Consider the following 72,089-nt stretch of genomic DNA (forward strand, 5'->3'; position numbering starts at 1 on the left):
CTCAAAGTCATGCACTTTGAATTTAACTTGGATTTTTACGTTGGGCACCAAGGACAAATCAGCAACACTCTTCCCAAAAAGGTCCTTGCGCAGCTCAAGGAATTGATCTTTCATCTCATCCATTTTCTCATATACGTCAGGGCCCTCAAATGGCTCAGAATGATAAATGATGTCTTCCACACGAGGTAAGGTATGCACTACATGTGGCAGTACACACAAGACCGGGCTAGATGCCGGCATAGAAGCAAGAGTGGGAGTGAAAGTGGGCGGTGGCAGCAGGCACTGTTGAAGTAACCGCTTCAGAAATGACTGTCCTCGCGGGAGGAGTTGCAGGAGTTGGAGAAGATTGACTTTGCGCAGCAAGGACTAACTCCATCATGGCAGTCAGCCTGGCAATCTCTTCCTTCAGATCTCTGTTCTCTTGTTCGAGGTGTTCCATTATCTTCTGATGATTTGCTCGGGTGTTATACCGGTGCGTCAACTTGTCTTCAAAATAAATGAAGAGCAAAGAGTTAGACCATTGTATCAGAGCTCAGAACCAAAACCAACTTATGCATATGATGCATGCAATTCTTATGCACATGATTTGTTTTTTATCAGAGGAACCTTATAGAGATCTTTTTGCAAATGTTTGAAAATATTGAACTTTTTAAGACCCATATGGAATACTCATATAATATTTGGAAACTTTTTACACCAAAGAAGTAATACAGTTTCGGTAACCAAATACAATACAAGGGAAAAGGAGAATAAACATCCTATGGAGCCCTAGAAGTAATCGTCCAAAGTCTTCGAGATCGGAAGATACGTAGCGCGAAGTCTCTTCACCTCTCTCTCATAAGCTGCTTCCATGTCGGCTTTCTCATTGGCGAGCTGATCATACTTCCTCTTCCAAAACCTAGACGATTCAGGCAGGAGATAAGTAACCACATCATCGGGTTCATCAATGACCTGATGCTCTAGAAACTCAATCATTGCATCCTTATCCTTGAGTTGCTGAAGGAGCTCCTCACGCTCACGATCCCAAGCACGCGAACGGTCTTCGTCTCTCAACTCCTCCACTCCTTGATTAGGGAGGGTTGAAGGCCCATCCATAACCATAGGGGTAGGTCTTGGATACTCGTACGACATGCGATACTCAAGAGCTCTCTTCCTTACCCAAGAGGTGTAAGGTTCCAAAGCAACACAATTCCTTGGACCAAGCTCATTCCTCCCTTTCCTATGAACCTTGCGCCAGGCGGGGACCATCCTTCCCTTCAGGTTTTGGGGATCTTTACCCTCTTGAAAGAACAAGCCTTCCAACGAAATGTTGTTAGGTTTATCCTTTAAGGGGATCCCAAGCTGACGGCGAGCCAAAGCAGGGTTCTAGTTAATTCCACCACATGTACCAAGAAGAGGTACATTGGAGAACTCACCACAAGAGTCAATAATCTGAACGCCATCATAAACACGGTTAAACCAAAAGATATCATCATTGGTGAGAGACATAAGCCACGTGGACCACCGTAGACATCCCTTGTTCTCCTTGAAGGCAAACGTCTGGGGCAAGTGCGAAATAAACCACTTGTACAACAGTGGCAGACAACATACAATGGAACCACCACTCTTCGCATTCCTCATATGCAAAGAGAAATAAATGTCACCCAACAGAGTAGGAACGAGATTAAGAGAAGAGAAAATCCTAATAGCGTTCACGTCCACAAAGTTGTCGATGTTGGAAAATAACACTAGCCCATAAATGAGGAGTACAAATATGGCTTCAAAAGCTTCCTTACTCATGGCCTTCCCAAACAAAGTAGCTTTGGCAATCAGAAAAATCAGACGGGGGACCTTGAATTCCACCTTTGGTAGTCATATGGGCAACAATGTCAGATGCATCCATATGAAGCATGTCAGCAATCTCTTGAGAAGACGGAATCTTCTCCAAGCCACTGAATGACAACTGGTCCAGAATAGGTATACCCACATGATAAGCATACTCCTCTAACGTAGGCAAAAGCTGGAAATCCGGAAAAGTGAAGCACCGATACAGAGGATCGTAGAACTGCACAAACACACTCATCAGACCCTCATCCACCTTGGTAGAAAGAATAGACAAAAGCTTCCCATGGCGAGCATTGAACTCCAAAAGCTCTAATACATAAGATGCCAAACTCCTTAACTCTTTCAAGTCAGGTTGTCTGAAACTTTACTTCTTCGTATTCCTTCTTTGCTTATCCATGTCAGAAAATTTGCAAATAGACCTCTTAAGTTCCTTGAAAAATCTTTATTGTTGATGATATGAATGCGAATGAATGAATGAATGCATGGATGCAACAAACACACTCAAGGATCAAGCAAGTCACACCACACAAAGGTCATGGGATGGCTCAAGTCATCATCAATATCAATCATCCATTTTGGTGGATTATGGCTTACACCTTATCAACACCCAAGTTCCATTGATATTGAGGATATACGAGAATGGATCAACCGCGAATCAAGGGTTTGTTGAGAGCCACGAGCATGGAGTCTCGGTTAAGAACCACCCAACGGGAGTGTACTATGGTTAAACCTGACAATCATGTTCTAAAAAGGTTCCCATAGTCATCATCCCATCTTTCGGATATTATTGGATAAAACGACTACTCGTCCTCCAAAAATATTCTCAAGAGGGACTCTTATGAGTGTAGTATCGCGTAACAATCGTATCAAATCTTACACTTGAACGATCTTTGCACTACTTCCTAAAATAGGCCAAGATGGGTTAGGTATCTAAGGTCCTTGATTTCTAAGGATCCTATTGGAAAGATTAATGCCTAACCACTACTACTCGTGTGACATTGTTGATCCAAACAAGACCTCCACCAAACGAATGGACTTGCAAGTTAACTTGCTAAGGAATAACTCCACACATGTCATCAAGACTATGTCATTCTCCTATCATAAGTGCACTCGAGTTCGGGTATAGAACTCATCTCACAAGAAACCACCAAGCATAGAAGCAATTAATATATCAAGCAATTCATACATTACAAACAATACATTCATCCCAAATTTTCACAAAAAACATGCCACAAATAAATATAAACATACAACACATACAAGCAAAAAGTAGGCTAAACCCACTAGGAAGAATAAAGGACTCCTCAGCAGAGTCGCCACTTTACTGTAGTGGGGTTTTGGTTACCTTTAGGTTTATTGACTAAACCAAAAGGTCAGAGATCTGGGTAAGGGGGTTGGTTATGACATGAGAAGGTTTTACGCATCCAAGACATCCTTAGTACTCTAAGGGAACCCTTTTTGCAAATATGTGTTATAGGTTGGTATTTGTGAAAAGATTTGTGCAAAAAGATTAGAGGGATGAGAAAAGAATAAATTATATTTACAAATTTTGTTGTTTGAATGGATGAACCCATTGCCTACGTACCATCACAAAGGAGGATCAAAACCTCGTAGTTCGGGATAAAAATCTCAAAGATTGGTGAATTAATTTGATCAAAAGCCTTAAGGTCTTTTGTTATCAAAGGGAGAAAACTCAACCTAAACCAACAATCCACCATGTGAGGAAGGCTTCAACATTCTAGGGAGGGGTTAACCCTATAATAAGCATGGAAGACTTATAATCCAACCACTAAGGATGAGGTGAGATTGCTTCATGGGCAAGGCACAGTCAAAACACAGTGGAATTAGGGTTTCCTTGGGAAATAATCCTCAAGACCTTTGGGTTATCTTGATCAAATTGGCAAATTGAGATACTTGGGAGACATATATGATGATTAGGAACTTTGTGGACCATTGTCATGCTTTTTCTCATCTTCATCTAGCCATTTCATTGGGCTTAGGAGCCTCCTAGGAGCATTGGAGCACATGATCACTTGAGCTTCAAAACAAAAAGAGTTAGTGACATATTTTTGTGCTTTTGGTTGATAATCAAAATAAGAAAAGCAATAATATACAATACAAGCATGCTTGGTGATCTCAAAACACTCAAACAAGTCCGAACCCTAGGGTTAAGGAGCCAAACATGCTATGATCCTTGAGGCAATGCACTTGTGCAATAACAAGATGCCATGAGGGATCTTAGGGTCAAAATTAGGGTCTTACAGATTCATCTGACATAAGGTTATTAATGAATCAACTAGCATTTAGACATTAGAAATATCATTGGTCAATGATGGATTGGGGAAGAATAGGGATGAAGATGAAAAGGGAAGGGGAAATAGAAACCCAAATTGATCATAGGAGGAATTTCATTAGATCAATACTATCCATTCATTTTGGGAGATGAAATGTACATTTCATAAATCCCCTAAACCCAATAGTATTGGTCAAACAAAAGTCAAATCAACCATAACCAAGGCCAAACAGAAAGTCAAACATCACAAGACCAAATAAATGGCTCAACACAATTTTTAAACAGTTATTCAATTAAAAAATCAAATTAAAAATGAATTAAAATGCATTTTAAAATGGAAAAAACCGCAAATTCCTTTAAAACACCAACTATATGGCCAAAGGATTTATCCTAGGTCAAACAAGGTCAAAGGACCTTAGACAAAAAATTTCATAATTTTTGGAAAGTCAAAAGTATTTTAAAATATTTAAAAACAAGGTAAAAATCATGTAATTCAAGAAAAATATCAAACTTAATCCAAAAAATGATTTTAATTCAAAATATGGAAGAGGAAAATATTTAAAGATTTTTGGTGAAAGTCCATATTTTTTGGATTAAAAATGAAATTAATATGAATTAAACAAAATAAATGGATTAAATGAAAAGTCAGAAATTAAAAAGATAATAGAAAAAACAAGGGTCATCAGATCTTCCTCATTAATTGAGGTGACAGATTTGATGGCCAAGCGTGCACGTTCCACATTGGTCCTTAGTCAATGCGTCATAGGCTTGGCATTTAAAAGGAAAGGATAAGATTAAAACATTTCAAGAAGATTTGATGGCCAAAAAGCACGCCAACACATCACCGGAGCCCTAACTCCGGTCGTCTTCTCCGGTGGACCTCACCGGACTGGTCCACCACCAAAGTTTACCAAAATAAAAAGGGAGCATACCACTTTAAAAAGAAAAAGTTCAGGAGCTCGACTCTAGCCTCAACTTCTCTTACTTCCAAGTATATTTAAAGAGATAAGGAATTGAATTTTGAGGTACACGATCCGAGTTGCTTCGATTTGACCTCAAAATAACTCAATCTTGTTGCCTAAATTTGTAGTACTTCAGACAACCAATAAATAAGTAAAATTATAGAGAAATGAAGGAGAATCAAAGACTTGAAAATATGGAAAAAGCAGCTTCGGGTTATAGTGAGTCTGCTTGATCTCAATGTAAATCTACTTGGTATTTCCTCCTCTTGCTTGTAGAGTGATTGAGATGAAAAGGGCTATGAATTCTTGGAGTTCTTGTCCCCAAACAGAAGCGAAATCAAGAACTTGATTTTAATGAAATCCTTAATAAAGTATATGGAATGGGGTTCTAGAATTGCTTGACAAGGCTTGGGCAGAAGGTCCTCCTCAATTTGAAGCCAATGAGTTCATTATATAGGCCATGGAAAGTGATATTCAAACCATTTGAATTTTGAGCCAAAAATAGAAATCCAAGTGCATGGGAATGTGTTAGGCCCAAAATTATCATTGCAAACCATTCCAATTCATGCACAAATGCTACGGATGTTATAACATGGAGCCATGCAAAGTTAAATGGAGTTTGAGTTCAAATGTTGCCAAAATAAACCATGAGAAAAGTCCATGTGTAAGTCCTCAATTCTTATCCAAATGAAGTTATCATGGATGATTTGGAAAGGTGACATCAATGGGAACAACTTTAATATTGAACACCTTTCCATTTGGAGCTTGGATCATGATGGATATTGATGTATAAGTTGGAGAAATCAAACATGGTTGAAACTTTTCTAGGTACAAAGTCAAATGACCACTTCTTCCACCTTGAATAACTTTTTCTATGAGCTCCAAATGAAAATGGTTTCTTCACCAAAGTTGTAGATCTTTCATTCCTATTAAATTTGGTCACAAATTTGACATAATTTGGATTTTGCATGAGGGATTTATGGATTTTATACGTTGATGAAAATTGCTTGTTCAATGGTAATGGCCCAAAATGACCGATAGTGTTTCCTCTTGGCACATTCCCTTTCAAGTTGAATTTGACATTTCTCAAAGAATAAAAGTTGGATAATACATATTGAATATGATCATGGAACTTGTATGGCCTTCATATAATAAAAAAAGAGCAAGTTATTGTCCTTGGAAGTTGACCTTATAGTTAGGGCACATACAAAATGACCTATAATCTTTCACCATAAAAAAACGACTTTCAAAGAAAAACTAGCTCTTGATTCCAACATGAAAGTTGTTTGTAATTTCATAAAGAGTAAGTTTTATCTTGGAATCATTTTCATATGACAAACATTATAGGAGATAGGGTCTCGCCTAATTCATTGAAAGTACGAATGTTACCACTGTCCAGACCCATGTACCAATGAAGAGCGACACCGATCAAGCTATCCTGGAATTAATGAATGAGAAACTGGTCGTTTTCTTTTTGGGTTGACATCTTGTGGGCATGCATCACAAGATGGCCTATAGGGAAAGTGTTCCCCTTGTATTTCTCAAAGTCAGGGACCTTGAACTTGACAGGGATCTTCATATTAGGCACCAAGCAGAACTCAAAAGCGCTCTTCCCAAATAAATATTATCCCCTCAGGGTCTTCATTTCCCTATTCAGTTCATGAAACTGATCCTTGTTTCATGTGTCTTTTCATAAATATCCGGGCCTTCAGACGACTCAGAATGGTAGATAGTCTCTTCAACATAAGGCATGACATGCACAACAGGAGAAGGAATAGACATGACCGGGTGAGATGCCGACATAGGAGAAATGGTAAGAGCATAACCCCCAGGCACATAGTTTTGAGGCATTCCCCAAGGGAATCCGGTAGGCATAGAGTGTGCAGGATGGTTGACTGGAGCCACATACATGGGCGTTCAAGTAATCTCGGAGATAATTGTTTGTTGTTGAAAAGTTGCAGGAGCTTGAGCCGTCTGACTTTGAGCTGTGATGAGAGACTCCATAAGAGTAGTAAGTCTAGAAACCTCCTCTTTGAGTTCACGATTTTCTAGCTCCAATTGATCCATCTTGCGTTGATGATTAGCACAAGTGTTGTACTGATGCGTCAGCTTGAATGTGGGAAACCTACGACGCAAATGATGCATGAATGCAATGTTTTTGATTTTATTATTTTCAAGGAACATACAAAGTTTTATTTAAAAATATTTCAACACTAATAATCAATAATAAGAATTTGAATTGACCATAAAATCTCACTTTTATTCATAATATTTGGAAGGATTACACTAAGTACCATTTCAGAAACCAAAATACAAATACAAGTTAAAAGGAAAATAACATCATAAGGATCCCTAACACCTGCATCAGAAGAGGAACCAACAGTAGACTGTAACAGCCTTTCTAACTTTCCGATATTTTCTTCATACTCTTCCTTTTTCCCAACATCATGATGTCTACAACACTCTTCCAAACACCAGAGGTAGCAGGAACATTAGAATAATCAGCAGGTAGAATAGAGCTAGAGGAAAATAAATCCACTTGCTCCTTCCTCTTCTTGTTGGAAGAGTCTTCTTCATCCATTTGCTTTAGCAGCTTTTGAATCTCTAAATTCTCTAACTCAACGATCTAATACTTATTCTTCCAAGCATCTCTCTCTTGTTGCATATGGGTCAAAGCAATATGAAGTTTCTCAGCATCAGTCAAAAAAACAAGAGTAGGACACCTATCAGTCATAGGAAAAGGCTCTTGGTAAGGGTATGACATCTTAAGATCAAGAGCTCTAGCTTGGACCCATTGAGGATAGGGTTCTAAGGAGACACAATCTTTCCTTCGTAATTCTTCTCTTCCCTTCCTACAGATATTATACCAAGCACGGACAATCTTCTCCTTGAAATCTTTATTATTTTCATTTTCCTTGAGATAGAAACTACTCAACCAAATGTTGTTTGGTTTACCCCTCATAGCATACCCATACTGACAACGCGCCAAAATTAGGTTGTAGTTAATGCCTCCCTTTGTACCAAGAAGGGGTACATTGGGAAACTCACTACAACTATCAATAATCATCACCCCGTCATAAACACGACTATACCACACAATAACAGAGTGAGTAAGAGCCATGATTTTCTATGACCACCTTAATCTATTATCGAGATCCTAAAAGGAAGCAGATTCCGACAAGTGAGAAATAAACTACTTGTACAACAACTACGTGCAACAAACAATCATTCCCCCACTCTTAGAAGTCTTATGGTTAATAGAATAATAAGTGTCTCTAAGAAGGGTTGGAACTGGATTTCCAATCAAGAATATCTTTATGGCATTAATGTCAACGAAGTTATCAACTTTAGGAATAAAAACAATCCATAAACGAGCAGAGCGAAGATAGATTCAAATGCGCCTACACTCCTCATACCAACAAAATAGTTAGCTCTTCCTATCAATAACATGGCAGGAATCCCTTGAATACCACTCTTAGAAGTCATATGAGCTTCAATCTCGGATTTCTTCAAATGAATAACATTGGCAATATCAAAAGGCTTTGGATCTTCTTCTAAACCCGAAAATGGAGTCTGATTAGAAATAGACAAACCAACCAAATAAGAATACTCCTCCAAAGTGGGCATAAGCTGATAATCCGGGAAAATGAAGCAATGATGCATAGAATCATAAAACTGGACCAAAGTGTTGAGGATCCCGTCTTCCATCTTAGTACCCAGAATAGACAAAAGCTTTCCATATCGGTCTTGGAAGTTCTCAGTACTAGTAACTAAAGATGCTAACTTTCTCAAGTACTCTAACTTAGGAGTCCTGAAAGTGTACTTATGAGTGATTCTCCTTCCAAAATCCATGGTGTGGAAATATTTGCAAACACAACCTTAGTTCCTTGAAATTTATTTTTGTGATGGATGTTATGATGTGCATGTATGCATGGATGAAACAATCACACACAAGAGATCACACACAAGGCAAACACAAACAAAGGTCAAGGGATGGGTCAAATCATTGTCAAGATCAATCATCCATTTTGGTGGATTAGGGTTTTCACCCTATCAACACCCAAGGTCCATTGATATTGATGGTAACTGATCAGATCGACCAAGACTCAATGGATTTGTTGCGAGTCACGAACATGGAGTCAGGTTAAGAACCATCCCAAAGGAGTGTACTAAGGATAATACCTTGTAGAGCATGTTCTAAAAGGTTCCCAGAGTCAATAATCCATCTTTCGGATATTATTGGCCTTCCGACTTGCTCGAGGGCTAATAATATTCTCAAGAGAACCTCGTTTGAGTGTAGTATCATGTATCAACTAAACTAGGATGGCTCCAGGTTAGCCATTGCACTACATCCTAATAAGTCCAAGAGGGGTAAATGGGTTTCTAAAGGTCCTCAACTTCTTAGACTCACAGGTCGGAGAAAGTAGTGTCGACCCACGAGTTACTCGTGTGGCACTAGTAACTCCAAAGGGGTCTCCATTGAGTGGGGGATCTCAATTCAACTTTTTCAGGAATCACTCTATCAAATCCAACATGACTATACCCACCATCCTAATCATAAGTTCTCTCAAGTCCGGGTATATAACTTATCTCACCATAGAGAGATCACCAAGCATAATAGGTAGAAAATATCATACATACAATATATACAAACATACAAAGATCAATAATCAACAAAATAATACACACAAAAAGTAGGCTATACCCACTAGGGACGTCTCCCCAACTGAGTCGCCACATTTTTTTCTATAGCAGTAAATTCATGACCACTGAGATATTGGTTAACTCAACGTCAATAAAACCAGAGTCGCCACCACGATTTTATCATTTCCAAAGGAAAAGGGAGAAAGTATGAACAAAACCCAAATATAGGAAGTTTTCAAATTAAAACTAATAAAATGTTAAAGATTACAAGTAAGGGGGTTGGTTATACAAAGGGAAGGTATTAGCATCCAAAGTGTTTTAGGTACTCCTAGGGAGCCCTTTTTGTGTGTACTTGTTTTGGTTGAAAATATGTTTGTTCTAATAATAGAATTAGGGGATGATAAAAGAATTCATTATTTACATTTTATGTTTGATAAGACTTTTGTTCTTATGCCTACGTACCAACATAAATGAGGGATCAAAAACTCGTAGTTCATGGTAAAATTTCAAAGATGGGTGGATCAATTTTAACAAAAGCTCAAAGATATTTTGTTATCAATGGGAGAATACTCAACTAAACATCCACCGATAATGAGGGATTTACAACATTTAAGAGGGAGGGCTCCAACTCGGATTAAATCAACAAGTATGCCTTTAACCCCTAGTAAATAGAAAGTCTTACACTCAACATATCATGGAATGGGAGAATTACATCTCAACCAAGGATAACTCAAATCTAAATGCTTTCTTTTTGAAAAGTTTAAAAGGAAAAACGCACCAAGTGGCCAAAATGATTAGATGGGTTTATTAGTTATTTTTGGTCTTTTTGAAAATAAAATCAATATGGTTAAGTCTTCTTACAAGTTTGATTAAGAAAATAATTTGAAAATCAATGGCATAAGGCCAAGGTTTCTACTTATTAAAACATGTTTAAGTTGAAAAAAAATAAGCAAAGAAGTTTTGAAAATGATAAGGAGATTTTGAAATTAAAGAAGAAGGAGGTGGAGATGGAGAGGCTATCTTAGACAAGATTAAAATTTTTGTAGTTAAACATATCTAACCCATGGGAAGCATCCATAAAACAATAGTGTCAGATAGAAACCCATTTTCTTTGGATTGTCAAGCAAACAACAAATCCATAATCATCCAAGCAATTAATAAGAAGCCCAATGGTATCAAATAAAGATAACCAATCATCCAAGCTTTCACTCCTAAGCAAGCTATCTTCAATGTCTTTTATGTGTATCAAATGAAAAATCCCTTGAAACATACTGAAAGAGAAAACATCAAATAATAACAATAAGATCAAAGTAACAATTTAGACAAAGAGAAAGAGTGTATCAAATAAACCCAAGGGAGTCTCTCAAGATTGTGTCAGATGAATGGCATTGGCCGTGTTTTGGTCTCAAATTAATGGCATTGGCCAAGTTTTTCTTCCATAGCCCATGAATGTTGCGTACTCTAAGTCCATAGGTCCAAATCAAGTCACAGACAAAGATCCAACAGCCCACCAATGTGTGTTAGAGTGTTTTTGCTTTTATTAAGTGTTTTAAGGTCCTAAGACCACAAACAAAATATGATAACAAGCACAAAATAGAATTGCTCAAGTGAGCAAAAAACGAAAATAACTGTAGCATAAATATAGGCCCAAGTGGGCAAAAAGCAAATGACTGAAGCATAAACAATTTGCATGAATGTGAATGAGAAGGAATGATAAAATGCAAGAATTTAAATTGCATTAAAGTAAATTTCAAGGAGGATAGAAATCATAACTTGGCTCTGCACATATCGATGAATTGTAAGGAGGATTGATTTGTTGTCGTGCACATATCAAAATGAGTAATTAGAAAACTGTAGTTTAGCGAAAGCGACAACTCGAGTATCATATCGCAAGGATTCTTGTTTTATTGTAACCTAATGAAATCGATTAAGGGGGGTTTATGTTTTAGTGGTTGATTTAGAAAACAAAGCAAAAAAAGTGATTAAAATAAGCGATTATAAAATAGGCCAATCTACTGTTTTTGGTTTCCGGCTAATCACTGGTTTTTACCTACCAATTCCCTAAGCGGATTCGATCTCTATTCGATTCAATTTCGATTGAAAAATGCAATAGATATATGACAAACTTATATTCCTATATTCCAAATTAAGAAAAAGGATGAATACAATCGTGAATTAAGCAAACATGATTTATAAACACAATTTAACGATAAAGCGACGAAAATGGCGATTAACAGTTAGGAATGCAATCATATGAATTTAATAAAAACCATTCCATAAAATACAGATTAAGCAAATGAAATTTTAGAGATTATAATCGAAAGAGAACAAAATTAAATTGATAGAATAAAAACCTCAAAGCCTTGGAAATTCGGTTACAACAGATTGACTCTAGGAGATTAGTTCCTCTTCATGATCGCACAAAAACAAAAAGTTATCGTGAATAATGTGTCGAATGCTACAATGCAATGGCTGTTCCTTTTAAACTAAATAAGGGTTGCACTTATAATTCAAATTGGGTCAGGAAACCTAAATTCGGCCCAACAAATGGCCCAAAAGAAATTATTTCCTAAAGTACGAAACTTCAATGAATTATTTGAGACTTTTGCACTCCGAATCAGCTTTTGGCTTCAACATAAAAGTTATAGCTATTTCTCTCAGCTTTCCAACGCATGTCAGAATGCACAAAATGGCTTCCCGTAGCTCTAGTTATGATCCGAACAATGAACGAGTATCAAATAATCGCTAAAACTGAAAATAGCAAACGAAAATAGGTTAAAGACAATCATCAACTTAAATCTAAAAACATAATAAAATATTAAAATAAGCAAAATAAAGTATATAAATGTCTAAATACAATTATAGAAGACTGTGCATCAAAATGCACTGATTAAATTCCCCCATAGTTAAACTTTTGCACTCTGAGCAAAATTACAATTTCAAAACAAAAGGAAAGAAAAAAGAGCATGCACTTCCAAATGTTTTCAAGATTCAAGGTACAAGCAGAATTCTAAGTCTAAGCTTTTAGAATATGGTGTTAGTAAGCACTTTTTTTGACATTTAAAGCAGATAAGAAAACAGATTACGAAAGAGTACATCAACAGTAGTAAGATCCTCATAGGATATAATTCACTTAACTCTCAAGTGTTTAGATTAACTGTTTACACTTGAAGCACAACATGAAAGTTAGTACTACCATAAGCTTGAAAAGAATCTAACATCCACAATTGAAATATATGCGCACAAAGATCAAAAGGACTTTTATTTGGTTGTAACGTGGCCAAGGTAAGGGTGAGATAATTCCTAAGGGACTAGGCTAAAATTCAAAGAGATAAAAGAGACTTGAAAGAAACTTCGGGAGTTGAATTTACAAAATATTTCATTCACTTGAACAACTCTATAGAAATTGTTTTCTCTTTCTTCTTTCTCTTTTTATTATTTTTTTCAGAAGGGATATGTATTGACATGTATTGACATCCTTCTATTTTTTTCATTCATTTTTTTTTCTTTTCTATTTTCTTTTTCTATTTTTCTTTTCTTTTGCTTCCAACTTCTAAAATATTACAAACATAATTATTTAACCTCACACAACTTCAAACAAGACTCTTTCAACCCTTTAAATCGGGTGATAACATTGTTTTTCACTTATCGGCTTGTAATGAGATTTAAACAAAAAAATATATAATAGGCTTAAGGGGGTTTCAAACAAGGGATGAAATTATTTTAGGGTTGACTTTTTGGCTAACTGGGTAAAAAAGCAAAAAAAAATGCATTTATCATATCAGTGTGCACAAGTAAACAACAACATCAACAAGTGTCAATTCAAGTTCTAGAGACTAACAAACATGAGTGAATCACACAAGAAAGAAAGAGATGGATTTTTGCATGTTATCCATATAAGGCTCAAAATCTCACAAGGTTAATTGATCTACCACAAATGATGTACAATTTAGAGTTTAGTCATACCTATCATACTAAAAATGCATAGCAAATTTTTCACATCACACCACAAGAGTTTAGTCAAGAGAACTAAGAAAAATACTCATAATTGTAACTCAAAAACCAAATGAAAAAACATACAATTTTTTTAAAAAGCAAACCAAAACCAAAACAGAGAAAAACTGAAAACAAAATAAAGAAAACAAAGCAAATAAGTGGTTCCCTCCCCCACACTTAAAACATAGTCCTCAATGAAAGACCATAAATATAAAATAAGAGTGAGAGAAAGGAAAGAACACACCCGAGGATTCAAGGAGGATAAATGATTGCATAAGCAGCCTTTCCCAAAGAGAGCTCTTCTGCAGTCTCTTCTTCCAAAGTTGGGTTCTCATGGAGTAGCTTTGGGGAGTGTCTATTGACCTTGAAATTTTGATTAGTGCATTTTCTTTGTATTCCAAGAATCAAAGAAGAATCTTCGATAAGTAAAAGTGTTGAATGGGAACGTGAAAGTGATCTCCTTTTTCATAACATCAAGAATCAAAGGATTACGGGGCTTCCTCATTACTTTTATTTCATCTTTAAGTGAGATCCTATGCATACATATGGATGGGCTAATATCACGAGTGTCAGCCAAGGTCCATTCAATTCCCTTCTTATATTTCTGCTTAAGTTGAAGCTTTGATGAATAATATGAATCCTCAGGAAGTAGTTTAGACTCTACAGAATGTGGTTGTTTAATGGATGATATATTTGGGGCATCTCGGATGTCAAAAGCGTCACCCACATAAACAACTTCGTTTACACTATCACCCTGCAAGGCAACGTCAATCTCAGCACAAACAACACAAAGGTTAGTGTTAGTACAATCATCACATGAGTAAATATCATCTAAACTAGATAAAGTTGAAAAATCAGCTGAAAACAAATCAGAACAACCTTCATCAACAACTTCAGAAAGCAACTCTATTTGAAAAAACGTAATGATCTTCCTCGTCAATCTTCTTATTATTTAATACTCTGTTTGGGAAAGGGATTGGTGATACATGCTTTTTTTCAACCTCGACAACAATAGAAGGTTCAGGTTTATTTTCAGGTGTTACACTAACAATTTTTTATTTTTTTCTGGGGTTGGTTCTGTAAATTTTTCGGATCTCAAGGAATTTGCACTCACATTAGAGCCTTTTGGATTAACTACTGTTTAGATATGTAGTTGGTTTGATCCTTGAGCTTGTTGCATGACATTCATTGAAGTGGCAAGTTGTCCAACTTGTGTTTGTAAAGTCTGAATACTATAATCTGTTCGCTGCTTGAAATTGGAGACTATTTACAACCATTTGCTTGACAAGTTCCTCTAGTGAAGGTTCAGAAGATGAAGAGGCGGTTACTTGTGGAAGGTTATATGGTGGTGGTAGTGGAAGGGGTAACATCAATTGTTTAACTAAAGAGGTAAGTTCATCAATTCTAGTTTCTAGAGCCTTGTTGGAAGAAGAAACCTGAATCTCATTCATACATTTTGCTTGGATCATACAATTATCCATTGTTATGAACTGTTGGGAGTTAAGTGACATTTTCCCAATCAAGGATTTGGCAGCAACAGGATATTCAATACACAAAGCATTATAATCAACATCAGGGGCAAAAAGTTCTCTCAGAGTTCTTTGGTCATCCATGTTAAACTCAATGAAAAAGAAAAAGAAAATCAATAAACAATAAGAAAACACATAATTAATTCAGCAATGCAGCAACAAATAGGAAAATACCAACAATGTCCCTATTAAGTAAAAACAATTGTGATATGGAAATAGCGATTAAAATAAATAAATAAATAAATATATATATATATATATATATATATATATATATATATATATATATATAAATATATATATATATATATATATATATATATATATATATATATACAAAAACACAAAAATTAATATAATAAAGTCAATTAAGAATTTTGGGAATTGTTTCGGAATTTTCTGAAACTACTAAAATAGAAAACAAATCATAAAAAATAGAAAAATAAGGAATTTCGGGTTTTTAGGACAGATTCCACTATTTAGTTTCTAAATAGAGGTTTTTGATCCTTGATTTTTTCCTAGTTAATTGACAAAGAATCGGATTAATTTGAGACAACTTTCTTTAAAGAAAACAGATTTTTTTATCCTAAAACGCAAAAAGACCAAAATGTAAGAAAGTTAGGGCAAAAAAGAAATGCTAAAACACAATAGCTATGACTATAATAATGGTTAGACTATATTAATTGTTAAAATCTACAAGAGTCCCCAACAACGACGCCAATTTGATCTGGTGTCGCGCATGGGTGAAAACGAGTAATTAGAAAACTGTAGTTTAGCGAAAGCGATAACTCGAGTATCGTATCGCAAGGATTCTTGTTTTATTGTTAACCTAATGAAATATATTAAGGGGGTTTATGTTTTAGTGGTTAATTTATAAAATAAAGCAAAAAAAGTGATTAAAATAAGTGATTATAAAATAGGTCAATCTACTATTTTCAGTTTCCGGCTAATTACTGGTTTTTACCTACCAATTCCCTAAGCGGCTTCAATCTCTATTCGATTCAATTTCAATTGAAAAGCACAATAGATATATGACAGATTTATATTCCTATATTCCGAATTAAGCAAATGGATGAATACAATCGTGAATTAAGCAAACACGATTGACAAACGCAATTTAACGACAAAGCGACGAAAACGGCCATTAATAGTTCGAAATGCAATCATACGAATTTAATCAAAACAATTCCATAAAATACAGATTAAGCAAATGAAATTTCAGACAATAGAATTGAAAGAGAACGAAATAAATTGATAGAATAAAAACCTCAAAGCCTTGGAAATTCGATTACAGCATATTGACTCTAGGAGATTAGTTCCTCTTCATGATCGCACAAAAGCAAAAACTTATCATGAATAATGTGTCAAATGCTACAGTACAACGACTGCTCCTTTTAAACAAAATAAGGGTTACACTTATAATTCAAACTGGGCCGGGAAACCTAAATTCGGCCCAACAAATGGCTCAAAAGAAATTATTTCCTAAAGCATGAAAATTCAACGAATTATTTGAGACTTCTTCACTCCGAATCAGCTTTTGGCTTCAACATGAAAGTCATATCTATTTCTTTCAGCTTTCCAACACATGTCAGAACGCACAAAACAACATCCTGTAGGTCAAGTTATGATCCAAATAGTGAACGAGTATCAAATAACCGCTAAAACTGAAAATTGCAAACGAAAATAGATTAAAGGCAATCATGAACTTAAATCTAAGAACCTAATAAAATAGTAAAATAAAGTAGATAAATGTCTAAGTACAATTATAGAAGACTGTGCATGAAAATGCACTCTCAAATTTTTGGGTTGACACAAGTTCCTCAATGAACGTACTTCCGAAGTCAACTTTGTCGAGGTTGTCATACCAAGGACCTCCGATGAGATATAGTGGCGTGATCGTCAAAGCTTTTGATGGTTCTCGCAAAACGGTGATCGGTGAAGTGGACCTTCCTGTGAAGATAGGTCCGAGTGACTTCCAAATTACTTTTCAAGTAATGGATATCCACCCGGCCTAAAGTTGTTTGTTAGGAAGGCCATGGATTCATGAGGCAGGAGCCGTTACTTCAATATTGCATCAGAAGCTGAAATTTGTCAAGAACGGTAAGCTGGTTATTGTTGGTGGGGAGAAGGCTTTGTTGTTAAGCCACCTGTCATCTTTCTCTTATGTAGAAGATGAGGATGAGATTGGAACTCCGTTCCAAGCTCTATCTATTATTGAGGAAAAGAGAGTTGGGGCACCCATGTCCTCATATAAGGATGCGCAGAGAATTGTTGAAGATGGTCAGTCTGACCAATGGGGACGAATGGTAGAGGTCGCCGACAACAAGAGCAGACCCGATTTGGGATTCCAACAAAGTTCGTCCATGATTAGAGCCGAAGATGTGCAATCCAATTTCCGTAGAGGAGGGTTCATTCATGGTAATGAACAACACTTAACTGCAGTGATAGAGGGTGATGAAGATGAAAACGGAACCAATTCTTTGACGCATAAAAAAAATTGCGACAATTGGACTGCTGTTGATATTCCTGTTATTGTGCATCGATCAAAGTAATTTCTTTTATTTGTTTTTGAAAATCCTTCTCCTATGCCCAAGGGAGAAGTGAACATTGTTTTGCATTCTCAAATTTGATCATCAATAAAATATAATTCTATTCATCCACATCTATGATGTTTTATTTTTACTTTTTGCTTTATTCTGAAAATGGTAATCACAAAAAACATAAATAAATAAATATAATTGTCCATCTGCATAATATTTAGTCACCATTCACTTCTCTAAAATCAAAATATCAAATCATTATGCAGGTTGGTTTCTAAACCCATAGAATACAATGATCCCTATCCTTCTCCAAAGTTTGAATTCCTTGTGTTTGAGGCTAAGGAGGGAAGTGATGAAGAGGTATCTGGTGCATTGTCTCGTCTTCTTGAGCACGAGGAAAAAGCCATTCATCCATTCAAAGAGCAAATTGAGTTAGTCAACTTGGGTGTCGAGGATGATGTGAAGGAAGTCAAGATTGGGTCTCTACTGTGTCCTGATGTTAAGAAGAGGTTAGTTGATCTTCTCCGAGAGTATTCATATGTGTTTGCTTGGTCCTATCAAGACATGCCTGGTTTGGATTCTGAGATTGTGGAGCATAGATTGTCGTTGAAGCTAGAATGCCCCCCAGTCTAGAAGAAGTTGAGGAGAACTTATCTTGATATGGCAGTAAAGATCAAAGAAGAAGTGCAAAAGTAGATTGATGTTGGTTTCCTTGTTACTGCTGAATATCTGCAGTGGGTGGCCAATATTGTGCCTGTTCCGAAGAAGGATGGAAAAGTCCGCACGTATGTCGATTACAAAGATTTGAAAAAAGCTAGTCCGAAAGATGATTTCCCTCTGCCACACATTGATATGTTGGTAGACAATACATCTAAATTCAAAGTCTTTTCGTTTATGGACGGATTTTCCGGATATAATCAGATCAAGATGGCACCCGAAGATATGGAGAAGACCACATTCATTACACCCTGGGGAACATTCTATTATAGAGCGATGCCTTTTAGTTTAAAGAGTGTTGGTGTAACTTACCAAAGAGCAATGACTACTCTTTTTCATGATATGATGCATAAAGAGATTGAAGTCTATGTTGATGATATGATTGCTAAATCTATTGATGAAGAGGAACATGTTGAGCATTTGTTGAAGCTATTCCAACGTTTGAGGAAGTATAAAATCCGCTTGAATCCCAATAAGTGTACATTTGGTGTTCGTTTTTGTAAGTTGTTGGGCTTTATTGTCAGCGAGAAGGGTATTGAAGTTGATCCTGCCAAGGTCAAAGCAGTACAAGAGATGCTTCCGCCCAAAACTGAGAAGCAAGTCAGAGGTTTTCTCGACGCTTGAATTATATTTCAAGATTCATTTCACACATGACTGCCACATGTGCGCCTATATTCAAGTTCCTTCAGAAAGATCAGTCTTGTGATTGGACCGAGGATTGCCGAAAAGCTTTTGACAGTATCAAAGAATACTTGCTTGAACCTTCGATTATGTCTTCGCCTGTGGAAGGAAGACCGTTGATCATGTATTTGAATGTGCTTGATGAGAGTATGGGTTGTCTTCTATGTCAGCAAGATGAAATTGGAAAGAAAGAATATGCGATTTACTACCTCAGCAAGAAATTCACCGATTGTGAGACTCGGTATTCTATGATTGATAAGACCTATTGCGCATTAGCTTGGGCTGCTAAGCGTCTGCGTCGCTATATGTTGAATCATAACACTTGGTTGATATCCAAAATGGATCCAATCAAGTATATATTTGAGAAGCTTGCTTTAACTGGGAGGGTCGCCCGTTGACATATGTTGTTATCAGAGTATGATATTGAATACTGATCTCTGAAAGCGATCAAAGGTAGTGTCTTGGTTGACCATTTGGCTCACCAACCAACTGAAGATTATCAGTCAGTGCAATATGATTTCCCTGACGAAGAGATCTTGTACTTAAAGATGAAAGATTATGATGAACCATTGCTTGAAGAAGGGCCAGAACCTGGTTCCCGTTGGGACATGGTATTTGATGGAGTTGTTAATCAGTATGGTAATAACATTGGGGCAGTAATTACTACTCCTCAAGGCACACATTTTCCGTTTACAGCTAGATTGACTTTCAAGTGTAAAAACAATATGGCTAAGTATGAAGCTTGTATTATGGGGCTTGAAGAGGTCATTGATCTCAGACTCAAGTATTTGGACGTCTATGAAGATACAACTTTGGTTGTGAATCAGACCAAAGGTGAATGGGAGACGAATCAACCCGGTTTGATACCATATAAAGATTATGCGAGGAGGATTTCAACTTTCTTTACAAAGGTTGAATTTCATCATATCCCTCAATATGAAAACCGGATGGCAGATGCTCTTGGGACTTTAGCTTCGATGATCATAGTGAAATATTGGAATGAGGTTCCCAATTTGATAGTGATGCGTCTTGATAGGCCAACTCATGTGTTTTCTATTGAAGAGACCAAAGATGAAAAGCCGTGGTATTTTGATATCAAGTGTTTCCTCCAAAGTCAGATTTACCCTCCTGGGGCATCTTTGAAAGATAAGAAGACTTTTAGGAGATTGGTCGGCAATCTCTACCTGAATGATGATGTGCTTTATAAGATAAACTTTGATATGATTATGCTCAGATGCATGGATAGACACGAAGCAAACCGATTGATGGTTGAAGTCCATGAAGGTTCCTTTGGTACTCATTCCAATGGACATGCAATGGCAAAGAAAATGTTGTGAGCAAGTTACTATTGGTTGACAATGGAATCTGACTATTACAAGTTTGTGAAGAAATGCCACAAGTGTCAAATTTATGCAAATAAGATTCACGTTCCTCCGACACTGTTGAATGCCATTTCCTCTCCATGGCCCTTCTCCATGTGGGGAATCGATATGATTGGTATGATTGAGCCTAAAGCCTCGAACGAACATCGTTTCATTTTGATGGCTCTTGACTACTTCACAAAATGGGTTGAAGCGGCATCGTATGTAAATGTAACCAAACAAGTTGTTGTAAGGTTTATCAAGAATCAGATTATATGCCAATATGGTGTGCCAAGTAAGATCATTACTGATAATGGATCGAACTAGAATAATGATATGGTAGAAGCTCTTTGCAAAGACTTCAAGATTTCACATCATAATTCTTCTCTCTACAGACCCAAGATGAATGGGGATGTTGAAGCTGTGAATAAGAACATCAAGAAGATCATCCAGAAGATGGTTGTGACATACAAGGACTGGCATGAGATGCTCCCATTTGCTTTGCACGGGTATCGTACATCCATCCGCACTTCAACAATGGCAACCCCTTTTGCTCTTGTCTATGGCATGGAAGTTGTGCTCTCCGTGGAGGTTGGGATCCCATCACTACGTGTGTTGATGGAAGCCAAGTTGACTGAGGATGAATGGTGTCAAACCTTGTATGATTAGTTGAATTTCATTGAAGAGAAGAGGTTGACCGCCATGTGTCATGGTCAGTTATACCAGCAGAGAATAAAGAAAGCTTTTGACAAGAAGGTCAGACCTCATGTATTCAGATAAGGTGACCTTGTGCTCAAGAAGATTCTATCTTTCAAACCAGATGCTAGGGGCAAATGGACTCCTAATTATGAAGGTCCATATGTTGTCAAGAGATCCTTTTCAGGCGGCGCTTTGATTCTTACAACTATGGATGGGGAAGAGTTCACTCGTCCTGTGAACGCAGATGCAGTTAAGAAATACTTCGCCTAAAAAAGGAAAAGAAAAAGTTAGAGACTTAAAACAGAAAGAACTATCCTGATAAATTGAGTACCCCACCTTGGGGCAATTTATGAAAAAATTAGGGATTATGGCAAGTAACTGCATCCTGCCGATTTTCAAATTTTGAAGACATTCTTGAGCACATTGTTGAATTCTGATCCCTAGTAGCAGTCGAGAGCACAATGGATATCAAGAGACGGTAGAAGGATTAGTGATCATTGTATTCAATGTAGCCCTTTTCCATGTAAATTACCATTTTTCAAACTTTTGTAAAGATCTATGGAGTCTTCTCATTTACAGACTACCATTCTATTAAATAAAGTTGAGCTTTTGTCCAATTGTTTCTACTCTTATTTAATTCAGCCAAATAGATTTAAATTTTATTATGATCATTTTTGAAATTAAAATTTTAATCAAAATCATATTTTCCTTAAACATATAAAAGCGTTAATTTTAAGCAAATCGATTTCATTAAAAGGAATATCAATAATGGTTTGAAAGTGGTAAGCCCTAAGTGTGTAGCATTATTGGGTTCCCCTAAGCAGCTGACATGTTTCCTCTTTCATCCCCGACAGTATGCTATCACCTGGTGTTTGTTGATTTCCCTAGCCGGTTAATTCGCCGTTATCCTCAACTGAGTTTGTGATTGTCCTCTTTCATGTGGTAGGTGTAAGACCCCAATTTCGACCCTAAGATCCCTCACGGCCTTATAACATTGCATTTGCAAAGCCTCAAGGATCATAAGCATCTTGGTTCCCCTTTCCTTTGGGTGGGACCTCTTGTGAGTGGTTTGAGATCACCAACTTGAGCAATCACAAGGTCAAAAGCTTCAAGGAGATCCTTTGTGCAAAGATATGGTCAAGAGAGGATGAAAGCAAGCATGGTAATGGTTCCCAAATCTCTCATCCATCAAATATGCCTCCCTAGTATCTCAATTCATCATTTTGATCAAAGCAAGTCAAAGGGTTTGAGGTTTTGTTTCTCAAGGAAACCCTAAGTTCATCTGATCACCTACAATGCCTTGCTAGTGAAGCAACCTCAGCCCATGGTCAAATACAATCAAGGTAAGTCCTCCAATTCATCATTTCATGCATATTTGAACTTATTTGAGTATCCTCAATCATCAATTCATCAAGATATGAGTTGTGGACTTGAGAAGTTGATCAGTCAATTCATCTGACTATTTTGAAGTGCACTGAGACCTAACTTTTTATGTGTTGGTAAAATAGAGATGAACCCAAAAGAAAAAATGTTCTTAAGGACAATATGAACAACTTTCATGTTCATAAAAAAATGATTTGAAGCTTGGAAGGTCATTTCCCATTCCAAGACATTATAGGTCATTTTGATTGAAACCCTAATTTTGGGTCAACTTCACAAGAACATCACTCATTCATTTTTTATGATTTTGAGGTGGAATTAAATGCAGTGGAAAGCTTAAGATGTCTACTTCAAATGTTATGTTGAACAAAATTTCAAAATCTCAAAGAAAACACATGTGATAATGCAAAACATTATAGGTCACTTTGGACCTAATGCATTGAAAAGCAAAAAAGTCCAACTTCTAATGCCCATAACTTCTTCATCAAAAATCAAAATGATGCAAAAGTTAAGTCCATTTTTAATGTCTTGAAGAGATCTACAACTTTTATGTTGAAGGTTTTTCCATTTGAAGCTTGCATCATCAGAACAGAAGGGCTTGAAGTTGGTTCAATTTGACAAAATTCTCAAAGGCATGTTGTGCACTATGAACTTCATGGCCTTTTTTCATAAATTTCCACATTTCAAATGAGTTTTTGCTCAACATAACATTTGTTCCTTATGTCAAGACCTTTCCAACCATTACCCACATGCCTATGTTTCAATTTTCCAAGTGGCATTTTCAAAGAGATGAAGTTTTATGACCAATTATGCATTTCATGGTGAAACTTCATATGCAAGCAATTGGAGTGCAAACCACACGTCCAAACCTTCTCCAAATCATTTCAGCATCCATTTGCATTGGCTTTTGGGCCCTCCATGCGCCTGTACAGGCCCATGCATGGAGGCCTCCAATTTTCATGCACACGAAATTCACCTTGCTTTGCATCAGCTCCATCTATAAATAGAAGGCATTACTCACTTCCAAAATCAACCTAAAGGCGCCTGATATGCTGCACAACTGAATCCATAGCCATTACCAAAGGAACTAGTTCACATTTTCTTCAATTTTTCAGATCTAAAATTCAACTGAATTTGGTTGAATCTTTAGATCTAAAGTTCCTAGACCTTCATCATATGATCCATTGATCTTCTGTTTTTCTAAAAGAACCAAGAAAAGGAGCTCAGATCTTCACAATTCAAAGGTTTACTTCAACTGGTTTTTTCTTCGAAACTCCTTATCCCTTGACCTTTTGAACTGGATATTGTGTTATCTAAAGTCCTCTCTGTAGAGGCATCATTGTTGTGTGTTTAATTTTTGAAATCAAGCAAGTTCATGATGAACACCATCATGCTTCCATCTCTGATTTCTCCATTTATAGGAATCTAGAGTGGAAGTGAGTGGTACAGGAGTGATGTACATCACTTCCTCTTTCGAACGGTACCTAGATCGCCCATTTTGGTGGACATTTGCATCTCTGCAATTTTTGAGTCTCACCGGAGCTCGCCGAAGAAGACGGTGGTGTACACCACCATCTCTTTGCCAGATCAATTGTGAGCCCTTGGATCTGATCTCCAGTTTGTATCCCAACCTTTGGATCTTATGACTTTTAATAATGCCTTGTGTGACGCGTTGACTGAAGCCTAGCATGAGCGCGCGCATGAGGTACATTTGATCAGCCACGTCAATTAATGAGGCTTCACCAAACGCTCCTGGTTTTTTTGATTTTTCTTAATTTCTGATTTTATTTCTTTTATTTCTTTTAATTTCAAAAATTCATAACTCTTTCATTTTTAATCCAAAAAATATGGGACCAATTGCATTCTTCTCCATTTTAATTCTAGTTTCTAAAAATGATTTTTAATATTTTTTATTTTGTCATTTAATATTTTTTGTGAATTTTCTCTTTTCTGGTTATTTTTAATTCATTTTAAATAGTTTTCAATATTTAAAAAATACAAAAATATTTTCCTAACCTATTTGAATGATGATGGATCTATGAAAAATATTCTCATCAATTTTTTAATTTATTTGAGATTTATTTGAGATTTTAGTTCAATTGGGTTATTTTTATTCATTTTTAATTGATTAAAAATAGTTTCTCACTTTTAAAAATGCTGAATTTTTTTGTCAAACTTTGTTTGACCTTGTTGAACTTGGGATAAATCACTTGGACCTTTCAAGGTTAATTTGAGGTGATTTTGAAGTTTGACCCTCCTTTAATATTTTAATTCAAGTTTATTTTGAATATTAAAAATGCCAAAAATATGTTATTCATTTCTTGACTTCCAATCTTCATCTCACTTCTGTTTTTGATTGTTTGACCATGATCCTCAATGTAATTGGTCAACACTTGTTGATTGGTACATTTTATTTCATTTAATGTGCTTTATTCCATCCATTTCCTTTTCCATCATTCATCTCCTTCTTCTTCTTCTTTCTTTCTTTTTGATCAATGAGTTAAAGGTTGATAAGTTAGCATTGATTGGGAGACTTAATCTTCCTTGATTCAAATCTAATTCATCTTGATCAATTGATCAAGTGAATGGCTTTGCATTAAGGATAGGTTATTTCCTAAATCATGCAAAAGGCTTAAACCAATACAAGATCAATTCTCTTTTTCTTTTGGCATGGCAAGTTGTAGGAACTTGGTTCACTAATCAAGACTTCTAACTTGTGTTGTTGCCTACATTATTATTGACCGGCCTCAGATAGTTGTGACTTCTACATAAGTCCAATTACGATTGCTTAACATAGCGCTAAATTTGCCTTATGGCACACTAACTACTAACATTAACTATTAACCATTAACATTTACTTTTTGCTCTTTATTTTATGCAATTTATCATTCTTGTACATATTATCCATTTGCTTTTCCTTTTGCTCATTGGAGCACATGTTTATGTTAATTCCATTTGCCTTTTGCTCACTTGAGCACATAATTGTGTATATATCTTTTGTGTTTGTGTTTGTCTGATTGTTGTGAACCAAATGCAAAGAATTGGACAAAATGGACTTAGACTTTAGGACTTTACCCAAGCTAGTGGAGTTTGAAGAGCAACTAGGCCTCATGCCTTTAGAGTGCTTAAATGTCAAAGAGCAACTAGGACTCATGCCTTTAGAATGCTTAAAGTTTGAAGATGAACATTGAAAGGACTATATTCTAAACTCCCTCTTGTCCATTCCTTGTTTGTGTTGCTAGAATCTTTTGATATGTTTGTTCTTGTGCTAGGGATTCCAACTTGATCCAAATGGAGGAACCATTGCCATGAGCACCCAAGAGAGAGAGATCCAATATACCCTGAGGAGCTTTTCCAAGAGTCCCTTTGATTGTTGATTGCTTGAGTTTATACTTATGTGATTGCTTATTCCAAAGGATGGAAGCTACTTGGGTCATCAATATGATCTCAAGAGAGGAACTCCTTTGTGGTTTTGCTTCTTGTCCCTTATCTCTTGTATGCCTAAGACCTTAGCCATTCTTCTTCTTCCCTCCACTCTAACCCAAGCCAAAACTTTTGTTCAAACATTTAACACTTCTTTTTTAAACATTAGAAACCTAAGCCTTATGCTTTTGATTTTCAAACTTACTTTTCATAACACTTATTTTGAATTGAACTTCTAAGTCAACTTTGACTATTTTGTAAATACTTTTCATTGGTAAACACAACCCATTCAAATGTCTTTTTGTGGTTTCAATGGCCACCTTCTTAATTAAATTTTGCATAACCTTTAGCTATTATGTTTGAGTTATCCTTGAGGTAGATATAATACTCACCTATATCCTTAGTGATGGACAATAAGTCTTCCATGCTTATTATAGGGTTAACCCCTCACTAGCATGTGGAAGCTACCCTCACATGGTGGATTTATGGTTTTAGGTTGAGTTTTCTCCCTTGGATAACAAAAGATCTTAAGGCTTTTGGACCAATCAATTCACCAACTCATTTTGAGATTTTTACCCCGAACTACGAGGTTTTGATCCTAATCTTTTAAAGATGGTACGTAGGCAATGGGTTTATCCATCCAAACACAAAAATGTAAATAAACTTGTACATTCTTCTCTCATCTCCCCAATCATGTTTGCACAAATAAATTTTCACAAAATACCAACCTTACAACCATTGTGAAAAGGGCTCCCTAGGAGTACCTAGGATGTTTTGGGTGCTTAAAACCTTCCCATTGCATAACCAACCCCCTTACCCAGATCTCTGACATTTTTACTAGTTTTTGATTCGATAAAACTTTTAGGTTTTTGTTCGCTTTCTAACCATTCCTTTGGATAAATAGAAGTGCGGTGGCGACTCGACTTGTATGGTTTACCTTGGATTTAGCCAGTATCTCTAATGGTAACGAATACCCCGCTACAGTAGGCACTTTATTACAACAGGTTTTGGCAGAACTTTGATTCCCCGTAAGTCTCCATCATATTCATTCCTAGAAAGAATTTCATCTTTGTTTCTGAGCAGCTATTTGTATTTATCCCCTATAGGGTTGTCTCCCATTTAATATGGTGATAACTTAAAATTCCCCACAGAGCTGATAGCAGTTTCCTCAGCGAATCTTCTCCTTCCTTCCCCAGCTAGGGCTGGACTATTGAAGCGTTTGATCTTTTCTCCAGCAGTTGTTTCCCTCTTTAGTGGGTTGGCTGAGAATTGTTTCGATGATTTAAACCAGCGACATCTTGTATCCCGTTGGGATTGTTTTGTCAGCATAATCATCATACATACATATACATATACACGTACACTCATATAGCTCACATTTATTGTATTATTACATTTCTTGTAATTCTGATCCTCTGCTATGGAGGTACTTTATCCCCATACAGGTTTGGTGTGACTGTCCTCTTTCAATTGTAAAGTGTCATCCCCTCCTAAGCAGAAAGACTTTAACCTTTCTCCTTTCCCCACTGAGTTATTTCCTCGTGGATGATTATCATTTCAGCTTCCTTCCCAGTTGATTATCTGGGTGGAACCACTCCCCTTGAGTTATATCCTCATTGGGTTGAGTCTTAACTGACCGTTTCTTTCTAGATCTTACCTAGATAAATGCTTTTGGTCCCCTGAGAGTTTATTACCCAGTAACTGGTAATATTCTTCTTAGTTTGCAATTTGTTACTTTTTGCCCAATACCCGGCAAAAGTAACCCCCTTTTCTCCCCAGCATATTCGTTTTCACGTCTCCCAGGAAGTATATCCTTGATATGTTCATCCTAACCGATGATGGATATTTTCGTCCCCTACTTTGAGTTTATCCTTGATATGTTCATCCTAACCGGTGACGGATATTCTCCCTTTGGTATTCTACCTAGCAAAAAGGTAGTTGTAATCCATATTTTCTTCTTTAGAGAGCTAATCCTTGATATGTTCATCCTAACCGATGACAAGTTTCCTTCTCTTTGTGGTCTTCTGCCTAGTAACCGGTAGTTGTGAATCCTGCTTTTTCTCCCCTTTGCAGAGTTTATCCTTGATATGTTCACCCTAACCAGTGATGGATATTCTCTTTTTGGTATTCTATCCAGCATTCGATGGATATAATTCCTACTTGTTGTTCAGGTGGTTTTTCCTTGATATGTTCATCTTAACCGATAACGGATATCCTCTTCAACATTCCCAGGAAAGTTAATCCTTGATATGTTCATCTTAACCGATGACGTATTTTCTTTCCTTTGAGTCTATCCTTGATATGTTCACTTTAATCAAAGACGGATATTCTTTCCCTATGGTCTTCTGCCCAGTAAATGGTAGTTGTAAATCCTATTTTGGCTTTCCCCAACAGCTTATTCTTACCCAATAACCGGTAGTGAATATACCTCTTGGTGTCCTTCAGAGAGTCATCCTTGATATGTTTACCCTGACCGGTAACAGATGTCCTCCCTGTCAGATTTTTGTTATCCCCGTACCCAGTAACTGGTAGTGGATAATATATTTCTACTCCTTCTGTGTTGAAGATCTTCCCTTCCCCAGTTGAGTTAAGTGAGTATTTCCGTAGTGGAATCTTTGCTCCTGCTTGGTTTGAGTATTTTAGTTTTATTCTGATCTACCTGTTTCCCCTACAGATGTTCCTTTTTTCCCCCCGGTTGAGTCTTTCCATTCTTCATGGAAACCCCTCGTGCCCCCAGCAGTTTTAAGTCATAGCATGGCCTACGCATAACCATTTACTCCCCTCAGAGTCTCTATCTCCCTAGTGAGTTTTCCTTATGGAATGCATTATGCTCCTGTAGACTTCCAGTCTCTCCGGATTTCTTTTCCTTTGTGGCAACATTTCCCCACAAAGATTGATTTTAACACTTCATTCATAAGCATCATGAGGCCTCTCAGGGATCAAAATTTGTTTCTATATGTTGTTATTTAAGTCCATTCTACTGATTCGATACGAAGATTTTAACCTTCATCTTCTTAGTTAGAACGTCCTTAAATAGGGGCAGCTGTAAGACCCTAATTTTGACCCTAAGATCCCTCATCCTATCTCATCATATGCATTAGCATTAGGATCATACCTTGGCATCCTCCTTACCCCTCATTCATTGGGTTTGTATTGGAAGAGATCACCAAACACCATGTGATTGTATCATACTTTGTATTTTATCATCTTTACTAACCAAAATACCAAAAATATATCTTTGCATTTGTCTAATTCTTTTGTAGGTAAGGCACATGATCACTTTTGATCTATCAAAGCTCACATCTAGGGTTTAAGACCCTCTCTGCCAAGAGCACAATTAAGGAATGGTTCGTAATGGATTTAGACATCATATATGAGTCCCCATGAGCTTCAATTGTTATTTTGATCATCAAATCATCAAAAGTTTGGAATTGGTTTGCCTTGGAAATCCTAGTTCATCTGGGTAACTTGTGTACTTCTTCATCCAAGCTTCTTTAACAAATGGTCAAATATTTCAAGGGAAATCTCAAATTTCATCATATTATTCATATATTATCTCCCATGAGTCCCAAAATTCAAGAGAATTGCAAGCTAGCAAGTTGGTTAATGGTGGTTGACCAGAGGAAAGTACTCTAAATGACATTCCAAACAACTTTCATGTTTAGGTCTAGAGCTAGTTTTGCTTGGAAAGTCATTTTTTACGGTGAAAGATTATAGGTCATTTTGTCTAAACCCTAATTTGGAGGTCAACTTCCCAAGGCCATAACTTGCTCAATTTTTATGATATGAAATATTTCCAAGTTGCAAAATCACATTCCAGGTGTCTACTTTAACTTTTATGTTTGGAGGAAGAGCTAATTCAACTTTTATGAGCATCTAATATGAGGATACATTATGGGTCATTTTGGACCAATGCCATTGAACAAGTGATTTTCCTCAACTTCAAAAATGCATAACTCATTCATTTCAAATCCAAATGAAGTAAAATTTGTGACCATTTTAGAGGTCTTTGAAATATATACCACTTTGATTAATACACTTTCCTCATTTGAAGCTCACAAGAAAAGCTAGCCAAGGTGGAATAAGTGAACATATGGCTTGGCACTTAGATTTTTTTTTATATGTTAAATTTTCCAAACTTCCACCTCAAAATTCACCATGATACAAGTTTCAAATGGAAAAGTGTTCAACATAAGAGTTGTTCCTCTTGGTCTAACCTTTCCAAAAAGTTCAATTTCATTCATTTTGGAAAAGATTTGGATGGTCTGCGCATGGCTTGAACATGGCATCATCATTTGGAAAAATCAAAACTTCAAACAGTCATACACAATTGTCTTGCATTCCATGTTGCTTTCAGACTCATTCACACTTGATTATGGACCTAAGAGAGTGACTTCATGGTACTGTACACGCCCATGCAAGCATGCATCATCCATTGCTAAATTTGGAAGTTTAATTTGAAGGTGAAAATAACATGTGCTACAACTATAAATAGAGGCCTTTAGCATCAGAAATGAGGATCCCCTCGCGCTAGCTTTGCTCTAATACCCCAAACCCTTCCATTTGAAAGGAGAAACCTGAGAATTTTCTTTGAAAATTGAGTTTGAATCACACTGTTTTAAGATTCAAAACTACAGGGATACATAGCCTTTGGTTGATTCTAATCTACTTCTACAAGCTTCCTGAGTGAGATCAAGCAAGAATAAAAGCAAGAGCAATCGAATTTTGCACTGCATTGAAGGTATTTTCCAGAATTTTGTATCTCTTCGATTCTCACTCAATTCTCCATGATTCTCTTGGTTCCTTGGTTGTCTGAAGTCCTACCAATGTAGGCAAGAAGATTGAGTTGCTTTGAGGTCAAATCGAAGCAACTAAGATCATGTACCTCAAATTTCAACTCCATGTATCTCTCAATATACTTGGAGTTAGGATAAATTAAGGTCAGATTCGTGCTCAGTGTCATTATTATTTTAAAATCATGTCCTTCTTTTTTATTTTAGTGATGGTGATTAGTGGACCAGTCCGGCGATGCTCGCCTGAGAAGGTGACCAGAGATTTGCTCCGGTGGTAAGTTGGCATGGTCCAGAGCCACATGATCTATTCAAATTGTTTTAATCACGAGCGTTGGTTTTGAATACCTTGTTTGTGGTGTGCTGACTCAAGTCCATGGTGGAACACGCGTTTGGATCCACTTGATCTGCCACCTCAATTAATGAGGGAGATCAAGTGGTCCACGTTTTTTCTGATTTTCCAATTTTCATTTTATTTGTGTTATTTTCATTAATTCATATTTATTTTAATATTGATCCAAAAAATATGAGAGTTTCACCAAAACAATTTAAATAAATTCCTCTTTCATTTTCTGAATTAAAATTATTTTTTGGATCATTATTAATATTTTTCATGATTTAATTAAATTTGTGAATATTTTTAATTGTTTAAAAATACTTTTAAGTTTCCATAAATTATGAAATTTTTTCTCCAAGGTCCTTTGACATTGTTTGACCTATGATAAATCTCATGGCCATTTCCTTGGTGTTTTGATGAGATTTTAGAAAATAGACCACCCATTATTTAATTCAATGCATATTTTGATTATTTTTATTTGTTTAAATGCCAAATAAATCGTGTAGAACCATTTTAATTGACTTGTTGAGTTTGACTGGTGTGGTTGGGCCTTGGTCAAGGTTGATTTGACTTTGTTAGGTTAAGATCATTAGAATTAGGGGATTGATGAAATGTACATTTCATCTCCCAAAATGAATGAATGATCTTAATTTGATAAAAGTCCTCCTTTGACCAATTTGTGTTGATTCCATTCCCCCTCCCTCTTCATCCTATTCCCCTTATTTATTCATTCATGTCATAGACCTATGATATCTCAAATATCCTAATGCTAGTTGATTACAAAATCAACATGAGTATGGATGAGATTAGGTCCACCACTTTGCATATTCTTTTTGTGTGTGGTATGTTTCATGAGCATAGTCCATTATACTATGTCTCTAACATGCATTAACACCAAAATTCTATTGCCCGGTCTCAAATAGTTGTGACTTCTACATAACTCCAATTACGATTGCTTAACATAGCGCTAAATTTGTGACATAAAAAGGCATAACTAAAATTCTGGTATCAGATATGAGATGTCGAAGGTAATGTCACGACACTAATATCTGAACAATACAAACAGGATAAAAGATAAAGAACAGTAATGCAAGAGACACAAGCAATTGTTAACCCAGTTCGGTGCAAACTCACCTACGTCTGGGGGCTACCAAGCCAGGAAGGAAATCCACTAAATAGAATTAGTTGAAAGACTCTCAGTAAACAACTTCAAGTTACAGTCTTTTCACCTAATCTCTACCCGTGTGACTTCTACCTAAGAACTCTTAGATATGAGACCCTACTCACTCCCCCTCAATCACAGCAGTGATATAAACAAGAATTACATTGAAAAGAAGACACTCTTCAAAGACACACACTTGATCTTACTTAACAGCTTCAATTAAGTAGACACACACTCATGGTTAAAAGCTTAAAGTGACAAATTACAACTCAAAAATCAGACCAATTCAATCATATATGGATGTATTGAATGGCTTACAATTCACACGACCACACAAGACTAAAACCCTTATTCTCTCTCAATATTTCGTTCGTTATTTCTTGTGTATCAAATCAGGTTTCCATGTCTTTTTTATAGAAGCAATTGGCTGGGCTTGGACATCATAAAACCCTAAAACTATTTTCCATTCATATCTTCTCATGACAGTTGATTAGATCTCTTTGGAAAATAAGTTAATCTCGTTGTAATTACTGATTGATAGCATGTTCAATCAACTCATCAATCATACACAAATTGGCATTAAAAACGCAATCACATAATACATAACATTCAGACTGAACATTCTGTATACAGATGTCATGACATCGGGTCTGACATCTCAGTAAAATCCTGCATAATCACATTTTAAACATCCAGCAGGTACAAGTTATCTTATGTGAAGACAACACATGTGACAACTTATGAACACTCTTGGTTTTACCAAAATTGCTGCCAACACTTAGAACCAACAAACTCCCCCTTTGGAAAATTTTGGCTAAAACATATATCAGTCCATTTGTTCACAAGAGTACACACATATCAGTAGTTAAGCAGCAGCAGAAGCAATAACCACACAATTACTAGCTATAATAGCAACTAGTAAAAAACACACATTGAACACATATGTGTTTCTTCTCCCCCTAAGTCTGTTCAACACAGACATCTCCTTCCACAACACCTGTAATATTCTGACATTTCCTTCAACAACACAGAACAACATTCTGTTCAACATCAGACATCTCCTTCAACATCACCTATACAGCACAAAACATCATTATGTTCAACACCATCAGCTGTCATCACCTATTAACTGCAACTCTACAGCTCTCCACATATTAACTTCTCCCCCTTTTTAGTAAAAATAGACCAAAGATACCAATTAGACAAAATAAATGTCAATTAGTCCAGCAGAGAATGTCACATAGAATGTTATAACATATAAAATGTTCAAACAAAATGTCAGGTGTTACAGAACCATAATTATACACAGCCATATCAGTTGAGATAAAAAGAAATCAAGGGAAACCACAAAGAACCCAAAAATTACATCATGGCATCAAACAAGACTTCCAAAAACAAAAAACATTAAATCATCAAAGCATCCAGAACAACATCATAATAGGGGGACCATCATCACCATAACTTAGTCTGAGGAGGTAGCATCTTCATCACCTTCAGATCCAGAACTGCCACTAGATTGATCTTGAGAATCAGACCTCTCACTTGAGGTGTGGGTATCTGTTTCCTTGGCTTCACCAATATTATCCATATCTCCTTGCTCCAAGATACTAATTAGAACCTCTAAAGCCTCTTTCCTAGCCTTAGCCACCCTAATCCCAGTTTCCAATTCCTTACAGGTCTCTTTCAATTCAGCAATCAGGCCACCTTGAGAGGCTGGCTTCTTCATTACAAATGTCATGACAATGTCATTGACATGACTGACTTCAATCAACTTGTAATTAATTGACAATGGGGGCTTTCTTCTACTGGGGATATTACTTGTGCTTAAAATACCAAGTTGCTGGCTTAGAATTATCCCGCAAATACTTGAGGGAAAGGCAATTGGCAGCTTCATTGCATTTGTGGAAGCATGTCTAACAATTTGTTCAAACATGAACCTTCCATAATCAAATTTGAGCCTGATTCCAATAGCATATATTATCCTTCCAAGAGCATTAGAGATTGTTAAGATGTGGTTTGTTGGTACCCAGTTGGCTGACCCTATCTTATGCAAGATAGCATATGTTACAGTTAATTTGCCAGCAGAGAAATGCTTTTTGCTTGGCCATTCCTTGACTTATCCAGCAGTGATTGTCCTATAAAGTTCATTGTCTGTGGCCTCTAATTCAACAACTCCTTATGAAGCCACAAAAAGGAGGAGAACTTCACACACCTTCCTCTAACAAACACTTTGTAAAACTCTTTGTTGTTCTTGTCAGCAATATCCTCCGGAATGTTCACCACAAACTCCTTAACAATACCTTCAAAACATTGGGGTAATGCACTAACTATTTTCGTTAAACCAGCAGATTTGATCAACTCCATAACCTCCTTCACTTCCACAACATCCTTTCCTAGTTCCCTTTCCACAACAACTCTCCTTTGTATTACAAATTTCCACTTGGCTGTACCATCTTCCAGATGGAAGGAAATGTTATCCAAATGCACAACTGCAACCTTAGCAGGAGATTTTCTAACAGATTGCTTTTTGACAAGAGAGATGTCTGGGACATCGTCTTCAACATCATCCTCTAAAGCAGAACATTCTCTGACCTTTCTCTTCTTGACCTCCACTTTACTTCATGATTTTGAAGGACCTACAACAATAGCCTTCTTACTAGTTCTGGCTGTTATCATCTCAGCCACAGACCTCCCCTTCCTGGTCTTCATTCTCTTAGCAACCCTTGGCTCCAAGTGATGAAGCAAGGTGTCATATTCATCATCTGAGCTCTCTTCTTCCAAATCAATCACCTTCTCAGTAGAGTCATGCTTCTTAGACTGAGAAGCCTCTACAGGTTTCTTACTAGGCACGATTTTCCCTAAAGAACACAATCCTTCTGCAGCAATATCTTTCTCTGACCTAGATGAATCATTATCTTTCTCATTTTGAGGTTCCACCTCATGTGAGGGGTCCCTTCTAGACAGAGAAGTCGACACTCCCTTGACTGAGTGTCCTTCGTTTAGGATCCTCGTGACCAGATTCCTAATGACACGATCAGTATAATGCATGTCATCCTTAGAGGGAGGGTTATCAAAATTGTTACCTTGAGTGTTTCCTGCAGTGGAAGAAGGACCAGGTGCGTCGCCTGGGATGACTGAAATAGGAATAACTTCCAAAATGTCTTCATGAAGAAAATCCATGGATGGTGTTCTTGCTTTGTGCATAGGTTTGGAACCAGAAGATGAAGGATGTTGTGACATCTTGTTGAGCTTGTGAAAGAATTTTTGTTGGCCTGGCAGAGATGGTCGATACAGTTTGATGAAGATGGAAGTGGTTGAACTGAGGTAGCGTGTGGGAATGCTATAGATGGTAGTTTCAATACTAGGTAATGATTTACCATAAATGGGGCACTTTCTTTTAAGTGGGCAGACAATATTTTTATTACCTTTTCCACTCCAAATTAGTTGCTATAAATTCTCATGAATACAAATCCCAAATTTCCCTCTTAAACATTCAAACTCATTAGCATCCAAAGCCTCTGTAAATATGTCAGCTAATTGCATTTCAGTAGTAACATGCTCCAGTGCTATGATTTTCTCTTCCACTAGTTCTCTAGTAAAGTGATGACGAATATCATTGTGCTTTGTCCTGCTGTGCTGAATAGGATTCTTAGAAATATTTATAGCACTCATGTTGTCACAGTACAATATCATGACATCTTGTGTGACATTGTATTCAGTCAACATTTGTTTCATCCAAACCAGTTGAGAACAACTACTCCCAACTGCTATGTATTCAGCTTCAGCAGTGGATAGGGACGCGCAATTCTGTTTCTTGCTAAACCATGATATCAAGTTGTTCCCCAAGAAGAAACATCCTCCTGATGTGTTTTTCCTATCATCAGCACTTCCAGCCCAATCAGCATCACAATATCCAGTCAGCATAGATCCAGAACCATGAGTATACAACATCCCATAGTCACTAGTGCCAATGACATATTTTAGTATCCTCTTCACTTGGTTTATGTGACTGATTTTTGGCTCAGCTTGATATCTAGCACAAACACCTACAGCAAATGCAATGTCAGGTTTGCTTGCTGTGAGATATAGCAGACTTCCTATCATGCTTCTGTATAGACTTTGATCTACACTAACACCATTTTCATCTTTAGAGACTTTCAAATGTGTAGGAGTAGGTGTTCTTTTATGACTTGCATTTTCCATGCCAAACTTCTTAACAATGTTTTTGGCATATTTGTTTTGAGATAGAAAGATAGAATCTTCCATCTGTTTGACTTGTAGCCCAAGAAAATAGGTCAGCTCTCCAACAAGGCTCATCTCAAACTCAGACTGCATTTGTCTAACAAAATATTCGACCATCTGATCTGACATCCCACCAAACACAATATCATCCACAAATATTTGAGCCACCATGAGTTTTCCTCCTTCATTCTTAACAAATAGGATCTTGTCAATACCCCCCTTCCTGTATCCATTATTAGTGAGGAACACTGTGAGTCTCTCATACCAAGCCCTAGGAGCTTGTTTCAACCCATAAAGGGCTTTCTTCAATTTGTACACATGCTATGGAAGATTTGGATCTGTGAATCCTTTAGGTTGTTCAACATATACCTCCTCATTTAAGTAGCCATTCAAGAAGGCACTTTTTACATCCATTTGGAACAGTTTGAACTTCAAAATACATGCTACTCCAAGCAATAGTCTAATGGACTCAAAGCGAGCTACAGGGGCAAATGTTTCATCAAAATCCACTCCTTCAACTTGGCTATATCCTTGTGCTACTAATCTAGATTTGTTTTTAGTAACCACCCCTTGTTCATCAGATTTATTCTTATACACCCACTTTGTACCTATAATATTTATTCCTTCAGGTCTAGGAACCAGTTCCCATACTTCATTCCTCTTGAATTGACCTAACTCCTCCTGCATGGCATTGATCCAGAACTCATCAGTCAAGGCTTCCTTGAAATTCCTAGGCTCAATCTTGGACGCAAAGCAGCCATGTGAGATCACTTCCCTTGATCTAGTTGTTACCCCTTTATTTGGATCTCCTATAATGAGATATTTGGGATGATCCTTCTGAAGTCTGATGGAGGGTCCCTTGTTGACTTTCTCATCTTTAGGTTCAGCTTGAGAAGGTTCACTCTCCTTATTTTTGTCTGAGAAATCAGCTGAGGGATCATTCAGAGATGTCTCAACATCGTCTGTGACATCAGTCTGTTGATCATCAATCACAACATTGATAGATTCCATCATTACTTTTGTTATGGAATTAAAGAATCTATATGCTCTGTTGTTTGTTGAGTAGCCCAGAAATATTCCTTCATCACTTTTGGGATCCATCTTCCTTCTTTATTCACGACTAGTCAAGATATAACATTTACAACCAAACACATGGAAGTATTTGACTGTAGGTCTTCTGTCGTTCCAGACTTTATATAAGGTAGTAGGAGTCCCTTTCTTCAAGGTTACTCTGTTGTGAACATAGCAGGTTGTGTTCATAGCTTCAGCCCAGAAGTGCTAGAGCAATTTCTTAGCATGAATCATAGCTCTGGCTGATTCTTGAAGGGTTCTATTTTTCCTTTCCACCATACCATTTTGCTGGGGAGTAATGGGAGATGAGAACTCATGATGAATTCCTTCTGATGAACAGAATTCAGTAAATTAGTTGTTCTCAAATTCCTTTCCATGATCACTTCTGATTTTGATAACTTGACTTTCCTTTTCTCTTTGAAGTTTTAGACAAAGATCTTTGAATACTTCAAATACATCAGATTTTTCTCTTATAAAATTGAACCGGGTGTATCTGGAGAAGTCATCCACCACTACATAAGCATACTTATTTCCACCAAGACTTTCCACCTGAATGGGACCCATCAAATCCATATGGAGAAGTTCCAGAACTCTGGAAGTGGTGTCATGTCTGAGCTTCTGATGTGACATCTTTGTCTGTTTTCCAATCAGACATTCTCCACAAATTCTTCCTTCATCAATCTTCAAGTTGGGAATTCCTCTAACAACTTAAACAGACATAATCCTCTTCATACCTTTAAGATGTAGATGGCCTAATCTTTGATGCCATATCTTCACTTCTTCTTCTTTGGCTAGAGTATAATTTGATGAATAACCAGTTTCTTGAGAACTCCACATGTAGCAGTTGTCCTTAGACCTGACTCCTTTCATGATCACTTCATTTTCTCTATTAGTAATTAGACATTCAATTTTCGTGAAGTTTACATTTAGACCTTGGTCACACGGTTGACTGATGCTTATTAGATTTGCAGTCAATCCCTTAACAAGTAGGACATTGTCAAGGTCAGGGACTCCAGGGCAATCAAGCTTTCCAATCCCCTTGATTTCAACCTTTTCTCCATCACCAAAGGTTACATAGCTGGTGGCATGAGGATGAATGCCAGTTAGCAGGTTTTTGTTTCCAGTCATGTGTCTGGAGCACCCAATGTCAAAATACCAATCTTCTTTGGCTGAAACTCTGAAGGAAGTGTGAGCTATCAGACTTCTAACATTAATCCTAGGAACCCATTGCTTTTTGTTGACAGGTCTGTGATGTTTGGGTCTAGGTTGATGATGAGCAGGACTAGGATAGCCATACAACTTATAGTAGAAAGGTTTTATGTGGCCAAATTTTCCACAGTAATGACATCTCCATCTTTGGTGTTTCCCTTTTTGCTGTCTTCCTTTATGATGTTGTGACATGTGATGTAACATCTCTGGTTTTCTCCCAGTGTTACTGCACTTAGGTTTGGACTTTGGTTTGCTACAAGTGTGGCTGCACTCAGGTTTAGATTCATTGAACCCAATGCCAGACTTGTCTCTTGTTATTTGTTCAGTCTGGAGAATTTGGTCTAAGGTGTCAGATCCATTGTTTAGCATTCTTACATACTTGGTCATCTCTTCTAGTTTAGAATTCAAGAATACTGCTTCAGTCTTCAACTTGGAGATGGTTTCCAAATGTTCTGCCTTCTCATTCTCCAACTGTGCTATCACTTTCTTCTGGCTTTCAACTTGTTAACACACTTTTGCACTTTTGTGACACAACTTTCTATAGGTAGTGGCCAACTCTTCAAAGGTTACTTTATCATCACTTGAGTCTTCATAAGAACCTCATCTTCCAATCAAGGCAGTCACAAGATTTGCAGACTCTTCTGTTTCACTTTCATCAGACCAAGTGGCAGCAAGACTCCTCTTCTACTTCTTGAGGTAGGTTCCACATTCAATTCTAATGTGTCCATACCCATCACATTCATGGCACTGAACTCCTTTTCCTTCTTTGGGCTTTTCATCTGACCTTATTCTTCTTCCAGCATTGTTGGATTTACTAATGTCAGATGAGATGTTCTTGACATTAGCCTTAGATCTTACATCCATTTTTTTCAAAAGTCTGTTGAACTGTCTTCCCAGCATTGCTACATCATTCGCCATATCTTCATTAATATCTTGACCACTTTCCTCCTCTTTATCCTCATTGTTTGACATGAAGTCTATGCTTTTGACTTTCTTTTCAGATCCATCACATATTCCCATCTCAAATGTTTGGATGGATCCAATTAGCTCATCAACCCTCATATTGGAAATGTCTTGAGACTCTTCTATGGCTGTCACTTTCATGGCAAATCTCTTAGGGAGTGACCTGAGTATTTTCCTCACTAATTTTTCATCTGACATCTTCTCACCTAGGGCTCATGAGGAATTAGCAATTTCAAGGATATTCATATGAAATTCATCAATATTTTCATCTTCTTTCATCCTTAAATTTTCAAACTTGGTAGTGAGCAGTGTAGCGGGGTATTCGTTACCATTAGAGATATTGACTAAATCCAAGGTAAATCATACAAGTCGAGTCGCCACCGCACTTCTATTTATCCAAAGGAATGGTTAGAAAGCGAACAAAAACCTAAAAGTTTTATCGAATCAAAAACTAGTAAAAATGTTAGAGATTTGGGTAAGGGGGTTGGTTATGCAATGGGAAGGTTTTAAGCACCCAAAACATCCTAGGTACTCCTAGGGAGCCCTTTTCACATTGGTTGTAAGGTTGGTATTTGGTGAAAATTTGTTTGTGCAAACATGATTGAAGAGATGAGAAGAGAATGTACAAGTTTATTTACATTTGTGTTTGGATGGATGAACTCATTGCCTACGTACCATCTTAAAAAAGATTAGGATCTCAAAAATGAATTGGTGAACTGATTGGTCCAAAAGCCTTAAGGTCTTTTGTTATCCAAGGGAGAAAACTCAACCTAAAACCACAAATCCACCATGTGAGGATAGCTTCAACATGCTAGTGAGGGGTTAACCCTATGATAAGCATGGAAGACTCATTGTCCATCACTAAGGATATAGGTGATTATTACATCTACCTCAAGGATAACTCAAACCTAGTAGCTAAAGGTTATAAAAGGTTTTGATTAAGAAAGTGGCCATTGAAACCACAAAAGTACTTGAATGAATGGTATTTACCAATGAAAAGTATTTACAAAATATGGTCAAAGTTGATTTAAGATTCAATTCAAAATAAGTATTATGAAAAGAAAATTTGAAAAGCAAAAGCATAAGGCTTAGGTTTCTAATGTTTGAAAAGAGGTGTTAAATGTTTGCACAAAAGTTTTGGCTTGGGTTAGAGTGGAGAGAAGAAGAAGAATGGCTAAAGTCCTAAACATACAAGAGGTAAGGAATAAGAAGTAAAACCACAAATGCAGTTCCTCTCTTGAGATCATATTAATGATCCAAGTAGCTCCCATCCTTTGGAATAAGCAATTACATAAGCATAAACTCAAGCAATCAACAATCAAATGAACTTTTGGAAAGCTCCTCAATGTATCTTGGGTCCCTCTCTCTTAGAAGCTCATGGTAATGGTTCCTTAATTTGGATCAAGTTGGAATCCCTAGCACAAGAACACACACATTAAAAGATTCTAGCGAAACAAACAAGGAATGGACAAGAAGGGTTTAGAAGTTGGTCCTTTCAAGGTCATCTTTCAACATTAAGCATTCTAAAGGCCCAATGCCTAGTTGCTCTTTGACTTTTATAGCTCTCTAAAGGCCCAATGCCTAGTTGCTCTTTGACTCCAAATTTGCATAGGGAAGGTCCTAAAGTCTAAGTCCATTTTGTCCAATTCTTTGCATTGTGGTCAACAACAAGCAAACAAAACACAAGCACAAAAATATATACAAAATCATATGCTCAAGTGAGCAAAAGGCAAAATTTCATTAACATAAACATGTGCTCCAATGAGCAAAGGGAAAAGGAAATGAATAATATGTACAGGAATAGTAAATTGCATAAATGTAAAGTGCAAAAAGTAAATGTTAATGGTTAATGATTAGTGTTAGTAGTTAGTGTGCCATAAGGCAAATTTAGCGCTATGTTAAGCAATCGTAATTGGACTTATGTAGAAGTCACAACTATCTGAGGCCGATCAATAATAATGTAGGCAACAACACAAGTTAGAAGTCTTGATTAGTCAACCAAGTTCCAACAACTTGTCATGCCAAAAAGAAGAAGAGAATTGATCTTGTATTGGTTTAAGTCCTTTGCATGATTTAGGAAGCAACCTATCCTTAATGCAAAGCCATTTATAACACCCCAAAATTTGCCCTCCTTATTCACGCATTCATTTTTAGGTCATTTAACATTAGATACATTGCATTTCATCATGTCAATCGGGATTAGCTCCAAGAAGCTTGAACATTATTATTATTATTATTTTTAATAATTTATTTTTAAATTTAAAAAAAAACGAAGAAAAAAAACGGAAAAAAAAAACGAAAACGAAGAATAAAAAAAAATTAAAAAAAATTAAAAAATTAATTAATTAAATAAATAAATAAATAAAATAAAATATAACAGAAAAAATCTCAGACTTGGACCTCTCTAAAAAGCCCACTAAGCTACCAATATTAGGCTATAAATACTAGAGTTTCATTGAAACAAAACAGACAGAAAAAGGAAGAGAAGCAAAATACTCTGAGGTTTCCTTGGAACAAAACTCTGGACAAAACCTGGAGAGAAATCTGACAGAGAACTCAGAGCAGCCTCCAAACCCCGAAGGGAACTCAACTGCACAGAATCACCTCTGCCTCACATAAACCCTAAAGATTGTTTTGTAAACCTCATGGGTGCAACTCAATTTCAATCAAGCTCTCCAATCAGGTTTGCCCTTATTCCCATTACCTTTATGCTCTTAATTTGGATCATCTGAATGTATGAGGTATGATGGATGAATTTCATTAGGTTTTTGCCCACGGGTTTTAAATGTATATGAATGTATAAATAATGCCTTGAATGCTTAATCCTTATCGTGTTTCACTAACCCTTTTGTTGAGTTTTTGTGAAGGCTCACATGACTTTTGCAGGGATAGCTCGCTGGATATTCCACTTTGCTCGTGGGATACCATTTGGGAGATTTATTCTGATTGCCTTGTTCGCTCATTTACTTTATGCATGTTTGTTTTGTATGTGTTCGTATTCCCACAGGTAGCGCGGTTCCTTCGTCGAGGACTGCCCTTTTGCCCTTGAGCATCCCCCAAACCCTAAAACCCAAAACAACACGTTAACTCCTTCTACTATAGGCGAGTAAGTCTCCAAAGGTCGAGCATCCGGTAGATTGCGTAGTAACGTCGTTCGTCCAAAACCCAATCCATAACCCCGTAGTTAGCCGAACTACGGCTTGCTCTAATTCTCATTCCAGATGAGATACGTAGGCATAAGACGCGATGTCTTAGCGAGCACAATTACCCTTAACCCCTAGGTAGCCGAGCTACGAAGACTCTGATTCTCATATTCATATGAGATACGTATGCAGTGGATGCGACATCCGTGCGAGTCATTTTCTTTTGACCCCTTTTTTTTAGTAAATAACACATTAGATAAACCCACACCCTTTAGACAAGAACTACAAAAGTGGATCCCGTAGAGTACTACGGATGCGTAGGGGTGCTAATACCTTCCATTCGCATAATCGACTCCCGAACCCAAGATTTGGTTGCGAGACCCTGTCTTGTCCTTTCCTTTTTCCAGGTTTACTTCGAGCGTTTCCTTTCCCTCCTTTGGGATAAATAACGCACGGTGGCGACTCTCCTGTCTTTCTTCGCCGGTTGTTTTTTTTTGCATTCCATTTTTCATGTTGCGACAGCTGGCGACTCTGCTGGGGACTCTGCTGGTGACCCGGTTTCCCTAAGCGAGTCCCTCCTAGCTTTTGTAGGTTGTTTGTTTATTGGGTGTTTATTCTTTTGTACAATTATTTATCTTTCAGCATTTACCTGCTTTATTGCATTGTGTACATATGACTGTCGTATCTGCTGGTTCTGTTTGTGAGATGAGTTCTATACCCGAACTCGAGTGCACTTAGGATAGGAGAATGGCATAGTCTTGTTGACTTGTGTGGAGTTATTCCTTAGCAAGTTGACTTGCAAGCCCATTCACTTGGTGGAGGTCATGTTGGGATCAATAATGTCACACAAGTAAGTTGTGGTTAGACATTACTTTACCCAACATAGACCTTAGAAGCCAAGGACCTTAGTTTACCAAACCCATCTTGGCCTATTCGTAGGACGTAGTGCGAAATTCGTTCAAGTGTAAGATTTGATACGATTGTTACGCGATACTACACTCATAAGAGTCTCTCTTGAGAATATTTTTGGAATACGAGTAGTCGTTCCTCCGATAATATCCGAAAGATGGGATTATGACTATGGGAACCTTTTGTAAAACATGTTTGGCAGGTTTAAACCTTAGTACACTCCCTTTGGGTGGTTCTTAACCTAAACTCCATGCTCGTGACTTGCAACAAACCCTTGATTCATGGTTGATCCATTCAGGTATCCTTAATATCAATGAAACTTGGGTGTTGATAAGGTGTAAACCGTAATCCACCAAAAATGGATGGTTGATATTAAGGATAACATGATCCATCCCATGACCTTTGTTTCATGTGCTTTGCTTGATCCTCTTAATTTCTCTCTAGGCAGTGCAACCTGACAGATGTTCAAGCGGATCCAGCAATTCTGATTGACATGTCATTGCATTGTATAACATCATACTAACCCTTGTTTGTTTTGCAGGTGTCACCGTAGTGTCTAATGTTTGTTCCCTGTTGCAGGCAGTTATTGGTCCCAAGCAAGTTCACAGGTACCCGACAAAGGAAAACCGTCCACGACTAGCAATGGACCAGATACAGAAAGAACTGGCTGATATGCGTGAAAGGATGGACCAGTTCATGACATTGTTGACTGGTATGGCAGAAGGCCAGGCGAAGCTGAAGGAATTGGTTGAGCAACCGAGGCCCGATCCAGAGGTGGAAATACCAAGTGCTAAGGGGAACCCTGGTAACCCTAGGAACGCTGATGACCCTGTGAACACTGGAAACGCGGGTAACGCAAATGTTGATGGAAACCCGGGTAATGTTGGCAACACAGGAAATGTTGGGAATGGTATTGGCGGAAGGTACAATGTGAATCAAGGGATTCGGATTAACGGGCGCCCCGTTACTGAAGATTGTCAATATGATCAATTTTCTTTGCACGACGAGGCCCTCGAGACCACTCGCCGTATGGATGAGCTTGTTGAGAAGCTCAAATCTTTGGAGTCTCAAAATTCCTTAGGTTTTGATGTCACCAAACTTGGTATGGTTCAGGGAGTAAGGATCCCTCACAAGTTCAAACCCCCTACTTTTGAGAAATACAACGGGGCTTCTTGCCCACGCACTCATCTCCAATCTTATCTGGGAAGGTTGAGAGCTCACACTGAAGATGAAAAGCTGTGGATGTACTATTTTGAAGACAGTTTAACTGGAGCTTCTCGTGAATGGTATTCTCATTTGTCTCGTACTACCATCAAGAGCTGGAAAGACTTGGCAGAGGCTTTTGTCAAGCAATATCAATACAACTTGGACATGGCTCCAAATCGGACCTTGTTGCAAGGAATGTCTCAGACTGCCAAGGAAACCTTTAGAGAATATGCTTAGCGTTGGAGACAGATTGTTGAATCCGTCCAACCCCCTATGTCTGAAAGGGAGATGGCGGACATGTTCATGAACACTCTTCAAGGCAATTATATCGAGAGATTGGCTACTTGCCCGTCAATCAGCTTTGTAGAGATAGTGATTGCTGGAGAAAGAATCGAGAGTCTGTTGAAGATGGGCCGAATTCAAGACAACAGTGCTTCCAACTCATCAGTTCCCAAGAAACCGTTTGCTGGTAACGGTCAGCGAAGAAGAGAAGGTGAGACGAGTGTTGTATATGCCGGCAGAGGCAGGGGCAGAGGACGCCCTAATTATCATCAAGATCAAGTGGCCGCAGTCACTATTCCAACACCTGTTCCTCAACCGCAGTATCATCCGCAACAGCAACCCAGGTACAACAATCAACAACAAGGAGGTAATCCGGGTCAGCAGAGACCCTATCAACAACGTCCAAGGCAGGAGGATCGGGTCATTGAGCCAATCCCAATGCCTTATTCTGTATTACTTCCCAAGCTGATTGACATGAATCTGGTTACGTTGAGAACTCTGGCCCCACCGGTCGATCCCAACAATCTGCCTAGAGGTTATGATGTCAACGCCATATGTGCTTTTCACTCCAACGCACCTAGCCATACTACAGATAATTGCAAGGCTCTCCAGCTAAAGGTACAAGATTTGAGAGATGCCCAGGCCATCAATTTTTCTCCGGTGCCTAATGTTATCCAAAACCCGATGCCAGCTCACAGCGGGCAGAGGATTAATGCCGTTGATAGTGGGGAAACTTTGAATTTGGTTCCTGATGTGACTAAAGTGAAGACGACGCTATCGGTGGTCAAAGACCGACTCTTGAAAGGACAGATTTTCCCGGGCTGTGGGGAAGAGTGCAGAAATTGTCAAGACGCCGAGAACGGATGTGATAGTTTGAGAAGGGGTATTCAGCAACTGATAGATGAAGGTTGTCTTCAGTTCGATCAGACTCGTCCAGTGAAGAATGATGTGTTGACAGTAACGTTTTATTTCACTCCTGAAGAAATATATGTTCCCGAGAGACCCGCTCCGACAACAATATATTTCCCAGAAAGTCCAACACCAATTTACTCTGACAACCCTCAACCGACTTTGATTGGTCCGGTCACCATCACGGTACCAGGACCTGTTCCGTAAGAGAAAGACAGTGCTATCCCGTGGCACTATGGGGCTGATATCTACTGCCAGGGGAAGAAAGTTAACGAAGAAGACATTGACATTGGTAGCTCCGCTGTAGACAATGTCGGAGGAGTAGGTGGCTTCACTCGTAGTGGACGCCTGTTTGCACCATCAACACTGTGCACGAATACTGAAGTTGAGGCAGCTGCCAAGGCTAAAGGAAAACAGGTAGCCACCGAAGAGGTTATGACTGAGGAAGCCCCTCCTAAGACCGCGTTCGAGAAGGAAGTGGATGAGTTTATGAGGATTATCAAGAAAAGTGACTACAAGGTAGTCGACCAGCTAAATCAGACACCCTCAAAGATCTCCATTCTCTCATTATTGATGTGCTCTAAGGCTCACAGAGCATCCTTGTTGAAAGTACTAAATATGGCCTATGTTCCACCAGAGATAACTGTTAACCAGCTGGAGTCGGTAGTTTCGAATGTACACACTAGCCATGCGCTAGGTTTCACCGATTATGACCTAACATCTGAGGGCAGGAATCACAACAAAGCCTTGCATATCACAATGGAATGCAAAGGGACGGTGTTTTCCCATGTTTTGGTTGATACAGGTTCTTCTCTGAATGTTCTCCCAAAGAAAGCCTTAACAAAGTTGGATTGCGATGACGCCACCCTGAGGCCGAGTAATTTAGTTGTAAGGGCTTTTGATGGCTCTAAGCGAGCTGTTTGTGGCGAAGTTGAGTTGCCAGTTAAGATTGGACCGCAGGTATTCAAGAGTACCTTTTATGTGATGGATACCCAGCCTGCCTATAGCTGTCTGCTAGGTCGACCCTGGATTCATGTCGCCGGTGTTGTTACTTCTACTCTCCACCAGAAGCTCAAATATGGACTAGAAGGTCAGATCGTCACCGTCTGTGGTGAAGAGGATATTTTTGTTAGCCACCTGTCTACATTTAAGTATGTGGAGATGGATGGCGAGATGCATGAGATGTTGTGTCAGGGCTTCGAAGCCATAAACATCAGTGAGGTCGCGCCCGAAACTGTCTTTTCACCTGAGTCTGAGAAGGTCGGGACTTCTATCTCTTTATACAAGCAAGCTGTTGAAGTGGTTAAAGCTGGTAATGCCCAAGGCTGGGGCAAATTTGTGGAGCCAATCATCAAAGAGGACAAGTTTGGATTGGGGTATACTCCGGGGTATCAGAAGAATGAAGCCGGTACTTTCTCCAGCGGGGGTTTGGTTTCTCCCCACACCGTCAATGTTGCAGATGAAGACAAGGCTGACAGCGACTGTGACTTAGATAGCTGGATTCGCTCGTGTGTCCCAGGAGAAAAGCTCGACAATTGGTCGTCTGAAAAAGCCGTCCGGTTTACTCTACTGAAGGAGTAATTTTTATTGTTTTCCTTTTATCACATGCATAACAAAGTCTTACACTTTGACCAAGGTGTAATGACTCATCTGTAGGGCCATCCATTTAGTTACATTTCGCAATTATTTTCATCATCAACAAAGGACAGCTTTTGCAAACAATTTTGTGTTCTCTTTCTTTCAATTATTTTTACTTTTACAAAAACGGCAATGTTTCTTTTTCGTTTTTCTTTCCAAAAAACACCTCGTAAAACTGATCACCCGGATCTCACTGCTAACGACACTGCTATGGCGAAGTATGACTTCGACAATCCTATCTATCAAGCCGAAGAAGGGGTTAAGGAAGATTGTGAATTGCCTGAGGAGTTAGCCAGGTTGTTGAAATAGGAGGACCGAGCTATCACACCTTATCAGGAGGTGGTTGAGACCATCAACATTGGTACCGAAGACGACAAGAAAGAGATCAAGATCGGGGCCAGTCTACAGGCCGAGAGGAAAAGACCGTTGATCATGTACTTGACTGTGTTAGAAAGGTTAATGGGTTGTGTGCTCGGTCAGCATGACGAGTCAGGTCGAAAAGAGCATGCAATATACTACCTTAGCAAAACGTTTACCGACTGTGAACAAAGATACTCACTGCTCGAGAAAACTTGTTGCGCTTTGGCATGGGCTGCTCGCCGACTAAGACAGTATATGTTGAATCACACGACTCTATTGATATCAAAGATGGATCAAGTCAAGTATATTTTTGAAAAGCCAGCAGGGTTGCTAGGTGGCAAATGATGCTGACAGAGTATGACATCCAATACACTTCACAAAAAGCCATCAAAGGAAGTGTCTTGTCAGACTATCTTGCCGCGCAACCGATTGATGATTACCAACCTATGAGGTTCGACTTTCCTGATGAGGACATCATGTTTCTCAAATCGAAAGATTGTGAGGAACCACTCCCGGAGGAGGGGCCTGACCTTGAATCCAAATGGATTATGATGTTTGATGGGGCGGTCAACGTCAATGGTCGCGGAGTTGGTGCAGTGTTGATCACACCGGAGGGGGTTCATATGCCATTTTGTGCCAGAATAACTTTTCCCTGCACCAACAATGAAGTCGGACGAAGCAGAATGGGTCCGTTCTCGATACAATCAGCTAAGCCTAGTTGAGGAAAAGAGACTAGCAGCTATATGCCATGGCCAGCTATATTAGAGACGGACGAAGAGAGCGTTTGATCAGAAAGTGCGCCCTCGGGAGTATCGAGTCGGTGAATTGGTACTCAAAAGAATTCTTCCTCCCAACACAGATCACAGGGGCAAATGGACACCGAACAACGAGGGTTCATACGTGGTTAAAAGAGTTTTCTCTGGCAGAGCTCTGATGCTAACAACCATGGATGGCGAAGACTTCCCGTCCCCTGTCAACTCAGACGCAGTTAAAAAATACTTCGCATAAAATAGACCCGTTGGACAGTAAAAAGAATAGTCCAGGCAAAAAAGGGGCATCCCGACGAACCAAAAAAAAGAATGAAGAGGTTCGGGAAAAAATTAGGGATATAAAAATCAAAAAAAATGTACACCCGGTGAGTCGAAAACCCGAAAGGGCGGCTCAGGCAAAAAGGGTATCCCGGTGGATTGAAAACCCAAAAGGGCGGTCCACGCAAAAGTTAGGGAATAAGCGAATAACTGTGATCTAAGTTCATCTGTGTTATATCACCGTTTCATTCAATCCGGCAATCTTCGAAGGTTAAAAGATCGACTAATCATCCACTTCAGAAGGCAAGATGAGCAGAGCGTCTTGAGGACATACGAACCATAGCAGAGTCGAAACTCGGTGGGACCCCGTTTCCACATTGCCATTAGGATAGTTTCTCTTGTTCAATTTATAGCGATCGCCTCTTTCCAGGGATCAGCTTCCTGATGTACTCGCCTATTCCTGACACAAATTTTTCAACCAACAAAAGTCGAATAATTCAGTTAAAAAGCCTCTTTACTTTTCATTTATCAGTTTGTTTGCAAAAGATGTCAGAATTCTTGAGGAAACATATTGCATCTGAATGTAATGGTGGCTTTTGCAAATGACTTGCGCAGGAAAACAGTCAAAATTTCTTTGAATGTGCTTAATCCCGGATGGTGAATTCAAACCGCGTAATTCCCCGGGGCATACGTGTATTTTTTGGTTACAGGTCACAGGAACTGGATGCCAAGTCATGAATCCTCACCTCCAAGCGGTTGACAAAGCCTCTCCTCTGCAGAGCAGGTTCCCCAGTAGAGTTGACAGTATCCAGACTGTATATCCCCAGTAGAGTTGACAGAATCCAGTCTGTATATCCCCAGTAGAGTTGACAGTATCCAGACTGTATATCCCCAGCGGAGTCGACAGTGCCTGACTGTATCTTCCCAGCAACAGCGGAGTAGTTGTATACCCAACAGACAAGAGGGTGGTGTTCCTAGTGTTCATCTCGTCCCCAGCAGATTATTTTTTTTAACAGATTTGTTTTAATCCCCAGCCTGAGGACGATTAGCAAGTTCATATCCCCAGCAAAGGTCGATTCCTACGACATTTCCCCAGGAAGTGCTTTCCTCACAGTCTCTCCTCGCAAAGCCTCGCCAAGCAAAGTTTCCATAGTTGACACTTCCCCAACAATGTCAAATTTTCAAAAAAAGGCTGATTTATTTTCGGTGGCTCCCCGGTCCCGGCAGACGGATCGTTCCCCACAGAGCATTCAAGGATTGATACAGCGATCCGCTCCCTGCCAGAGTTGCTTCCCCAAGCAGATTTCTTTTTTCCTTTGCACCATGCATAACATTTGCATTTGCATTCGCATGCATATCAAACATACACATAAGCTGATAAACAGGTTCTTCAAAGCAGACTGAAAAATTACTTTACAACCAAAGTCATGAGATTCGGCCAGAGGATCAAGTGTGTGTGTGTGACCCAACATGAGGGTCATTTCGAAGATTCATCCTGAGAATCGTTTTCCAGAGATCCAGCCTGAGGGTCATTTCGAAGATTCAGCCAGAGAGTCGACTACGAGCGTTATTTCCCCAACAAGCCAGCTGGAGGAATAGATTGACAGCTCAACAGAAAATCAACCTACAAGAGGATCTAGCCCGCGGATCGCATTAAAAAACAAATTCTAATCGAAGAGTCGTTATAACATGTTCTAGCCTGAAGAATATGTACGAAGCCCAAAAGTGAGATGTTCTTGAAGCTGCATATCTAACATGAAGACTGTAGATTTCAAAAGAGGGTCAACCAGCGCATGCCCCAGATGCGAGATCCTGATGATGGGAATTTATCATCAAAACAATCCAGATCTAGCCAGAAGATCAAAGTCAAGTCTAGCCCGAAGACAGAAAAATAGATAGATTCAGCCAGAGAATCGAAACAATTCAGATCTAGCCAGAAGATCGAAGAAGATCTAGCCAGAAGATGAAAGTCAGGTCTAGCCCGAAGACCGAAAAATAGATAGATTCAGCCAGAGAATCAAAGAAAATAGATTCAGCCAGAGAATCGAAACAATTCAGATCTAGCCAGAAGATCGAAATAGATTCAGCCAGAGAATCGAAACAATTCAGATCTAGCCAGAAGATCGAAATAGATTCAGCCAGAGAATCGAAACAATTCAAATCTAGCCAGAAGATCGAAGAAGATCTGGCCAGAAGATCGAAGTCAGGTCTAGCCCGAAGACCGGAAATAGATTCAGCCAGAGAATCGAAACAATTCAGATCTAGCCAGAAGATCGAAGTAGATTCAGCCAGAGAATCAAAGAAAATAGATTCAGCCAGAGAATCGAAACAAAGGAGATCTAGCCAGAAGATCGAAGAAGATCTAGCCAGAAGATCGAAGTCAGGTCTAGCCCGAAGACCGGAAATAGATTCAGCCAGAGAATCGAACAATTCAGATCTAGCCAGAAGATCGAAGTAGATTCAGCCAGAGAATCAAAGAAAATAGATTCAGCCAGAGAATCGAAACAAAGGAGATCTAGCCAGAAGATCGAAGAAGATCTAGCCAGAAGATCGAAGAAGATCTAGCCAAAAGATTGAAACCGTATCCAGCCTGAGGATCAAAATTAACATCCAACCAGAGGACTAAATTGAGTATAGATTCAACTAGAGGATCGAAACTCCAGATTAAGTCAGAAGACTGATTCAGATTCAGCGAGAGGATCGGAAGAGAAATAAACAGCGCGGTGTATTTCAACATTTTTGTGGTGTTCTCGGAGCGCAAATTTTCGGTCTGTCTTTGGTATTCAATCACAGCTCACCCTGTTTGTCTGATAAGCTATTTGATTTCATCCTGCTCGGGTTAGCTGATGACTGAATAGGGGCAGCTGTAACACCCCAAAATTTTCCCTCCTTATTCACGCATTCATTTTTAGGTCATTTAACATTAGATACATTGCATTTCATCATGTCAATCGGGATTAGCTCCAAGAAGCTTGAACATTATTTTTTTTATTTTTTTAATAATTTATTTTTAAATTTAAAAAACAAAAAAACAAAAAAAAAACAAAAAAAAAACGAAAAAGAAAAATAGAATAAAAAAAAATAAAAATAAAAATAATTAAATAAATAAATAAGTAAAATAAAATATAACAGAAAAAATCTCATACTTGGACCTCTCTCAAAAGCCCACTAAGCTACCAATATTAGGCTATAAATACTAGAGTTTCATTGAAACAAAACAGACAGAAAAAGGAAGAGAAGCAAAATACTCTAAGGTTTCCTTGGAACAAAACCCTGGACAAAACCTGGAGAGAAACCGGACAGAGAACTCAGAGCAGCCTCCAAACCCTAAAGGGAACTCAACTGCGCAGAATCACCTCTGCCTCACATAAACCCTAAAGATTGTTTTGTAAACCTCACGGGTGCAACTCAATTTCAATCAAGCTCTCCAATCAGGTTTGCCCTTATTCCCATTACCTTTATGCTCTTAATTTGGATCATCTGAATGTATGAGGTATGATGGATGAATTTCATTAGGTTTTTGCCCACGGGTTTTAAATGTATATGAATGTATAAATAATGCCTTGAATGCTTAATCCTTATCGTGTTTCACTAACACTTTTGTTGAGTTTTTGTGAAGGCTCACATGACTTTTGCAGGGATAGCTCGCTGGATATTCCACTTTGCTCGTGGGATACCATTTGGGAGATTTATTCTGATTGCCTTGTTGGCCCATTTACTTTATGCATGTTTGTTTTGTATGTGTTTGTATCCCCACAGGTAGCGCGGTTCCTTCGTCGAGGACTGTCCTTTTGCCCTTAAGCATCCCCCAAACCCTAAAACCCAAAGCAACACGTTAACTCCTTCTACTACAGGCGAGTAAGTCTCCAAAGGTCGAGCATCCGGTATATTGCGTAGTAATGTCGTTCGTCCAAAACCCAATCCATAACCCCGTAGTTAGCCGAACTACGGCTTGCTCTGATTCTCATTCCAGATGAGATACGTAGGCATAAGACGCGATGTCTTAGCGAGCACAATTACCCTTAACCCCTAGGTAGCCGAGCTACGAAGACTCTGATTCTCATATTCAGATGAGATACGTATGCAGTGGATGCGACATCCGTGCGAGTCATTTTCTTTTGACCCTTTTTTTTAGTAAATAACACATTAGATAAACCCACACCCTTTAGACAAGAACTACAAAAGTGGATCCCGTAGAGTACTACGGATGCATAGGGGTGCTAATACCTTCCCTTCGCATAATCGACTCCCGAACCCAAGATTTGGTTGCGAGACCCTGTCTTGTCCTTTCTTTTTTCCAGGTTTACTTCGAGCGTTTCCTTTCCCTCCTTTGGGATAAATAACGCACGGTGGCGACTCTCCTATCTTTCTTCGCCGGTTGTTTTTTTTCGTATTCCATTTTTCAGGTTATGACACCATTCACTTGATCATTTGATCAAGATGAATTAGGTTTGAATCAAGGAAGATTGAGCCTCCCTAATCAATACTAACTTATCAACCTTTAACTCATTGATCAAAAAGAAAAGAAGAAGAAGGAGATGAATAATGGATAATGAAAATGGAAAGAATAAAGTGCATTAAATGAAATGGAATGTACCAATCAACAAGGGTTGACCAATGACATTGAGGGTCATGGTCAAACCATCAAAAACAGAAGTGAGATAAAGATTGAAAGTCAAGAAATGAACAAAATATTTTTGGCATTTTTAATATTCAACATAAACTTGAATTAAAATATTAAAGAAGGATCAAACTTCTAAATCACTTCAAATAAACTTGGAAAAGTCCAAGTGATTTTCCCCAAGTTCAACAAGGTCAAACAAAGTTTGACAAAAAATTTCAGGATTTTTAAAAGTCAGAAACTATTTTTAATCAATTAAAAATGAATAAAAATAACCTAATTGAACTAAAATCTCAAATAAATCTCAAATCAATTAAAAAATTGATGAGAATACTTTTCATAGATCCATCATCATTCAAAGAGGTTGGGAAAATATTTTTGTATTTTTTTGTATATCTAAAACTATTTAAAATGAATTAAAAATAACCAGAAAAGAGAAAATTCACAAAAAATATCAAATGATAAAATAAAAAATATTAAAAATCATTTTTAGAAACTAGAATTAAAAAGAAAAGAGAAATAATGCAATTGGTCCCATATTTTTTGGAATTAAAATGAGAGAGTTATGAATTTTTGAAGTTAAATGAAATAAAAGAAATAAAATGGAAATTACAAAAATCAGAAAAAAGGAGAGGCGTTGGATGGGATTTCATTAATTGACATGGAGGATCAGACGCTCCACATGCGCGCGCTCACCATAAGCCTTAGTCAATGAGACACACGAGGCATTAAAATAAGTCATAACAATTGATGGCCACGATTAGATCTGGAAAACGCATCTGATGGCTCAGATTTGATCTGGCAAAGAGACGGTGGTGTACACCACCGTCTTCTCCGGCGAGGTTGCATTTTCCGGTGAGAGTTGCAGAGGTAAAAAACTTAATGAAAATGAGCGATCCTCATATCATTGGAAAGCTGGGGTGATGTACATCACCCCTGTACTATTAGTTTCTCTTCTAGATCCCTATAGTAAGAAAAATCAGAAGGAGAAAAATATGGTGTTCATGCTGAACTTCATGGATTTCAACAATTAAGCACTCAATAATGATCCCTCTATAGAGAGAACTTCAGACAACACAATAATAACAAGAAATAAGCAATGTATGATGAGATTCGAAGAGATCAAAGTTTGAAGTAAACCTCTGAAATGGAGAACTTAGGAGCATGAATTCTTGATGTTCAAGCTTGCAGTGTGATCTCTGGATGAAGTTCAGGTTGAGTTTTGAAGTGAGCAATGCCTTCTATTTATAGATGGAGCTGATGCAAAGTCATGAAGAATTCGTGTGCATGAGAATTGGGTCCTCCATGTATGGGCCTGTACAGGCGCATGTGAGGCCCAAAACCTGGTGAAAATGGATGCTGATCTTGTGTGGAGGAAGTTTGGATGTGTGATTTGCAAGGCAATGGCTTGTGCATGAAGTTTCATCATGAATTGCATAATTGTGCCTAAGATTTCATCTCTTCGAAAATGTCAATTAGAAAATCCAAACATAAGCATGTGGGTAATGGGTTGAAAGGTCTTGACATAAGGAACAAATGTTATGTTGGACAAAAACTCATTTGAAGTGTGGAAATTTATGAAAACAGGCCATGAAGTTCATAGTGCAAAACATGCGTTTAAGAATTTAGCCAAAATGAACCAACTTCAAGTCCTTATTTTTGATGATGCAAGTTTCAAATGGAAAAACCTCCAACACTAAAGTTGTAGGTCTTTTAAAGACAATCAATATGGACTTAAAGTTTGCATCATTTGGATTCTTGATGAAGAAGTTATGGGCACTTGAAGTTGGACTTTTTTGCCTTTCAATGCATTTGGTCCAAAGTGACCTATAATATTTTTCATTATCACATGTATTTTCTTTGCGATTATGAAATTTTTCTAAACATAACATTTGAATTAGACACAATAAGCTTTCCAATGCATTTGATCCCATCTCAAAATCATAAAAAATGAATGAGTTATGTTCTTGGGAAGTTGACCCAAAATTAGGGTTTCAGTCAAAATGACCTATAATGTCTTAGAATGGGAGATGACCTTCCAAGCTTCAAATAAATTTTTGATGAACATGAAAGTTGTTCATATTGTCCTTAAGAACATTTTTTATTTTGGGATCATCTCCATTTTACCAACACATAAAAAGTCAGGTCTCAGTGCATTTCAAAATAGTTAGATGAATTGACTGATCAACTTCTCAAGTCCACAACTCATATCTTGATGAATTGATGATTGAGTGTTGGTGTAAGCCCTAGAGGCCAATACTTTTGGTACTTGTATCGAATTATTTATTAATTAATAAAAGGCTTTTTCTTTATTATGTTTGATTAATAAAGTCCCTAGAATAGGTAGTCCTTTTAATGTATCAAGTATGACTTAATCATGAGATCACATTAAACATAAGGACACTATTCTTAAAGTATCCGTAGTCGAGCTTTATTGTGAAGTGGGATAACATTAAAGCATTAAGACTATTATGTTTGTAGACTGATGATCACATCTCATGGATCATGGATAAAGAGTTATCAAGTCTTAAACATAGGTATGAATAATAAGAGTAATATTTATACCGGATTGACCCGCTATGAGAATACTATATAGAAAGTTATGCAAAGTGTCTTAAGTTATTCTCATGGTGATAATGGTGTATACCACTCTTCGACCTGAAACCACTATGGATCCTAGATGTAGAGTCGAGTGCTTTATTATTGATCCAACGTTGTCCGTAACTGGATAACCATAAAGACAGTTGATGGGTACTCCACGAAGCATGTTGAGGGACATGAGTGACCTATATGGAATTTGCCTATCCTACGTAACAGGATAAATGTCTATGGGCCCAATATTGAACTGGACAAGGATGACACGGTTTATACCTTATGTTCAATATAGACATAAGGGCAAAGGGGTAATTATACACATAATTATTATCACAGGAGGTTTTGTCAGATCACATGACATTTTCGTGTCTTGGGTAGTAGTGATATGTTGCTAGATACTGCTCACTGTTTATTATGTTAAATACGTGATTTAATATAATTGCCAACGTCGCGAAAACCTACAGGGTCACACGCAAAGGAAGAATTGATGAGAGATAGAGTAACTAAGGAACATCGTAAGGTACGGTGCACTTAAGTGGAATACGAAATATGGTAAGGTACCAAATACTTAAGTGATTTTGGGCATATTATAAGATATGGGCCAAAATACACTTAAGTGGGCTTTTTAGCTTGAAGCCCACACAAGTGGTTCTATAAATAGAACCCCTTGGGTAGAAGCATTGTCACTCAACTCAGACTAAAGTGAAGACTTGGAATTTCGTTTCCCTCTCTCTCTCACTCAAAGCCTTCATTCGTACCAGCTAGCACTGAGATTGAAGGAACCCGTTCGTGTGGACTGAGTAGAGACGTTGTCATCGTTCAACGTTCGTGATCGCTCCGTGGATTTGTATCCAAGGTTTTGATCGTTATAATAGATCTGCACCAAAGGTTTGAATCGCCATAAGAGGTAACGATTCTATCACATATCATGCCCATTCGTAAGGATCACTAAATGGAGAAATTTTTAAATTCCGCTGCGCCTTGGATGGCAATTCTCCTTCATTGAGGACATTCAAATAAGCTCAAATATGCATGAAATGATGAATTAAATAACTTACCTTGATTGTATTTGACCATGGGCTGAGGTTGCTTCATGAGCAAGGCATTATGGATGATCAGATGGATTAGGGTTTCCTTGGGACACAAACCTCAAACCCTTTGACTTGCTTTGATCAAAATGATGAATTGAGATGCTAGGGAGGCATATTTGGTGGATGAGAGCTTTGGGAACCATTGCCATGCTTGCCTTCATTTTCTCTTGGCCATATCTTTGCACCCATGATCTCCTAGAAGCTTTGGACCTTGTGATTGCTCAAGCTACAATAAAAAGATGTTAGTGACATATTTTTGTGCTTTTGGTTAGTAAATAAAAATGAGAAAAGCAATAATATACAATTCAAGCATGCTTGGTGATCTCAAACCACTCACAAGAAGTCCCATCTAAAGGCAAAGGGAACCAAGATACTTATGATCCTTGAGGCTTTGCAAATGCAATGTTATGATGCCATGAGGGATCTTAGGGCCAAAATTGGGGTCTTACAGATGCCCCTATTTAAGGTCATTCTAGCCGGAGAAGTGAAGGTTAAAATCTTCGTCTCGACGAGGTAGAATGGGCTTAAATAATAACAAAGAGACGAATTTTGGTCCCTAAGAGACCTCATGATGCAAATGTATGTATGCAAATGGTAACACTCTGTAGGGATATGTATCCACAAAGAAAGAAAGAAAAATCCGGAATAACTGAGAATCCACTAGAGTAACATGCTCATAAATGGGACAAAGACTCTAGGGACTGTACTGGGGAGTAAAGGGATAAAAATGCATGAGCAAGTCACGACTTGAAACTTGCTGAGAAACACGAAGGAATTCCATGAAATAAATCAATGGAAAGACTCGGGCTGACTCGAAGATGCATGTATTGGGGAATATGCCAATATAGCAAAAATTATCCGTAACGGATACTTCGGATAAAAATCCGGACTCGGGCTGGGAGAATCCACTAAGGGACTTCTTTGGGGGAAACACCCAAACAAAATTCCTCTGGGGAAGCAACCGGATGAGGTATTACCGGCTACTGGGTAATAAGCTCAAAGAGACATGTGATCTGAACACCGGTATAAGGGTGAGAGAACGACATGCTCAGGAAGAATGAATATCAAAGACCGGTATAAAGGTAAGAGATATCAAACATCCGAAATCATCTGAGGAAGACCTAGAAAGGTAACCTTCAGCTCAGGAAAATCTGACTCCGCAAGGGGACAAAAAGTCATAATAGGGAGCAGGGAGGAAGGAACACCAGGGATACCGGTTACTGGGCATATAATAGGTGACTAACCAAGGCGTGAATTGGGGAATATTCCCAAGACACTCATCATCCATAAGAGGGCTAAAAGCAAAACTCAATTACAGGATGGACATTCGATTCCAAAAAAAAGGGATACAAATCTTACTCGACTGGGGAAGAACAAAAGGCTTCGACCAAAGAGTGCATGAGATATATTATCTATTACCGTCAGAACATAGATAATATACTCGCATGGAAGATTATCCACAACCGGTTACTGGGTTAATAAAGGACAAATCGACCGAAAAGAAAGGACATCAGGATACTGAATACTGGGTATAAAATGATGACCAATCAAGGGGAAAAACAATCGTTACCAACAAAAGGGTACACGAGAGATGACTCACTGGTGGGATACATTGACAAAGGCAACGATCCAAGAGACATATCACCGGTTACTGGGAGATATGCTCAAAAAGAAAGGGGTGAACGAATATCAATACCGAATATTGGATAAAGATAACCGTCAAGGAGGGGATCACATCTACCTGATACTGGGTAGAAAACCACGGAAAAGTAACCGTCATCGATTAGGATGAGAAAAAGGTTAACTCTGCAAGAGGATGAAATAAGGTTTACAACTACCGGTATAAAGGTAGAAAACCACGGACTCCACCGGGGAAAAGATGGACGATTACTAGTTACTGAGCAGTCATTCATCTATACCACGGTGAAGTGCAGGAAACAGTCATAAGAGGCCAGTCTAGGATCAAACTAGATAGGCACGATGAAACAAAGCTTGTCCCTATGAGGATATAACTCAATAGGGAATTCCATCCCAATATATGTGTTGGGGAGGAAACAGAAACAACCATCATCCACGAGGACATAACTCGGTGGGGAATATGGAAGGAAAGATAAATACTTTCTGCTTAAGGGGCTGACTCTATATGGAGGGATCAGACACAGACATCTGCTTGGGGAAATGCATTACCAACTAGCAGGGGATAACAAACAAAGATATATGGCAAAGAATGCAATATGAATATCTGAATGTTTTAGAATTATATGCACACATGCGTGGTTTATGTATGATGAATGCTGACAAACAGACATTTCTAACACAAACAGGTCCGAAGAATAAGTACACAAACATCCGGTACTACATCCCAAGAGAGAAAGCCAGGCCCAGTGGAAAGATATCCAATCTGATGAGGGGCAAGAGATACCAGGAAACAAAGATTTCTGCAGGGGAATGAGCATCCGTCATTCCAACTGGGGCAAAGTCGTTGCATAGATGAACTCCGACGTAGAAGCAACTCTATCGGGGAAGTTATCAAAAAGGAGGATGGATCTCTGAAAGGGAACAACCATAAACCAGAAGCTTCCAAAGATCACCAGATACTGTCCTACCAATGAGATCATATCTGCTGAGGAGGGAGAGATGAATAATCTTACCCAACACTCTGCTTGAGAGAAAGAACCACAAGAGGCTCCGGAGGAAGAGGACATGAGCATGCCAGGAATATGAACAAACGCCTTACCCTATTGAGAATCTTACCATCCTTGGGAGAGCACTGAAAGCATTCCCAGTATCCCTTCATCATTGTGAATGTTCACTTTGTTTAAAAACAAATTATGAAAAATTTGATTATTTAAAACAATGATATTTTTTCAATTAAAACATGCAAAACATTTGTTGAATAGAAACAAATAAGAGTGAAAATAATTGGATAAAGGCTCAAATTTATTTGATGGAATGGTAGTCTGCAAATGGCAAGACTCCATAGATCTTTACAAATTTGAAATTGGTGATATATATTGGAAAAGGGCTACATTGAACATAATGACCATTTCTCCACCAATTCTGAATCCAATGTATTTGAAGCTTTGGTTGATGATGAATGAGCGAGAATCTCTGACGGATGACAGTTGTAGAACAAAGTCTTGTCAGGATGCAGTTACTTGCCAAATCCTTATTTTTTTGCCTAGATTGCCCCAGGATGGGGTAATCAATTTAGCGGGATTTATATATTCCTTTTTTTTATGTCTCTCACTTTTGCCTGGATCGCCCTTTCAGGTTTTCAATCCACCGAGACGCTCATTTTTGCCTAAGCCGCCCTTTCAGGTTTTCAACTTAGCGAGCTATTCTGTTTTTATTCATTTAGGCGAAGTATTTCTTGACTGCATCTGAATTCACAGGACGAGTGAAATCCTCACCATCCATAGTTGTAAGTATCAATGCACCGCCTGAAAAGGCTCTCTTAACAACATATGGACCTTCATAGTTTGGAGTCCACTTGCCCCTGGAATCGGGCGCGAAAGACAGGACTTTCTTGAGCACAAGGTCACCTTCTCGGAACACACAAGGCTTGACCTTCTTATCAAAGGCTTTCTTCATCCTTTGCTGATATAACTGACCATGGCACATGGCAGTCAATCTCTTCTCTTCAATCAAATTCAGCTGGTCATAACGACTCTGAACCCATTCAGCATCAGTCAACTTGGCTTCCATCAAGACTCTCATCGATGGGACCTCCACCTCTACTGGGAGTACAACCTCCATGCCATAAACGAGAGAAAAAGGGGTTGCCTCTATTGAAGTGCGGACAAATGTACGATATCCATGTAAAGAAAATGGCAGCATCTCATGCCAGTCTTTATACGTGACCACCATCTTCTCTATAATTTTCTTGATATTCTTATTAGCAGCTTCAATAGCCCCATTCATCTTGGGTATGTAAGGAGAAGAATTATGATGTGGAATCTTGAACTCACTACATAGCTCTTTCATCATCTTGTTGTTGAAGTTAGATCCATTATCAGTAACGATCTTATCCGGCACACCATAGCGGCATATGAGTTGATTCTTGATAAACTTCACAACCACCTGCCTGGTCACATTTGCATATGATGTCGCTTCAGCCCACTTAGTGAAGTAATCAATTGCTACGAGAATAAATCTGTTTCCATTGGACGGTTTCGGCTCTATCATGCCAATCATGTCGATTCCCCATATGGAGAAAGGCCATGGTGACGAAATCACATTCAGAAGTGTCGGAGGAATATGAATCTTATCCGCATAAATCTGACACTTATGGTATTTCTTCACATATTTGCAGCAGTCAGATTCTATTGTCAGCCAATAGTATCCTGCTCTCAACATCTTTCTAGCCATGGCATGTCCATTAGAATGAGTACCAAATGAACCCTCATGGACCTCAGTCATCAATAGGTCTGCTTCGTGTCTATCCACGCATCTGAGCAGCACCATGTCAAAATTTCTCTTATAAAGCACATCACCATTGAGGTAGAAACTTCCTGATAATCTCCTTAGAGTCTTCCTATCTTTCACTGATGCCCCAGGCGGGTAAATCTGATTCTGAAGGAAACACTTGATATCATAATACCATGGTTTATCATCTTTCACTTCTTCAACTGCAAATACATGAGATGGTCTGTCCAAGTGCATCACAGTGATATTGGGAACTTCATTCCAAAGTCTTACCACAATCATTGAAGCAAGTGTAGCAAGAGCATCTGCCATCCGATTCTCATCTTGAGGAATATGATGGAAGTCAACCTCAGTAAAGAATGTTGAAATCTTCCTCGCATAATCCCTATATGCAATGAGGCCAGGCTGATTCCTTTCCCATTCACCCTTAATCTGATTAACAACGAGGGCCGAATCACCATAAACATCGAGATGTTTGATCCTAAGATCAATACATTCTTCCAATCCCATAATACAAGCTTCATACTCAGCCATATTATTCGTGCATTTGAAAGTTAGCCTTGCTGTAAAAGGAAAATGTGTGCCCTGAGGAGTAATAATCACTGCCCCAATACCATTTCCGTATTGATTTACAGCGCCATCAAATACCATACTCCATCTGGAATCAAGCTCTGGCCCTTCATCGAGCGTAGGCTCATCACAATCTTTCATTTTCAAATACAGAATCTCCTTGTCCGGGAAGTCGTACCGAACTGACTGATGGTCCTCAATTGGCTGATGTGCCAAGTGGTCATCCAAGATACTACCTTTAATAGCCTTCTGAGCTCGATACTCAATATCATACTCAGATAACAACATCTGCCAACGAGCAATTTTCCCTGTTAAAGCAGGCTTCTCGAAGATATACTTGATTGGATCCATTTTGGATATCAACCAAGTCGTATGATTTAACATATACTGGCGTAAGCGCTTAGCAGCCCAGGCCAAAGCACAACATGTCTTTTCAAGCATCGAGTATCGAGACTCACAATCAGTAAACTTCTTACTCAAATAGTAGATGGCATACTCTTTCTTTCCTGATTTGTCCTGATGACCAAGGACACAACCCATTGAGTCTTCAAGAACTGTCAGATACATAATCAATGGTCTTCCTTCCACAGGCAGAGACAAGATCGAAAGCTCAGATAAATACTCTTTAATACTGTCAAAAGCTTTCTGGCAATCCTCGGTCCAATCATGGGACTGATATTACTGGAGGAGCTTGAATATCGGCGCACATGTGGCAGTCATGTGGGATATGAATTTGGAAATGTAATTCAAGCGGCCAAGAAAACCTCGGACTTGCTTCTCAGTGTTGGGCGCAGGCATCTCTTGTATCGCTTTGACCTTTGCAGGATCAACCTCAATACCTCTTTCACTAACGATAAAGCCCAATAGCTTGCCGGAACGGACTCCAAATGTACACTTGTTGGGATTCAGACGAAGCTTGTACTTCCTCAAACGCTGAAAAAGCTTCAACAAGGGCTCTACATGCTCAACTTCCGTTCTCGACTTAGCAATCATATCATCAACATATACCTCGATCTCCTTATGCATCATATCATGAAACAAGGTAGTCATAGCTCGTTGATACGTGGCTCCGGCGTTCTTCAAACCGAAGGGCATCACTCGATAACAGAATGTTCCCCAAGGTGTGATGAATGTCGTCTTCTCCATATCCTCGGGTGCCATTTTAATCTGGTTATATCCGGAAAATCCGTCCATAAATGAGAAGACCTTGAATTTAGCTGTATTATCTACCAACATAACATAATGTGGTAGAGGGAAATCATCTTTCGGACTAGCTTTATTCAAGTCTCTATAGTCCACACACATCCGGACTTTTCCATCTTTCTTAGGCACAGGCACAATATTGGCTACCCATTGAGGATATGTAGAAGTCACCAGAAACCCCGTGTCAATTTGCTTCTGAACTTCCTCCTTGATTTTTACTGCCATATCGGGATGAGTTCTTCTGAGCTTTTGCTTCACAGGCACACACTCAGGCTTCAAAGGTAGGAAATGTTGCACGATATCAGTATCTAGACCAGGCATGTCTTCATATGACCAGGCAAAGATGTCAACATATTCTCGTAGCAACTCAATAAACTCCTTCTTAACAGACTCTTCCAGGAGTGCCCCAATCTTCACTTCTCGCACAAAATCTTCAGACCCCAAATTGACTGTTTCCAGATTCTCAAGATGCGGCTGAATGATCTTCTCTTCATGCTCAAGTAGACGGGTAATCTCGTCAGGAATCTCTTCAACATCATCTTCTTCCGCCTCAAATACAGGGAATTCAAAGTTGGGAGATGGTGTTGGATCATTATGTTCAATGGGTTTGATCAACCTGCATAATGATTTTGGATATAAAGAGCTTTTAGAATTCAAGCGAGGTAAATCATTATGCAGATGAAAAGATGGATTTTATTTTATCTTTAAAGGGTTTTATTTGATCACCAATTTCATACAAAAAGCGAAAAGGGAAAATAAATGGAAAAACAAACATTTAACATGAATTTATTAAATGAAAACATCATTGTATTTATGCGCTAACAATGTCATCACTTCTCCTTTTGGCATGGGAGAAGGGTTTTCAAACACAATGAACATTACTTTGATTTATGGATAACTGTTGGAATATCCACAGCGACCCAATTATTGCAGATCCCTCCAGGGATAATGAAATTGCCAGAATCCTCTTCGTCTTCTTCCAAAATGGCAGCAGCCTCTTCATCTTGACCGGTGTGGATAAATCCTCCACTCTTGAACAAACCTTGTTTGTTGAAGACCCCAGAAGAATAGCCTATGCCAGCCCGGGACTTATTGTCTTCCAACTTGATCATTTGCCCTAATCCAACAGTTACACCATGCTCAATGGCTAACTTTGCATCTTTATAGGAAGCAAATGAGGGAGTTCTCTTCTCAACAGGTTCAGCAATAGATAAAGCTTGGAAGGGAGTTCCAACTTCATCCTCAGCATCTATATACGAGAAGGAAGACAAATGGCTTACCAGGAGAGCCTTTTCTCCCCCTACCACGACCAGCTTCTTATTCTTTACAAATTTCAGTTTCTGGTGTAGGGTGGATGTCACAGCACCTGCCTCGTGAATCCATGGTCTGCCTAAGAAACAACTATACGATGGGTGAATGTCCATAACCTGGAAGGTAATCTGGAAATCACTTGGTCCGATTTTGACTGGGAAATCAACCTCACCAATCACAGTTTTGCGAGACCCATCGAAAGCCTTCACAACTACTCCACTCTACCTCATGGGAGGCCCCTGATATGACAACTTCGTAAGAGTGGACTTCGGTAATACATTCAATGATGATCCAGTGTCTACCAGTACATTGGACATGGCGTCATCTTTGCAGCTCATAGATATATGTAATGCCAAGTTGTGTTCTCTTCCTTCCTCGGGGAGATTAGCGTCACAAAAACTCAAATTGTTACAAGCGGTGATGTTTGCAACAATGATATCAAATTGTTCTAGCGTGACGTCGTGATCCACGTACGCCACATCCAACACCTTCTGCAGAGCTTCTCGGTGTGGTTCTGAATTCAATAGTAGTGATAACACAGATATTTTGGATGGCGTTTGTAGAAGCTGGTCTACAATGTTGTACTCGCTTCTCTTGATGAGCCTCAGCATCTCATCACAACCTTCTTTCATATTGCCACTTGGGCCAGCAGAAGCAGGAGTTTTCAATGTAGAGGAGGGTTTAGCAACAAGTGTCGGATTCGGAGTGCTCACAGCATTCCCAATTGGGCGTTCGATAAAATCAGCATCAACACTTCCTCGAGCATCAACTTGAGGCTTCAATGGAGCTGAAAATACACGACCGCTGCGGGTCAAACCGCTAACATCAGCAATGTTAACGACAGATGAATAGGGCAAGGACACCTCTTTCCCATTTTCCACTGCTACAGCATTGTAGCGATAAGGTACCGCCTTCTCGGAGGAGTACGGTACAGATCCGGTTGGCTTGATAACGACTGTAGGAGAAGCCTTCTGCTTGCTGCCATCATACTTGATGACAACAAGCTCAGGTATCCGGAATACCGAAGAAATTACGTTGACTTCGAGAGCATCTTCGTCGACATTTCTGTTTTGAAGGATCTCAATGACTCCTTCGTCCAACATCTCTTGAACATCTCTGCGCACCTGACGGCACCCTCTCTGATTAACAGAGCATACTCGACATCTATCATGGTCATGCTCATAATGGCTATAATCACACAGCAAGCGATGCATCTCAACCAGCGATTGGCGGATATGACTGACGTATTTAACTTTGTACTTGCCAGAACAACCCTGGACCATATTAACAGACTTCCCATGCTCGGGCAATGGGTTCTTCTTCACATTCGGAACTACGTCCTCGAAAAACAAAATCCCGCTTCTCACAAGGTCTTGCACCTTGGTCTTCAGGGGATAACAGTTCTCTACATCGTGTCCAGGGGCACCGGAATGATACACACAATGAAGCTCAGGCTTGTACCACCACTGGGGTTAGCAGGTACAGCGGGAGGGTCTCGCGGAGTGATTAACTTTCTATCAATCAGAGATGGATAGAGTTCAGCATAAGTCATCGGAATTGGATCAAAGGTGACCCTCTTCCTCTCATAGCTGGTGCTGGCATTGTTGTTATTATTTCGAGGTTGGTAGGCCTGCTGTTGTGGACGCTGTTGTTGTTGCTGATATTGCTGAGTTTGCGGTTGTTGATAATGTTGAGCTTCCCTGAAAACAGGTGCTATATGAGCCACCTGATGCTGATTATAGACTGGGCGAGCAATCTTCCTCTTCACAGAGGGTCTTCTCTTGACATGGGAAGACACAGCATGTGCCTCTCCCTCCTTCTTCTTCGCAAAGCTTCCATATCTCTTTGCTGAAGAGCCTTCATCTCGAGTTAAGCGTCTTTCACGGACCCCCTCTTCCAATCTCATCCCCATATTCACCATCTCGGTGATGTCTGAGGGAGCACTGGCTATCATTATCTCATAATAGAACGAGCTCAAGGTCTTCAAAAAGACCTTGGTCATCTCTTTATCCTCTAGGGGTGGCACTATCTAAGCTGCTATTTCGCGCCATCTCTGGGCGTATTCTTTGAAGGTCTCTTTCTCTTTCAGGGACATCGCCCTCAACTGGTCTTTATCAGGAGCCATATCCACATTATATTTATATTGCTTGACGAAGGCCTCGCCAAGATCGTTGAAAAAGCGGATGTTCGAACTTTCCAGACCCATGTACCACCGGAGAGCGGCACCGGACAGACTGTCTTGGAAATAGTGGATGAGCAATTGATCATTATCAGTTTGCATCGACATCTTGCGAGCATACATCACAAGATGGATGAGAGGGCAAGTGTTTCCCTTATACTTCTCAAAGTCAGGCACTTTGAATTTAATAGGGATCTTTACGTTGGGCACAAGGCACAACTCAGCAGCACTCTTACCAAAGAGGTCTTTCCCCCTCAGAGTCTTCAGTTCCTTGCGAAGCTCAAGGAATTGGTCTTTCATGTCGTCCATCTTCTCATAAACATCTGGGCCCTCAGATGGCTCAGAATGATAGATGGTATCCTCTACGCGAGGAAAAGTGTGCACAACTGGAGGTGGCACGGTCATGACCGGGCTAGATGCCGATAAAGAAGCAAGAGTTAGAGCAAAACCCTCTGGCACAAAGTTGGCAGGCATTCCCCACGGGAACTCGGCTGGCATGGATGGCGCAAAGTGGGATGTTGCAGCAGGTACAGTAGAAGTTACGATATCAGAAATGACCGTCCTCTGGGGAGGAGTTGAGGGTGTTGGAGAAGACTGGCTCTGAGCGACCAAGAATGACTCCATCAGGGCAGTCAATCTGGCTACCTCTTCTTTCAGTTCGCGGTTCTCTTGTTCCAAATGATCCATCAGTCTCGAAGAGTTGGCTCTGGTGTAGTACCGGTGAGTCAGCTTGTCTTCAAAATAAATGAAGAACACAGAGTTAGACCATAGGACAAGAAGCCGGGAACGAAACATGCATATGCATATGATGCATGCAATGCTTGTGCATATGATTTGTTTTTTTATTTCAAAGGAACTTTAGGGTTCTATATGCAAATTTTGGGAAATATTATACTTTTATCATATATGGAAACATCTCATAATATCTGGAAAATATTTTTTACACTGAAGAAGTACAACATTGGTAACCAAATACAAGAGAAAAGGAAAATAATCATCCTATGGATCCCTAGAAACAATCATCTAAAGCTCGGGACACAGGAAGATAAGATGCACGAAGCCTCTTCACCTCCTCCTCATAGGCTAGCTCCATATCTGCCTTCTCCTTGGCGAGTCGATCGTACTTCCTCTTCCAGAACCTAGAAGACTGAGGAAGTAGAGAAGTCCATGCACCATCAGGGTCATCAATAACCTGATGCTCGAGAAAATCTATCAAAGCATCCTTCTCCTTGGTCTGCTGAAGCAACTCTTCTCATTCATGGATCCAGGCACGTGAACGGTCTTCGTCTCTCAACTTCTCTACTCCTTGGTCAGGGAGGGTTGACGGCCCATCCTCAACCAAAGGTGTAGGTCTCGGATACTCGTACGGCATGAGATACTCAAAAGCTCTCCTCCTAACCCAAGTAGTGTAAGGCTCCAAAGAGACACAATTCTTAGGACCCAACTCCTTCCTTCCTTTCCTATGAATCTTGCGCCAAGCGCGGACCATCTTTCCCTTCAAGCCTTGGGGATCTTTACCCTCCTTAAAGAACACACCCTCTAACAAAATTTTATTGGGTTTATCCTTTAGGGGGAACCCAAGTTGACGACGTGCCAAAACAGGGTTGTAGTTAATCCCACCACATGTACCAAGAAGAGGTACATTAGAGAATTGACCACAAGAGTCGATAATCTGCACGCCATCATACACACGGCTGTACCAAGAGATATCATCATTAGTGAGAGACATAAGTCTCGTGGACCACCGTAGACATCCCTTGTTCTCCTTGAAGGCGACCGTCTGCGGTAAGTGAGAAATAAACCACTTATACAACAGAGGCAAACAACATACAATGGCACCACCACCCTTTGTATTCCTCATATGCAAAGAAAAATAAGTGTCACCCAACAGAGTCGGAATGGGATTAAGAGTAGAGAAAATCCTAATAGTGTTCACATCCACAAACTCGTCGATGTTGGGGAATAACACTAACCCATAGATGAGAAGTATAAATATGGCCTCAAAGGCGTCCTCACTGATGGCCTTCCCATACATAGTAGCTTGAGTAATGAGGAACTCAGAAAGGAGACCTTGAATTCCACCTTTGGTAGTCATATGAGCACCAACCAGAGATTCATCTATATGCAACATGTCAGCTATCTCTCGAAAAGTAGGAATACTCTCTAAGCCACTGAACGGCAACTGGTCTAGAATAGGTATACCCACCAGGTAGGCATACTCTTCAAGCGCGGGCAAAAGCTGAAAATCCGGAAATGTGAAGCAACGGTACAAGGGATCATAAAACTGCATCAATACACTCATCAATCCTTCATCCACCTGAGTAGTCAGAAGAGGAAGAAGCTTTCCAAAACGAGCCTTGAAACCCAATGGATCTAATACATAGGATGTAAAATTCCTTAGCTATTTCAAATCGGGTTGTCTGAAGTTGTACTTCTTTGTATTCCTTCTTTGTCTTTCCATGTCTGAAAATTTGCAAATAGACCTCTTAAGTTCCTTGAAAATTTTCTTATTATTTTGATGGCATGGATGCAAATGGGTGCATGAATGCATGAATGCAACAATCACACTCAAGGATCAAGCAAAGCACACCAAACAAAGGTCATGGGATGGATCATGGCATCCTTAATATCAATAATCCATTTTGGTGGATTATGGTTTACACCTTATTAACATCCAAGTTCCATTGATATTAAGGATACATGAACGGATCAACCATGAATCAGGGGTTTGTTGCAAGTCACGAGCATGGAGTCTCGGTTTAGAACCACCCAAAGGGAGTGTGCAAGGGTTTAACCTGCCAAACATGTTTTACAAGAGGTTCCCGTGGTCATTGTCCCATCTTTCGGATATTATCGGATAAACGACTACTCGTATTCCAACAATATTCTCAAGAGAGACTCTTATGGGTGTAGTATCACGTAACAATCGTATCAAATCTTACACTTGAACGACTTTCAGACTACATCCTAAGAATAGGCCAAGATGGGCTTGGTAAACTAAGGTCCTTGGCTTCTAAGGTCTATGTTGGAAAGAGTAATGTCTAACCACAACTACTTGTGTGACATTATTGATCCCAACATGACCTCCATCAAGTGAATGGGCTTGCAAGTCAACTTGCTAAGGAATAACTCCACACAAGTCAATAAGACTATGCCTTTCTCCTATCCTAAGTGCACTCGAGTTCGGGAATAGAACTCATCTCACAAAGATCACCAAGCATACAAGGAATTAATATTCAAGCAATTCAATCATTACATACAATACAGTAATCCCAAATTGCACAAAAATATGTCACCAAACAATATACAATACAATACAACAAATATGAAAAGTAGGCAAAACCCACTAGGCACGATGATTTCCCCAGCAGAGTCGCCACTTTTCTGTAGCGGGGTATTCGTTACCATTAGAGATATTGACTAAATCCAAGGTAAATCATACAAGTCGAGTCGCCACCACACTTCTATTTATCCAAAGGAATGGTTAGAAAGCGAACAAAAACCTAAAAGTTTTATCGAATCAAAAACTAATAAAAATGTTAGAGATCTGGGTAAGGGGGTTGGTTATGCAATGGGAAGGTTTTAAGCACCCAAAACATCCTAGGTACTCCTAGGGAGCCCTTTTCACATTGGTTGTAAGGTTGGTATTTGGTGAAATTTTGTTTGTGCAAACATGATTGAAGAGATGAGAAGAGAATGTACAAGTTTATTTACATTTGTGTTTGGATGGATGAACCCATTGCCTACGTACCATCTTAAAAAAGATTAGGATCAAAACCTCGTAGTTCGGGGTAAAAATCTCAAAAATGAATTGGTGAACTGATTGGTCCAAAAGCCTTAAGGTCATTTGTTATCTAAGGGAGAAAACTCAACCTAAAACCACAAATCCACCATGTGAGGATAGCTTCAACATGCTAGTGAGGGTTTAACCCTATGATAAGCATGGAAGACTCATTGTCCATCACTAAGGATATATGTGATTATTACATCTACCTCAAGGATAACTCAAACCTAGTAGCTAAAGGTTATGAAAGGTTTTGATTAAGAAAGTGGCCATTGAAACCACAAAGTACTTGAATGAATGGTATTTACCAATGAAAAGTATTTACAAAATATGGTCAAAGTTGATTTAAGATTCAATTCAAAATAAGTATTATGAAAAGAAAATTTGAAAAGCAAAAGCATAAGGCTTAGGTTTCTAATGTTTGAAAAGAGGTGTTAAATGTTTGCACAAAAGTTTTGGCTTGGGTTAGAGTGGAGAGAAGAAGAAGAATGGCTAAAGTCCTAAACATACAAGAGGTAAGGAATAAGAAGTAAAACCACAAATGGAGTTCCTCTCTTGAGATCATATTGATGATCCAAGTAGCTCTCATCCTTTGGAATAAGCAATCACATAAGCATAAACTCAAGCAATCAACAATCAAATGAACTCTTGGAAAGCTCTTCAATGTATCTTGGGTCCCTCTCTCTTAGAAGCTCATGGTAATGGTTCCTCAATTTGGATCAAGTTGTAATCCCTAGCACAAGAACACACACATTAAAAGATTCTAGCAAAACAAACAAGGAATGGACAAGAAGGGTTTAGAAGTTGGTCCTTTCAAGGTCATCTTTCAACATTAAGCATTCTAAAGGCCCAATGCCTAGTTGCTCTTTGACTTTTATAGCACTCTAAAGGCCCAATGCCTAGTTTCTCTTTGACTCCAAATTTGCATAGGGAAGGTCCTAAAGTCTAAGTCCATTTTGTCCAATTCTTTGCATTGTGGTCAACAACAATCAAACAAAACACAAGCACA

This window comes from Lathyrus oleraceus, chromosome 4 (assembly GCF_024323335.1).
Source record: "Lathyrus oleraceus cultivar Zhongwan6 chromosome 4, CAAS_Psat_ZW6_1.0, whole genome shotgun sequence".
NCBI classification, from domain to species: domain Eukaryota; kingdom Viridiplantae; phylum Streptophyta; class Magnoliopsida; order Fabales; family Fabaceae; genus Lathyrus; species Lathyrus oleraceus.